Source organism: Oncorhynchus nerka, linkage group LG2 (assembly GCF_034236695.1).
Source record: "Oncorhynchus nerka isolate Pitt River linkage group LG2, Oner_Uvic_2.0, whole genome shotgun sequence".
NCBI classification, from domain to species: domain Eukaryota; kingdom Metazoa; phylum Chordata; class Actinopteri; order Salmoniformes; family Salmonidae; genus Oncorhynchus; species Oncorhynchus nerka.
Window position 1 is genome coordinate 7,548,237 of NC_088397.1, and position 72,089 is coordinate 7,620,325.

The 72,089-nt window shown below is 45.9% G+C and overlaps 1 protein-coding gene across 1 annotated transcript; it reads right to left on the bottom strand.

The window, feature by feature from the left end:
• Nucleotides 1–8,947: 8,947 nt before the first annotated feature.
• Nucleotides 8,948–36,793, bottom strand: LOC135572538 (transmembrane protein 41A-B-like). Its single transcript, XM_065020665.1, has 5 exons — nucleotides 36,525–36,793; nucleotides 26,525–26,675; nucleotides 24,390–24,551; nucleotides 21,587–21,725; nucleotides 8,948–9,673 (listed from the first exon to the last, which is right to left on the bottom strand). The coding sequence occupies exons 1-5, from the start codon at nucleotides 36,686–36,688 to the stop codon at nucleotides 9,429–9,431; spliced, it is 861 nt and encodes a 286-aa protein (XP_064876737.1). The 5' UTR covers nucleotides 36,689–36,793; the 3' UTR covers nucleotides 8,948–9,428.
• Nucleotides 36,794–72,089: the final 35,296 nt, after the last annotated feature.

Consider the following 72,089-nt stretch of genomic DNA (forward strand, 5'->3'; position numbering starts at 1 on the left):
GGCCTGTGGTTTACACTACAGTACTGTTACCCTGTATGGCCTGTGGTTTACACTACAGTACTGTTACCCTGTATGGCCTGGTTTACACTACAGTACTGTTACCCTGTATGGCCTGGTTTACACTACAGTACTGTTACCCTGTATGACCTGGTTTACACTACAGTACTGTTACCCTGTATGACCTGGTTTACACTACAGTACTGTTACCCCGTATGACCTGGTTTACACTACAGTACTGTTACCCTGTATGGCCCGGTTTACAGTACTGTTACCCTGTATGGCCTGTGGTTTACACTACAGTACTGTTACCCTGTATGGCCTGTGGTTTACACTACAGTACTGTTACCCTGTATGGCCTGGTTTACACTACAGTACTGTTACCCTGTATGGCCCGGTTTACACTACAGAACTCAGACACCAGATGTACTGCTACCCTGTATTGCCTGGTTTACACTACAGTACTGTGACCCTGTATGGCCTGGTTTACACTATAGTACTGTTACCCTGTATGGCCTGGTTTACACTACAGAACTGAGACACCAGATGTACTACTACCCTGTATGGCCTGGTTTACACTACAGTACTGTGACCCTGTATGGCCTGGTTTACACTACAGTACTGTTACCCTGTATGACCTGGTTTACACTACAGTACTGTTACCCGGTATGACCTGGTTTACACTACAGTACTGTTACCCTGTATGGCCTGGTTTACACTACAGTACTGTTACCCTGTATGGCCTGTGGTTTACACTACAGTACTGTTACCCTGTATGGCCTGTGGTTTACACTACAATACTGTTACCCTGTATGGCCTGGTTTACACTACAGTACTGTTACCCTGTATGGCCCGGTTTACACTACAGTACTGTTACCCTGTATGGCCTGTGGTTTACACTACAGTACTGTTACCCTGTATGGCCTGTGGTTTACACTACAGTACTGTTACCCTGTATGGCCTGGTTTACACTACAGTACTGTTACCCTGTATGGCCTGGTTTACACTACAGTACTGTTACCCTGTATGGCCTGGTTTACACTACAGTACTGTTACCCTGTATGACCTGGTTTACACTACAGTACTGTTACCCTGTATGACCTGGTTTACACTACAGTACTGTTACCCTGTATGACCTGGTTTACACTACAGTACTGTTACCCTGTATGGCCCGGTTTACAGTACTGTTACCCTGTATGGCCTGTGGTTTACACTACAGTAATGTTACCCTGTATGGCCTGGTTTACACTACAGTACTGTTACCCTGTATGGCCTGTGGTTTACACTACAGTACTGTTACCCTGTATGGCCTGTGGTTTACACTACAGTACTGTTACCCTGTATGGCCTGGTTTACACTACAGTACTGTTACCCTGTATGGCCTGTGGTTTACACTACAGTACTGTTACCCTGTATGGCCTGTGGTTTACACTACAGTACTGTTACCCTGTATGGCCTGGTTTACACTACAGTACTGTTACCCTGTATGGCCTGTGGTTTACACTACAGTACTGTTACCCTGTATGGCCTGTGGTTTACACTACAGTACTGTTACCCTGTATGGCCTGTGGTTTACACTACAGTACTGTTACCCTGTATGGCCTGGTTTACACTACAGTACTGTTACCCTGTATGGCCTGGTTTACACTACAGTACTGTTACCCTGTATGACCTGGTTTTACACTACAGTACTGTTACCCTGTATGACCTGGTTTACACTACAGTACTGTTACCCCGTATGACCTGGTTTACACTACAGTACTGTTACCCTGTATGGCCCGGTTTACAGTACTGTTACCCTGTATGGCCTGTGGTTTACACTACAGTACTGTTACCCTGTATGGCCTGTGGTTTACACTACAGTACTGTTACCCTGTATGGCCTGGTTTACACTACAGTACTGTTACCCTGTATGGCCCGGTTTACACTACAGAACTCAGACACCAGATGTACTGCTACCCTGTATTGCCTGGTTTACACTACAGTACTGTGACCCTGTATGGCCTGGTTTACACTATAGTACTGTTACCCTGTATGGCCTGGTTTACACTACAGAACTGAGACACCAGATGTACTACTACCCTGTATGGCCTGGTTTACACTACAGTACTGTGACCCTGTATGGCCTGGTTTACACTACAGTACTGTTACCCTGTATGACCTGGTTTACACTACAGTACTGTTACCCGGTATGACCTGGTTTACACTACAGTACTGTTACCCTGTATGGCCTGGTTTACACTACAGTACTGTTACCCTGTATGGCCTGTGGTTTACACTACAGTACTGTTACCCTGTATGGCCTGTGGTTTACACTACAATACTGTTACCCTGTATGGCCTGGTTTACACTACAGTACTGTTACCCTGTATGGCCCGGTTTACACTACAGTACTGTTACCCTGTATGGCCTGTGGTTTACACTACAGTACTGTTACCCTGTATGGCCTGGTTTACACTACAGTACTGTTACCCTGTATGGCCTGGTTTACACTACAGTACTGTTACCCTGTATGGCCTGGTTTACACTACAGTACTGTTACCCTGTATGACCTGGTTTACACTACAGTACTGTTACCCTGTATGACCTGGTTTACACTACAGTACTGTTACCCTGTATGACCTGGTTTACACTACAGTACTGTTACCCTGTATGGCCCGGTTTACAGTACTGTTACCCTGTATGGCCTGTGGTTTACACTACAGTAATGTTACCCTGTATGGCCTGGTTTACACTACAGTACTGTTACCCTGTATGGCCTGTGGTTTACACTACAGTACTGTTACCCTGTATGGCCTGTGGTTTACACTACAGTACTGTTACCCTGTATGGCCTGGTTTACACTACAGTACTGTTACCCTGTATGGCCTGTGGTTTTACACTACAATACTGTTACCCTGTATGGCCCGGTTTACACTACAGAACTCAGACACCAGATGTACTGCTACCCTGTATGGCCTGGTTTACACTACAGTATTGTGACCCTGTATGGCCTGGTTTACACTACAGTACTGTTACCCTGTATGACCTGGTTTACACTACAGTACTGTTACCCTGTATGACCTGGTTTACACTACAGTACTGTTACCCTGTATGACCTGGTTTACACTACAGTACTGTTACCCTGTATGTTCTGGTTTACACTACAGTACTGTTACCCTGTATGGCCTGGTTTACACTACAGTACTGTTACCCTGTATGACCTGTGGTTTGCACTACAGTACTGTTACCCTGTATGGCCCGTGGTTTACACTACAGTACTGTTACCCTGGTTTACACTACAGTACTGTTACCCTGTATTACCTGGTTTACACTACAGTACTGTTACCCTGTATGGCCTGGTTTACACTACAGTACTGTTACCCTGTATGGCCTGTGGTTTACACTACAGTACTTTTACCCTGTATGGCCCGGTTTACACTACAGTACTGTCACCCTGTATGGCCTGTGGTTTACACTACAGTACTGTTACCCTGTATGGCCTGGTTTACACTACAGTACTGTTACCCTGTATGGCCTGGTTTACACTACAGTACTGTTACCCTGTATGGCCCGGTTTACAGTATTGTTACCCTGTATGACCTGGTTTACACTACAGTAATGTTACCCTGTATGGCCTGGTTTACACTACAGTACTGTTACCCTGTATTACCTGGTTTACACTACAGTACTGTTACCCTGTATGGCCTGGTTTACACTACAGTACTGTTACCCTGTATGACCTGTGGTTTACACAACAGTACTGTTACCCTGTATGGCCTGTGGTTTACACTACAGTACTGTTACCCTGTATGACCTGTGGTTTACACTACAGTACTGTTACCCTGGTTTACACTACAGTACTGTTACCCTGTATTACCTGGTTTACACTACAGTACTGTCACCCTGTATGGCCTGGTTTACACTACAGTACTGTCACCCTGTATGACCTGGTTTACACTACAGTATTGTTACCCTGTATGGCCTGTGGTTTACACTACAGTACTTTTACCCTGTATGGCCCTGTTTACACTACAGTACTGTCACCCTGTATGGCCTGTGGTTTACACTACAGTACTGTTACCCTGTATGGCCTGGTTTACACTACAGTACTGTTACCCTGTATGGCCTGGTTTACACTACAGTACTGTCACCCTGTATGGCCTGTGGTTTACACTACAGTACTGTTACCCTGTATGGCCTGGTTTACACTACAGTACTGTTACCCTGTATGGCCTGGTTTACACTACAGTACTGTTACCCTGTATGGCCTGGTTTACACTACAGTACTGTTACCCTGTATGGCCTGGTTTACACTACAGTACTGTTACCCTGTATGACCTGGTTTACACTACAGTACTGTTACCCTGTATGACCTGGTTTACACTACAGTACTGTTACCCCGTATGACCTGGTTTACACTACAGTACTGTTACCCTGTATGGCCCGGTTTACAGTACTGTTACCCTGTATGGCCTGTGGTTTACACTACAGTACTGTTACCCTGTATGGCCTGTGGTTTACACTACAGTACTGTTACCCTGTATGGCCTGGTTTACACTACAGTACTGTTACCCTGTATGGCCCGGTTTACACTACAGAACTCAGACACCAGATGTACTGCTACCCTGTATTGCCTGGTTTACACTACAGTACTGTGACCCTGTATGGCCTGGTTTACACTATAGTACTGTTACCCTGTATGGCCTGGTTTACACTACAGAACTGAGACACCAGATGTACTACTACCCTGTATGGCCTGGTTTACACTACAGTACTGTGACCCTGTATGGCCTGGTTTACACTACAGTACTGTTACCCTGTATGACCTGGTTTACACTACAGTACTGTTACCCTGTATGACCTGGTTTACACTACAGTACTGTTACCCTGTATGGCCTGGTTTACACTACAGTACTGTTACCCTGTATGGCCTGTGGTTTACACTACAGTACTGTTACCCTGTATGGCCTGTGGTTTACACTACAGTACTGTTACCCTGTATGGCCTGGTTTACACTACAGTACTGTTACCCTGTATGGCCCGGTTTACACTACAGTACTGTTACCCTGTATGGCCTGTGGTTTACACTACAGTACTGTTACCCTGTATGGCCTGTGGTTTACACTACAGTACTGTTACCCTGTATGGCCTGGTTTACACTACAGTACTGTTACCCTGTATGGCCTGGTTTACACTACAGTACTGTTACCCTGTATGGCCTGGTTTACACTACAGTACTGTTACCCTGTATGACCTGGTTTACACTACAGTACTGTTACCCTGTATGACCTGGTTTACACTACAGTACTGTTACCCTGTATGGCCTGTGGTTTACACTACAGTAATGTTACCCTGTATGGCCTGGTTTACACTACAGTACTGTTACCCTGTATGGCCTGTGGTTTACACTACAGTACTGTTACCCTGTATGGCCTGTGGTTTACACTACAGTACTGTTACCCTGTATGGCCTGGTTTACACTACAGTACTGTTACCCTGTATGGCCTGTGGTTTACACTACAATACTGTTACCCTGTATGGCCCGGTTTACACTACAGAACTCAGACACCAGATGTACTGCTACCCTGTATGGCCTGGTTTACACTACAGTATTGTGACCCTGTATGGCCTGGTTTACACTACAGTACTGTTACCCTGTATGACCTGGTTTACACTACAGTACTGTTACCCTGTATGGCCTGGTTTACACTACAGTACTGTTACCCTGTATGGCCTGTGGTTTACACTACAGTACTTTTACCCTGTATGGCCCGGTTTACACTACAGTACTGTCACCCTGTATGGCCTGTGGTTTACACTACAGTACTGTTACCCTGTATGGCCTGGTTTACACTACAGTACTGTTACCCTGGTTTACACTACAGTACTGTTACCCTGTATTACCTGGTTTACACTACAGTACTGTTAGTACTGGTTTACACTACAGTACTGTTACCCTGGCCTGTGGTTTACACTACAGTACTGTTACCCTGTATGGCCTGTGGTTTACACTACAGTACTTTTACCCTGTATGGCCCGGTTTACACTACAGTACTGTCACCCTGTATGGCCTGTGGTTTACACTACAGTACTGTTACCCTGTATGGCCTGGTTTACACTACAGTACTGTTACCCTGTATGGACCTGGTTTACACTACAGTAATGTTACCCTGTATGGCCCGGTTTACAGTATTGTTACCCTGTATGACCTGGTTTACACTACAGTAATGTTACCCTGTATGGCCTGGTTTACACTACAGTACTGTTACCCTGTATTACCTGGTTTACACAACAGTACTGTTACCCTGTATGGCTGTTTTACACCAGTACTGTTACCCTGTATGACCTGGGTTTACACTACAGTACTGTTACCCTGGTTTACACTACAGTACTGTTACCCTGTATTACCTGGTTTACACTACAGTACTGTCACCCTGTATGGCCTGGTTTACACTACAGTACTGTCACCCTGTATGACCTGGTTTACACTACAGTACTTGTTACCCTGTATGGCCTGGTTTACACTACAGTACTTTTACCCTGTATGGCCCTGTTTACACTACAGTACTGTTACCCTGTATGGCCTGTGGTTTACACTACAGTACTGTTACCCTGTATGGCCTGGTTTACACTACAGTACTGTTACCCTGTATGGCCTGGTTTACACTACAGTACTGTCACCCTGTATGGCCTGGGTTTACACTACAGTACTGTTACCCTGTATGGCCTGTGGTTTACACTACAGTACTGTTACCCTGTATGGCCTGGTTTACACTACAGTACTGTTACCCTGTATGGCCTGGTTTACAGTACTGTTACCCTGTATGGCCTGGTTTACACTACAGTACTGTTACCCTGTACTGTTACCCTACCCTGTGGCCTGTGGTTTACACTACAGTACTTTTACCCTGTATGGCCTGGTTTACACTACAGTACTGTTACCCTGTATGGCCTGGTTTACACTACAGTACTGTTACCCTGTATGGCCTGGTTTACACTACAGTACTGTTACCCTGTATGGCCTGGTTTACACTACAGTACTGTTACCCTGTATGGCCTGGTTTACACTACAGTACTGTTACCCTGTATGGCCTGTGGTTTACACTACAGTACTTTTACCCTGTATGGCCTGGTTTACACTACAGTACTGTTACCCTGTATGGCCCGGTTTACACTACAGAACTGAGACACCAGATGTACTACTACCCTGTATGGCCTGGTTTACACTACAGTACTGTGACCCTGTATGGCCTGGTTTACACTACAGTACTGTTACCCTGTATGGCCTGGTTTACACTACAGTACTGTTACCCTGTATGGCCTGGTTTACACTACAGTACTGTTACCCTGTATGGCCCGGTTTACACTACAGAACTGAGACACCAGATGTACTACTACCTGTATGGCCTGGTTTACACTACAGTACTGTTACCCTGTATGGCCTGGTTTACACTACAGTACTGTTACCCTGTATGGCCTGGTTTACACTACAGTACTGTTACCCTGTATGGCCTGGTTTACACTACAGTACTGTTACCCTGTATGACCTGGTTTACAATACAGTACTGTCACCCTGTATGGCCTGTGGTTTACACTACAGTACTGTTACCCTGTATGGCCTGTGGTTTACACTACAGTACTGTTACCCTGTATGGCCTGCTTTACACTACAGTACTGTTACCCTGTATGGCCCGTTTTACACTACAGAACTGAGACACCAGATGTACTGTTACCCTGTATGACCTGGTTTACACTACAGTACTGTTACCCTGTATGGCCTGGTTTACACTACAGTACTGTTACCCTGTATGGCCTGGTTTACACTACAGTACTGTTACCCTGTATGGCCTGGTTTACACTACAGTACTGTTACCCTGTATGGCCCGGTTTACACTACAGAACTGAGACACCAGATGTACTACTACCCTGTATGGCCTGGTTTACACTACAGTACTGTTACCCTGTATGGCCTGGTTTACACTACAGTACTGTTACCCTGTATGGCCTGGTTTACACTACAGTACTGTTACCCTGTATGGCCTGGTTTACACTACAGTAGTTACCCTGTATGACCTGGTTTACAATACAGTACTGTCACCCTGTATGGCCTGTGGTTTACACTACAGTACTGTTACCCTGTATGGCCTGTGGTTTACACTACAGTACTGTTACCCTGTATGGCCTGCTTTACACTACAGTACTGTTACCCTGTATGGCCCGTTTTACACTACAGAACTGAGACACCAGATGTACTGTTACCCTGTATGACCTGGTTTACACTACAGTACTGTTACCCTGTATGACCTGGTTTACACTACAGTACTGTTACCCTGTATGGCCTGGTTTACACTACAGTACTGTTACCCTGTATGACCTGTGGTTTACACTACAGTACTGTTACCCTGTATGGCCTGGTTTACACTACAGTACTGTTACCCTGTATGACCTGTGGTTTACACTACAGTACTGTTACCCTGTATGGCCTGGTTTACACTACAGTACTGTTACCCTGTATGGCCTGTGGTTTACACTACAGTACTGTTACCCTGTATGGCCTGTGGTTTACACTGCAGTACTGTTACCCTGTATGGCCTGTGGTTTACACTACTATTTTGGGGATTAAAATGCTCAAGTCAATTTTTCTTCCCGGCTAACTATCAGGAAGTTTGAAAAGACAGGCAAAGTGGGCAGGGAGCTTTATATTCATGAGCTGGCCTTGACTGACAGCTCTTTGAACCCCCTGATGTCAACCTGGGCTCTGCAGTAAAATCAGCCCTAGCAAATCAGGTGGTACACAAATCAGCTCAAACATTGAAATGGCATCATTTGGCATGTCTCTGCTGGGAGGGGTTCACAGCAGCACTGATGGATGTGTTGAATGACAACTACCCCCCCTTTTGTTCCACACTTGAGGACCAGTAACACCAGACAGATGAAAGAGGAGACATAAGTATCTCTACCATAGATGAATAGTGTAAACGTTTAATTATATTTGATGACACCCTACAGGCACCAGTAGAGTAGCTGTATAAACCACACCCCTCCACAAACACACCTTCTCCGATGTTGGTTACAAAGCGGTACTTATTTAAATTAGGTGAGAGAATATCATGTTACCATTGGTGTATTAAAATGAGAGTTAGGGTGATGTCACCCCTTTTCCCTTAATAATGGGGGACCAGTATCTTTATGACCAACCTTGATCAATGTAGGAGAAACAGTCATTTTTTCATACTTGGATCATCATACTTTGATCTGGTTTCATCCAAATATCATCAAATTTAATGAAAAACACGACTGTTCATGACCTTTAAGTATCCTCGGCATAGTGTCAGTTAAGACGTTTCTCTCCCCCTGAAACAAAGTCTATAAACTCCTGTGTAAAGCTGTAGTGGTGGAGGCCAATCCAGTCCAGCGGGGTCAGTCAGGTTCAATCAGACCCAGCAGGGTCATCTCCTCTTTCTGTCGTCAGCTGCTTGTCCCTGGTTCTGTCTGTGTCGTCCATTCTGCTGCAGCCCGTCCAGTTGGAGGTGGTTCTGGCTGTAGAGCTTGATAAGGGCTCCGGGAAGCAGGGCCACACAGGCGATGGCCAACAGCTGTAGCAGCGTCCCCCAGGAGAAGATATCATCCAGGGAAGAGATCTCTGACAGGATGGAGCCGGTCCTCACGCAGATGAAGTTATACGGGATCAGACCTGATGACGGAGAGACTGAGTTAGACCTCCTAGATAAACACTAGACCTGATGAGGGAGAGGAGAGACTGGGTTAGACCTCCTAGATAAACACTAGACCTGGGGAAGGAGAGGAGAGACTGGGTTAGACCTCCTAGATAAACACTAGACCTGGGGAAGGAGAGGAGAGACTGGGTTAGACCTCCTAGATAAACACTAGACCTGATGAACGAGAGACTGGGTTAGACCTCCTAGATAAACACTAGACCTGATGAAGGAGAGGAGAGACTGAGTTAGACCTCCTAGATAAACACTAGACCTGGGGAAGGAGAGGAGAGACTGAGTTAGACCTCCTAGATAAACACTAGACCTGATGAAGGAGAGGAGAGACTGAGTTAGACCTCCTAGATAAACACTAGACCTGGGGAAGGAGAGACTGGGTTAGACCTCCTAGATAAACACTAGACCTGATGAAGGAGAGGAGAGACTGGGTTAGACCTCCTAGATAAACACTAGACCTGATGAAGAGAGACTGGGTTAGACCTCCTAGATAAACACTAGACCTGGGGAAGGAGAGACTGGGTTAGACCTCCTAGATAAACACTAGACCTGATGAAGGAGTGACTGGGTTAGACCTCCTAGATAAACACTAGACCTGATGAAGGAGAGGAGAGACTGGTTTAGACCTCCTAGATAAACACTAGACCTGATGAAGGAGAGACTGGGTTAGACCTCCTAGATAAACACTAGACCTGATGAAGGAGAGACTGGGTTAGACCTCCTAGATAAACACTAGACCTGATGAAGGAGAGACTGGGTTAGACCTAGATAAACACTAGACCTGATGAAGGAGAGACTGGGTTAGACCTCCTAGATAAACACTAGACCTGATGAAGGAGAGACTGGGTTAGACCTCCTAGATAAACACTAGACCTGGGGAAGGAGAGGAGAGACTGGGTTAGACCTAGATAAACACTAGACCTGGGGAAGGAGAGACTGGGTTAGACCTCCTAGATAAACACTAGACCTGGGGAAGGAGAGGAGAGACTGGGTTAGACCTCCTAGATAAACACTAGACCTGATGAAGGAGAGACTGGGTTAGACCTCCTAGATAAACACTAGACCTGGGGAAGGAGAGACTGGGTTAGACCTCCTAGATAAACACTAGACCTGGGGAAGGAGAGACTGGGTTAGACCTCCTAGATAAACACTAGACCTGATGAAGGAGAGACTGGGTTAGACCTCCTAGATAAACACTAGACCTGATGAAGGAGAGACTGGGTTAGACCTCCTAGATAAACACTAGACCTGGGGAAGGAGAGGAGACTGGGTTAGACCTAGATAAACACTAGACCTGGGGAAGGAAAGGAGAGTCTGGGTTAGACCTCCTAGATAAACACTAGACCTGGGGAAGGAGAGACTGGGTTAGACCTCCTAGATAAACACTAGACCTGGGAAGGAGAGACTGGGTTAGACCTCCTAGATAAACACTAGACCTGGGGAAGGAGAGACTGGGTTAGACCTCCTAGATAAACACTAGACCTGGGGAAGGAGAGAGACTGGGTTAGACCTCCTAGATAAACACTAGACCTGGGGAAGGAGAGACTGGGTTAGACCTCCTAGATAAACACTAGACCTGATGAAGGAGAGACTGGGTTAGACCTCCTAGATAAACACTAGACCTGGGGAAGGAGAGACTGGGTTAGACCTCCTAGATAAACACTAGACCTGATGAAGGAGAGACTGGGTTAGACCTCCTAGATAAACACTAGACCTGATGAAGGAGAGACTGGGTTAGACCTCCTAGATAAACACTAGACCTGATGAAGGAGAGACTGGGTTAGACCTCCTAGATAAACACTAGACCTGATGAAGGAGAGACTGGGTTAGACCTCCTAGATAAACACTAGACCTGGGGAAGGAGAGGAGAGACTGGGTTAGACCTCCTAGATAAACACTAGACCTGGGGAAGGAGAGGAGAGACTGGGTTAGACCTCCTAGATAAACACTAGACCTGATGAAGGAGAGACTGGGTTAGACCTCCTAGATAAACACTAGACCTGGGGAAGGAGAGACTGGGTTAGACCTCCTAGATAAACACTAGACCTGGGGAAGGAGAGACTGGGTTAGACCTCCTAGATAAACACTAGACCTGGGGAAGGAGAGACTGGGTTAGACCTCCTAGATAAACACTAGACCTGGGGGAGGAGAGACTGGGTTAGACCTCCTAGATAAACACTAGACCTGATGAAGGAGAGACTGGGTTAGACCTCCTAGATAAACACTAGACCTGATGAAGGAGAGACTGGGTTAGACCTCCTAGATAAACACTAGACCTGGGGAAGGAGAGAGACTGGGTTAGACCTCCTAGATAAACACTAGACCTGGGGAAGGAGAGGAGACTGGGTTAGACCTCCTAGATAAACACTAGACCTGGGAAGGAGAGACTGGGTTAGACCTCCTAGATAAACACTAGACCTGATGAAGGAGAGACTGGGTTAGACCTCCTAGATAAACACTAGACCTGGGGAAGGAGAGGAGAGACTGGGTTAGACCTAGATAAACACTAGACCTGGGGAAGGAGAGACTGGGTTAGACCTCCTAGATAAACACTAGACCTGGGGAAGGAGAGGAGAGACTGGGTTAGACCTCCTAGATAAACACTAGACCTGATGAAGGAGAGACTGGGTTAGACCTCCTAGATAAACACTAGACCTGGGGAAGGAGAGACTGGGTTAGACCTCCTAGATAAACACTAGACCTGGGGAAGGAGAGACTGAGTTAGACCTCCTAGATAAACACTAGGCCTGATGAAGAGAGACTGGGTTAGACCTCCTAGATAAACACTAGACCTGGGGAAGGAGAGACTGGGTTAGACCTCCTAGATAAACACTAGACCTGATGAAGGAGAGGAGAGACTGGGTTAGACCTCCTAGATAAACACTAGACCTGATGAAGAGAGACTGGGTTAGACCTCCTAGATAAACACTAGACCTGGGGAAGGAGAGACTGGGTTAGACCTCCTAGATAAACACTAGACCTGATGAAGGAGAGACTGGGTTAGACCTCCTAGATAAACACTAGACCTGATGAAGGAGAGGAGAGACTGGGTTAGACCTCCTAGATAAACACTAGACCTGATGAAGGAGAGACTGGGTTAGACCTCCTAGATAAACACTAGACCTGATGAAGGAGAGACTGGGTTAGACCTCCTAGATAAACACTAGACCTGATGAAGGAGAGACTGGGTTAGACCTCCTAGATAAACACTAGACCTGATGAAGGAGAGACTGGGTTAGACCTCCTAGATAAACACTAGACCTGGGGAAGGAGAGGAGAGACTGGGTTAGACCTCCTAGATAAACACTAGACCTGATGAAGGAGAGACTGGGTTAGACCTCCTAGATAAACACTAGACCTGGGGAAGGAGAGACTGGGTTAGACCTCCTAGATAAACACTAGACCTGATGAAGGAGAGACTGGGTTAGACCTCCTAGATAAACACTAGACCTGGGGAAGGAGAGACTGGGTTAGACCTCCTAGATAAACACTAGACCTGGGGAAGGAGAGGAGAGTCTGGGTTAGACCTCCTAGATAAACACTAGACCTGGGGAAGGAGAGACTGGGTTAGACCTCCTAGATAAACACTAGACCTGATGAAGGAGAGACTGGGTTAGACCTCCTAGATAAACACTAGACCTGGGGAAGGAGAGGAGAGACTGGGTTAGACCTAGATAAACACTAGACCTGGGGAAGGAGAGACTGGGTTAGACCTCCTAGATAAACACTAGACCTGGGGAAGGAGAGGAGAGACTGGGTTAGACCTCCTAGATAAACACTAGACCTGATGAAGGAGAGACTGGGTTAGACCTCCTAGATAAACACTAGACCTGGGGAAGGAGAGACTGGGTTAGACCTCCTAGATAAACACTAGACCTGGGGAAGGAGAGACTGGGTTAGACCTCCTAGATAAACACTAGACCTGATGAAGGAGAGACTGGGTTAGACCTCCTAGATAAACACTAGACCTGATGAAGGAGAGACTGGGTTAGACCTCCTAGATAAACACTAGACCTGATGAAGGAGAGACTGGGTTAGACCTCCTAGATAAACACTAGACCTGATGAAGGAGAGACTGGGTTAGACCTAGATAAACACTAGACCTGATGAAGGAGAGACTGGGTTAGACCTCCTAGATAAACACTAGACCTGATGAAGGAGAGACTGGGTTAGACCTCCTAGATAAACACTAGACCTGGGGAAGGAGAGGAGAGACTGGGTTAGACCTCCTAGATAAACACTAGACCTGGGGAAGGAGAGGAGAGACTGGGTTAGACCTCCTAGATAAACACTAGACCTGATGAAGGAGAGACTGGGTTAGACCTCCTAGATAAACACTAGACCTGGGGAAGGAGAGACTGGGTTAGACCTCCTAGATAAACACTAGACCTGGGGAAGGAGAGACTGGGTTAGACCTCCTAGATAAACACTAGACCTGGGGAAGGAGAGACTGGGTTAGACCTCCTAGATAAACACTAGACCTGGGGGAGGAGAGACTGGGTTAGACCTCCTAGATAAACACTAGACCTGATGAAGGAGAGACTGGGTTAGACCTCCTAGATAAACACTAGACCTGATGAAGGAGAGACTGGGTTAGACCTCCTAGATAAACACTAGACCTGATGAAGGAGAGACTGGGTTAGACCTCCTAGATAAACACTAGACCTGGGGAAGGAGAGGAGACTGGGTTAGACCTAGATAAACACTAGACCTGGGGAAGGAGAGGAGAGTCTGGGTTAGACCTCCTAGATAAACACTAGACCTGGGGAAGGAGAGACTGGGTTAGACCTCCTAGATAAACACTAGACCTGATGAAGGAGAGACTGGGTTAGACCTCCTAGATAAACACTAGACCTGGGGAAGGAGAGGAGAGACTGGGTTAGACCTAGATAAACACTAGACCTGGGGAAGGAGAGACTGGGTTAGACCTCCTAGATAAACACTAGACCTGGGGAAGGAGAGGAGAGACTGGGTTAGACCTCCTAGATAAACACTAGACCTGATGAAGGAGAGACTGGGTTAGACCTCCTAGATAAACACTAGAGACCTGGGGAAGGAGAGAAGGAGAGACTGGGTTAGACCTCCTAGATAAACACTAGACCTGGGGAAGGAGAGACTGAGTTAGAAGACACTAGACCTGATGAAGGAGAGACTGGGTTAGACCTCCTAGATAAACACTAGACCTGATGGAGAGACTGTTAGACCTCCTAGATAAACACTAGACCTGATGAAGGAGAGACTGGGTTAGACCTCCTAGATAAACACTAGACCTGATGAAGGAGAGACTGGGTTAGACCTCCTAGATAAACACTAGACCTGATGAAGGAGAGACTGGGTTAGACCTCCTAGATAAACACTAGACCTGATGAAGGAGAACTGGGTTAGACCTCCTAGATAAACACTAGACCTGATGAAGGAGAGACTGGGTTAGACCTCCTAGATAAACACTAGACCTGGGGACACTGAGACCTCCTAGACCTGGGGGAAGGAGAGACTGGGTTAGACCTCCTAGATAAACACTAGACCTGATGAAGGAAGGAGAGACTGGGTTAGACCTCCTAGATAAACACTAGACCTGGGGAAGGAGAGAGAGAGACTCCAGGACCGCTGGCTACGGAAGAGAGCGAGAGTTGCACCTTAGACCTCCTAGATAAACACTAGACCTGATGAAGGAGAGACTGGGTTAGACCTCCTAGATAAACACTAGACCTGATGAAGGAGAGGAGAGACTGGGTTAGACCTCTAGATAAACACTAGACCTGGGAAGGAAGGAGAGACTGGGTTAGACCTCCTAGATAAACACTAGACCTGATGAAGGAGAGGAGAGACTGGGTTAGACCTCCTAGATAAACACTAGACCTGATGAAGGAGAGGAGAGACTGATGAAGGAGGTTAGACCTCCTAGATAAACACTAGACCTGGGGAAGGAGAGACTGGGTTAACCTCCTAGATAAACACTAGACCTGGGGAAGGAGAGGAGAGACTGGGTTAGACCTCCTAGATAAACACTAGACCTGATGAAGGAGAGACTGGGTTAGACCTCCTAGATAAACACTAGACCTGATGAAGGAGAGACTGGGTTAGACCTCCTAGATAAACACTAGACCTGATGAAGGAGAGACTGGGTTAGACCTCTTAGATAAACACTAGACCTGGGGAAGGAGAGACTGGGTTAGACCTCCTAGATAAACACTAGACCTGGGGAAGGAGAGGAGAGACTGGGTTAGACCTCCTAGATAAACACTAGACCTGATGAAGGAGAGGAGAGACTGGGTTAGACCTCCTTAGACCTCCTAGATAAACACTAGACCTGATGAAGGAGAGGAGAGACTGGTTAGACCTCCTAGATAAACACTAGACCTGGAAGGAAGGAGAGACTGGGTTAGACCTCCTAGATAAACACTAGACCTGATGAAGGAGAGGAGAGACTGGGTTAGACCTCCTAGATAAACACTAGACCTGATGAAGGAGAAACTGAGACTAGACTGATGAAGGAGAGACTGGGTTAGACCTCCTAGATAAACACTAGACCTGATGAAGGAGAGACTGGGTTAGACCTTAGATAAACACTAGACCTGGGGAAGGAGAGACTGGGTTAGACCTCCTAGATAAACACTAGACCTGGGGAAGGAGAGACTGGGTTAGACCTCCTAGATAAACACTAGACCTGGGGAAGGAGAGACTGGGTTAGACCTCCTAGATAAACACTAGACCTGGGGAAGGAGAGACTGGGTTAGACCTCCTAGATAAACACTAGACCTGATGAAGGAGAGACTGGGTTAGACCTCCTAGATAAACACTAGACCTGGGGAAGGAGAGACTGGGTTAGACCTCCTAGATAAACACTAGACCTGGGGAAGGAGAGACTGAGTTAGACCTCCTAGATAAACACTAGACCTGGGGAAGGAGAGACTGGGTTAGACCTCCTAGATAAACACTAGACCTGATGAAGGAGAGACTGGGTTAGACCTCCTAGATAAACACTAGACCTGATGAAGGAGAGACTGGGTTAGACCTCCTAGATAAACACTAGACCTGATGAAGGAGAGACTGGGTCCTAGATAAACACTAGACCTGGGGAAGGAGAGACTGGGTAAACCTCCTAGATAAACACTAGACCTGATGAAGGAGAGACTGGGTTAGACCTCCTAGATAAACACTAGACCTGATGAAGGAGAGAGAGACTGGGTTAGACCTCCTAGATAAACACTAGACCTGGAAGGAAGGAGAGACTGGGTTAGACCTCCTAGATAAACACTAGACCTGATGAAGGAGAGGAGAGACTGGGTTAGACCTCCTAGATAAACACTAGACCTGATGAAGGAGAGACTGGGTTAGACCTCCTAGATAAACACTAGACCTGGGGAAGGAGAGGAGAGACTGGGTTAGACCTCCTAGATAAACACTAGACCTGATGAAGGAGAGGAGAGACTGAGTTAGACCTCCTAGATAAACACTAGACCTGGGGAAGGAGAGACTGGGTTAGACCTCCTAGATAAACACTAGACCTGATGAAGGAGAGGAGAGACTGGGTTAGACCTCCTAGATAAACACTAGACCTGATGAAGGAGAGACTGGGTTAGACCTCCTAGATAAACACTAGACCTGATGAAGGAGAGACTGGGTTAGACCTCCTAGATAAACACTAGACCTGGGGAAGGAGAGACTGGGTTAGACCTCCTAGATAAACACTAGACCTGATGAAGGAGAGACTGGGTTAGACCTCCTAGATAAACACTAGACCTGATGAAGGAGAGACTGGGTTAGACCTCCTAGATAAACACTAGACCTGATGAAGGAGAGGAGAGACTGGGTTAGACCTCCTAGATAAACACTAGACCTGGGGAAGGAGAGGAGAGACTGGGTTAGACCTCCTAGATAAACACTAGACCTGATGAAGGAGAGGAGAGACTGAGTTAGACCTCCTAGATAAACACTAGACCTGATGAAGGAGAGGACTAGACTGAGTTAGACCTCCTAGATAAACACTAGACCTGATGGGAAGGAGGAGAAACACTAGACTGGGAAGGAGAGACCTCCTAGATAAACACTAGACCTGATGAAGGAGAGAGACTGGGTTAGACCTCCTAGATAAACACTAGACCTGATGAAGGAGAGGAGAGACTGGGTTAGACCTCCTAGATAAACACTAGACCTGATGAAGGAGAGAGGGTTAGACCTCCTAGATAAACACTAGACCTGATGAAGGAGAGACTGGGTTAGACCTCCTAGATAAACACTAGACCTGGGGAAGGAGAGACTGGGTTAGACCTCCTAGATAAACACTAGACCTGATGAAGGAGAGGAGAGACTGGGTTAGACCTCCTAGATAAACACTAGACCTGATGAAGGAGAGACTGAGTTAGACCTCCTAGATAAACACTAGACCTGGGGAAGGAGAGACTGGGTTAGACCTCCTAGATAAACACTAGACCTGATGAAGGAGAGACTGAGACTGACCTGATGTTAGACCTCCTAGATAAACACTAGACCTGATGAAGGAGAGGAGACTGGGTTAGACCTCCTAGATAAACACTAGACCTGATGAAGGAGAGACTGGGTTAGACCTCCTAGATAAACACTAGACCTGATGAAGGAGAGACTGGGTTAGACCTCCTAGATAAACACTAGACCTGATGAAGGAGAGACTGGGTTAGACCTCCTAGATAAACACTAGACCTGATGAAGGAGAGGAGAGACTGGGTTAGACCTCCTAGATAAACACTAGACCTGGAAGGAGGAGAGACTGAGTTAGACCTCCTAGATAAACACTAGACCTGGGGAAGGAGAGACTGGGTTAGACCTCCTAGATAAACACTAGACCTGATGAAGGAGAGGAGAGACTGGGTTAGACCTCCTAGATAAACACTAGACCTGATGAAGGAGAGACTGGGTTAGACCTCCTAGATAAACACTAGACCTGATGAAGGAGAGACTGGGTTACCTCCTAGATAAACACTAGACCTGATGAAGGAGAGACTGGGTTAGACCTCCTAGATAAACACTAGACCTGGGGAAGGAGAGACTGGGTTAGACCTCCTAGATAAACACTAGACCTGATGAAGGAAGACTGGGTTAGACCTCCTAGATAAACACTAGACCTGATGAAGGAGAGGAGACTAGACTGATGTTAGACCTCCTAGATAAACACTAGACCTGATGAAGGAGAGGAGAGACTGAGTTAGACCTCCTAGATAAACACTAGACCTGGGGAAGGAGAGGAGAGACTGAGTTAGACCTCCTAGATAAACACTAGACCTGATGAAGGAGAGGAGAGACTGAGTTAGACCTCCTAGATAAACACTAGACCTGATGAAGGAGAGGAGAGACTGGGTTAGACCTCCTAGATAAACACTAGACCTGATGAAGGAGAGACTGGGTTAGACCTCCTAGATAAACACTAGACCTGATGAAGGAGAGGAGAGACTGGGTTAGACCTCCTAGATAAACACTAGACCTGGGGAAGGAGAGACTGGGTTAGACCTCCTAGATAAACACTAGACCTGATGAAGGAGAGGAGAGACTGGGTTAGACCTCCTAGATAAACACTAGACCTGGGGAAGGAGAGACTGGGTTAGACCTCCTAGATAAACACTAGACCTGGGGAAGGAGAGACTGGGTTAGACCTCCTAGATAAACACTAGACCTGATGAAGGAGAGGAGAGACTGGGTTAGACCTCCTAGATAAACACTAGACCTGATGAAGGAGAAACTGGGTTAGACCTCCTAGATAAACACTAGACCTGATGAAGGAGAGACTGGGTTAGACCTCCTAGATAAACACTAGACCTGGGGAAGGAGAGACTGGGTTAGACCTCCTAGATAAACACTAGACCTGATGAAGGAGAGACTGGGTTAGACCTCCTAGATAAACACTAGACCTGATGAAGGAGAGACTGGGTTAGACCTCCTAGATAAACACTAGACCTGATGAAGGAGAGGAGAGACTGAGTTAGACCTCCTAGATAAACACTAGACCTGATGAAGGAGAGGAGAGACTGAGTTAGACCTCCTAGATAAACACTAGACCTGGGGAAGGAGAGGAGAGACTGAGTTAGACCTCCTAGATAAACACTAGACCTGATGAAGGAGAGGAGAGACTGAGTTAGACCTCCTAGATAAACACTAGACCTGATGAAGGAGAGGAGAGACTGGGTTAGACCTCCTAGATAAACACTAGACCTGATGAAGGAGAGACTGGGTTAGACCTCCTAGATAAACACTAGACCTGATGAAGGAGAGGAGAGACTGGGTTAGACCTCCTAGATAAACACTAGACCTGGGGAAGGAGAGACTGGGTTAGACCTCCTAGATAAACACTAGACCTGATGAAGGAGAGGAGAGACTGGGTTAGACCTCCTAGATAAACACTAGACCTGGGGAAGGAGAGACTGGGTTAGACCTCCTAGATAAACACTAGACCTGGGGAAGGAGAGACTGGGTTAGACCTCCTAGATAAACACTAGACCTGATGAAGGAGAGGAGAGACTGGGTTAGACCTCCTAGATAAACACTAGACCTGATGAAGGAGAAACTGGGTTAGACCTCCTAGATAAACACTAGACCTGATGAAGGAGAGACTGGGTTAGACCTCCTAGATAAACACTAGACCTGGTGAAGGAGAGACTGGGTTAGACCTCTTAGATAAACACTAGACCTGATGAAGGAGAGGAGAGACTGGGTTAGACCTCCTAGATAAACACTAGACCTGGGGAAGGAGAGGAGAGACTGGGTTAGACCTCCTAGATAAACACTAGACCTGGGGAAGGAGAGGAGAGACTGAGTTAGACCTCCTAGATAAACACTAGACCTGATGAAGGAGAGACTGGGTTAGACCTCCTAGATAAACACTAGACCTGATGAAGGAGAGGAGAGACTGGGTTAGACCTCCTAGATAAACACTAGACCTGATGAAGGAGAGACTGGGTTAGACCTCCTAGATAAACACTAGACCTGGGGAAGGAGAGACTGAGTTAGACCTCCTAGATAAACACTAGATCTGATGAAGGAGAGGAGAGACTGAGTTAGACCTCCTAGATAAACACTAGACCTGATGAAGGAGAGACTGGGTTAGACCTCTTAGATAAACACTAGACATGATGAAGGAGAGGAGAGACTGGGTTAGACCTCCTAGATAAACACTAGACCTGGGGAAGGAGAGGAGAGACTGGGTTAGACCTCCTAGATAAACACTAGACCTGGGGAAGGAGAGGAGAGACTGAGTTAGACCTCCTAGATAAACACTAGACCTGATGAAGGAGAGGAGAGACTGGGTTAGACCTCCTAGATAAACACTAGACCTGATGAAGGAGAGACTGGGTTAGACCTCCTAGATAAACACTAGACCTGGGGAAGGAGAGACTGAGTTAGACCTCCTAGATAAACACTAGACCTGATGAAGGAGAGACTGGGTTAGACCTAGATAAACACTAGACCTGGGGAAGGAGAGGAGAGACTGGGTTAGACCTCCTAGATAAACACTAGACCTGATGAAGGAGAGGAGAGACTGGGTTAGACCTCCTAGATAAACACTAGACCTGATGAAGGAGAGAGACTGGGTTAGACCTCCTAGATAAACACTAGACCTGGGGAAGGAGAGGAGAGACTGTGTTAGACCGCTGAGCTAAAGGCGATATGGGAGGAGGGAGAGTGTGGAACATTAAAGGTGGACATGATCTGATTGATTAATGACATCTGTTGTAGCAGTACTTCAATATAACAAGGGAGAGACTGTGTTAGCCTTCTGAGCTAAAGCCTAGACATTAACTTAGTGAGCTAATGTAAGTCTTCACGTCTTAACCAAAATGACGTAACATGTAATTCTCAGTAGTATTATATAATAGTCCTGTGTGTTGTGTGGCAGTGCTGCTTCTCACCGATGAGTACGGAGAAGAAGAACATGGAGACAGGGATGTTGAGGATGGGGGACGTCACGTTCAGGAACCAGTTAGGAGTCATGGGGAAGAACCGCAGGAACAGGAGGAAGAAGAACAGACTGCTACGGTTCTCCTCCACCTGACAGAGAGAGGGAAGGAGAGGGCATGGGAGAGGAGGAGGGAGAGAGGAGGTAGAGAGGGAGGTAGAGAGGGGGGGAGAACGAAGGAGGTAGAGGGAGGGTGGGAGGAGGTAGAGCGGGAAGGAGAGAGGAGGAGGTAGAGAGGGAGGGTGGGAGGAGGTAGAGCGGGAAGGAGAGAGGGGTGGGGGAGAGGAGGTAGAGAGGGGGTGGGAGAACGAAGGAGGTAGAGAGGGAGGGTGGGAGGAGGTAGAGCGGGAAGGAGAGAGGGGGTGGGGGAGAGGAGAGGAGGTAGAGAGGGGGTGGGAGAACGGATGAGGTAGAGAGGGAAGGAGGGGGGGTGGGAGAACGGATGAGGTAGAGAGGGAAGGAGGAGGGGTGGGAGAACGGAGGAGATAGAGAGGGTGGGAGAGAGCAGGAGGTAAAGAGGAAGAGAGAACTGTCATTTTAAATGTACTTATTAATGAATGATTGGAGGGATATTACTAAAGTCCCAACACTGTAAAAGAACACATGTCATTCTGCATTCTTACCCCGTGTAACACGCTTAGTTATGTTTCCCTTGTCACTGTTTATGTGTTCCTATTGGTCGGTTGAATTTACATAACAATAAGGTGTTATGTCATAGGCCATGCTTGCAGATAGGGGGAGGTCACATTCTGAAATAGTGCATTTTATACATTATATACTTCTATGGCCTTTTATTGTCCCCCAGCACAAGGTGCACCTGTGTAATGATCATGCTGTTTATTCAGCTTTTTGATATGCCACACCTGTCAGGTGGATGGATTATCTTGGCAAAGGAGAAATGCTCACTAACAGGGTTATAAACAAATATGCGTACAACATTTGAGAAAAATCAGCTTTTCGTGCAAATGGAAAATGTCTGGGATCTTATTTCAGCTCATGACACTTTACATGTTGTGTTTATATTTTAGTTCAGTGTAGGTTTGTGTACATTACCTGTTAGATATTGGTGGCTTCCTGGGATGCACTTTTCTATAAGAGAGAGTTACCCAGCATGCTCTAATTCAGTTATTTCCATGCCAACAGACGATTCACAAATCTGCAGCAATCAACATACTGTTGTCCTGAACATGTGTTTCCTGGTGTCTATCGTCAGAATAATCACCAATCAACTGGGACCGCTGGCTGGACAGTCTTTTCTTTACAAACCAAAAAAGAGAGTTACGAAGTACGATCACATCTGGTACACTGGTGATCAGACAAGTCTTCTGCTCCTCACTGGTCATCTGTTATACCGGTGATCAGACACTGTTATACTGGTGATCAGACCAGTCTTCTGCTCCTCACTGGTCATCTGTTATACTGGTGATCAGACACTGTTATACTGGTGATCAGACACTGTTATACTGGTGATCAGACACTGTTATACTGGTGATCAGACCAGTCTTCTGTTCCTCACTGGTCATCTGTCATACTGGTGATCAGACACTGTTATACTGGTGATCAGACACTGTTATACTGGTGATCAGACAAGTCTTCTGCTCCTCACTGGTCATCTGTTATACTGGTGATCAGACACTGTTATACTGGTGATCAGACAAGTCTTCTGCTCCTCACTGGTCATCTGTTATACTGGTGATCAGACACTGTTATACTGGTGATCAGACACTGTTATACTGGTGATCAGACCAGTCTTCTGCTCCTCACTGGTCATATGTTATACTGGTGATCAGACACTGTTATACTGGTGATCAGACACTGTTATACTGGTGATCAGACACTGTTATACTGGTGATCAGACCAGTCTTCTGCTCCTCACTGGTCATCTGTTATACTGGTGATCAGACACTGTTATACTGGTGATCAGACACTGTTATACTGGTGATCAGACCAGTCTTCTGCTCCTCACTGGTCATCTGTTATACTGGTGATCAGACACTGTTATACTGGTGATCAGACACTGTTATGTTATACTGGTGATCAGACACTTCTGCTCCTACTGGTCATCTGTTATACTGGTGATCAGACCAGTCTTCTGCTCCTCACTGGTCATCTGTTATACTGGTGATCAGACACTGTTATACTGGTGATCAGACACTGCTATACTGGTGATCAGACACTGTTATACTGGTGATCAGACCAGTCTTCTGCTCCTCACTGGTCATCTGTCATACTGGTGATCAGACACTGTTATACTGGTGATCAGACACTGTTATACTGGTGATCAGACCAGTCTTCTGGTCATCTGTTATACTGGTGATCAGACACTGTTATACTGGTGATCAGACCAGTCTTCTGCTCCTCACTGGTCCTCTGTTACACCTGTCTAACCTAATGTGTAAGCCATGGACACTGTAAGAGGACACACACACACACACACACACACACACACCCCTCTAGTCTATCTTTAGAGAATTGTAATCAATTCTCCAACAACCCCATGGCACTGTGGAGTGGAACAACATACTCTGTATCTCTGTCACACCTTGTTCTGCAGCATGTCCACCTTGTCAGGGAACAGGCGTGCCCCCAGTCCTCCTCCAACAACCCCATGGTACTGTACCCCCCCCCCAGTCCTCCTCCAACAACCCCATGGTACTGTACCCCCCCCCAGTCCTCCTCCAACAACCCCATGGTCCTCCTCCAACAACCCCATGGTACTGTGGAGTGGAACAACATACTCTGTCTCTCTGTCACACCTTGTTCTGCAGCATGTCCACCTTGTCAGGGAACAGGCGTGTGACGTAGCTCTTCCCGAAGGCAGCAGAGAGCAGGTAACAGAAGGTAGAGCCGGTGGTGGTCAGAAGACAGGCCAGGACCAGACCCTGCCATGGACCAAACAGCGCCCCCGCCAGCATGTTCTGGGAAGCACAGGGGATGAGCAATGCTGAGCAGTGGTGGAAAAAGTACCCAATTGTCATACTTGGGTAAAAGTAAAGATACCTTCATAGAAAATGACTTAAGTGAAAGACACCCAGTAAAATACTACTTGAGTAAAAGTCAAAGTATATGATTTTTTAAATATACTTAAGTACCAAAAGTTAACTGAAAACATAAATAATTTCAAAATGCTTATATTAAGCAAACCAAACAACACAATGTTCTAGTTTGTTTATCTACAGATAGCCAGGGTCACTCTCCCACACTCCCACACTCTGACACTCTGACACTCCAACTCTCCAACTCTCCAACACTCTGACACTCCATCACTCCCACACACTCCATCACTCCCACACTCCATCACTCCCACACTTCATCACTCCAACACTCCATCACTCCAACTCTCCAAATACTCCAATACTCCAACTCTCCAATACTCCCACTCTCCAACACTCCAATACTCCAACACTCCATCACTCCCACACTCCAACACTCCAACTCTCCAATACTCCAACACTCCCACACTCCATCACTCAAACACTCCCACACTCCATCACTCAAACTCTCCATCACTCCCACACTCCATCACTCCAACACTCCAACACTCCCACACTCCATCACTCCAACTCTCCATCACTCCCACACTCCAACAGAGGCTCCCATGACACTCCATCACTCCAGTGACTCTGCCAGATCCAGATTATTTACAAATGAAGGGATGTTATGTTTAGTGAGTCTGCCAGATCAGAGGCAGTAGGGATGACCAGGGATATTATCTGTTTAGTGAGTCTGCCAGATCAGAGGCAGTAGGGATGACCAGGGATATTATCTGTTTAGTGAGTCTGCCAGATCAGAGGCAGTAGGGATGACCAGGGATATTCTCTGTTTAGTGAGTCTGCCAGATCAGAGGCAGTAGAGATGACCAGGGATGTTCTCTGTTTAGAGAGTCCACCAGATCAGAGGCAGTAGGGATGACCAGGGATGTTCTCTGTTTAGTGAGTCTGCCAGATCAGAGGCAGTAGAGATGACCAGGGTTGTTCTCTGTTTAGAGAGTCCACCAGATCAGAGGCAGTAGGGATGACCAGGGATGTTCTCTGTTTAGTGAGTCTGCCAGATCAGAGGCAGTAGAGATGACCAGGGATGTTCTCTGTTTAGTGAGTCTGCCAGATCAGAGGCAGTAGGGATGACCAGGGATGTTCTCTGTTTAGTGAGTCTGCCAGATCAGAGGCAGTAGGGATGACCAGGGATGTTCTCTGTTTAGTGAGTCCTCCAGATCAGAGGCAGTAGGGATAAGTGTGAATTGGACCATTTTCCTGTCCTGCTAAGCATTCAAAATGTAACAAGTACTTTTGGGTGTCAGGGAAAATGTATGGAGTAAAAAGTACATTGTTGTCTTTAGGAATGTAGTGAAGTAAAAGTTGTCAAAAAATATAAATAGTAAAGTACAGATAGCCCCAAAAATGACTTAAGTAGTACTTCAAAGTATTTTTATTTAAGTACTTTACACCCCTACTGGTGAGGGTCAGGAGGCTGTTCTGACCATGGATGGAGGTTCTGGTCTTAGGTTCATGGAAACAAAGTGTGTGTTCCATGGATGGAGGTTCTGGTCTTTAGGGTCATGGGTTCATGGAAACAAAGTGTGTGTTCCATGGATGGAGGTTCTGGTCTTTAGGGTCTTAGGTTCATGGAAACAAAGTGTGTGTTCCATGGATGGAGGTTCTGGTCTTTAGGGTCATAGGTTCATGGAAACAAAGTGTGTGTTCCATGGATGGAGGTTCTGGTCTTTAGGGTCATAGGTTCATGGAAACAAAGTGTGTGTTCCATGGATGGAGGTTCTGGTCTTAGGTTCATGGAAACAAAATGTGTGTTCCATGGATGGAGTTTCTGGTCTTAGGGTCATAGGTTCATGGAAAGTGTGTGTTCCATGGATGGGTGTAATGTTAGTCTCTCTTACCAGGAAGGAGGAGCCAGGGATGGCGAAGGACTGTTTGTAGATGTAGGCACTACAGAAAAGCAGCACCACGTAGCCTGTGTGTTCTGTCTTATAGAACTGCAGCATCTCAGCCAGCTCCCTCAGCTCATCCAGGTCCGACGGGAACTTCAGTCTGGAAGGAAACAAACACCAGCAACATCAGATAACATGGTTCCTAGTACTAGTGTCACATTTAGACCGAAATATTGGCACCTAGTTACTGTTTGCACCAGGGGAAAAGTTGTGGGTTTTTTTTCCAAATGGGAATTGAGGACACTGAGGACAGAGCATTTAAGGTAACACAGGCGAAGGCCATAGGAAGGGGTTATAGGTCATAGGACGGGGTTATAGGAAGGGGTTATAAGTTATAGGAAGGGCTTATAGGTTCTAAATGATAAAAAGGGGTTATAGTTCATAGGAAGGGGTTATAGGTCATAGGAAGGGGTTATAGGTTACAGGAAGGGGTTACAGGAAGGGGTTATAGGTTACAGGAAGGGGTTATAGGTTACAGGAAGGGGTTATAGGTTATAGGAAGGGGTTATAGGTTATAGGAAGGGGTTATAGGTTACAGGAAGTGGTTATAGGTTACAGGAAGGGGTTATAGGTTATAGGAAGGGGTTACAGGAAGGGGTTATAGGTTACAGGAAGTGGTTATAGGTTACAGGAAGGGGTTATAGGTTATAGGAAGGGGTTACAGGAAGGGGTTATAGGTTACAGGAAGGGGTTATAGGTTATAGGAAGGGGTTATAGGTTATAGCCAGCCATAGTACACACAGTACAGACATACTACGGCTGTATATACATATACTATGGCTGTCTATACTACGGTTGTGTGTACTACGGTTGTATATACAGTGGGGCAAAAAAGTATTTAGTCAGCCACCAATTGTGCAAGTTCTCCCACTTAAAAAGATGAGAGAGGCCTGTAATTTTCATCATAGGTACACAAAAAAAATAGGATTTTTAATGAATTTATTTGCAAATTATGGTGGAAAATAAGTATTTGGTCAATAACAAAAGTTTATCTCAATACTTTGTTATATACCCTTTGTTGGCAATGACAGAGGTCAAACGTTTTCTGTAAGTCTTCACAAGGTTTTCACACATTGTTGCTGATATTTTGGCCCATTCCTCCATGCAGATCTCCTCTAGAGCAGTGATGTTTTGGGGCTGTTGCTGGGCAACACGGACTTTCAACTCCCTCCAAAGATTTTCTATGGGGTTGAGATCTGGAGACTGGCTAGGCCACTCCAGGACCTTGAAATGCTTCTTACGAAGCCACTCCTTCGTTGCCCGGGCGGTGTGTTTGGGATCATTGTCATGCTGAAAGACATTCAATGCCCTTGCTAATAGAACAAAGTCTTCACTCAAAATCTCACAATACATGGCCCCATTCATTCTTTCCTTTACACGGATCAGTCGTCCTGGTCCCTTTGCAGTAAAACAGCCCCAAAGCATGATGTTTCCACCCCCATGCTTCACAGTAGGTATGGTGTTCTTTGGATGCAACTCAGCATTCTTTGTCCTCCAAACACGACGAGTTGGATCTCATTTTGTCTGTCATAGTTGAAGTGTACCTATGATGAAAATTACAGGCCTCTCTCATCTTTTTAAGTGGGAGAACTTGCACAATTGGTGGCTGACTAAATACTTTTTTGCCCCACTGTACTATGGCTGTCTATACAGCCGTAGTACAGATAGCCGTAGTACAGACAGCCGTAGTACAGACAGCTGTAGTACAGACAGCCGTAGTACAGACAGCCGTAGTACAGACAGCCCTAGTACACACAGCCATAGTACAGACAACCCTAGTACACACAGCCATAGTACAGACAACCCTAGTACACACAGCCATAGTACAGACAGCCCTAGTACACACAGTCGTAGTACAGACAGTCGTAGTACAGACAGTCGTAGTACAGACAGCCGTAGTACAGACAGTCGTAGAACAGACAGCCGTAGTACAGACAGCCATAGGATACACAGCTATAGTACAGACAGCCATAGTACACACAGCCGTAGTAGAGACAGCCGTAGTACAGACAGCCATAGTACAGACAGCCGTAGTACAGACAACCCTAGTAGACACAGCCATAGTACAGACAGCCCTAGTACACACAGCCATAGTACAGACAGCCCTAGTAGACACAGCCGTAGTACAGACAACCCTAGTACACACAGCCATAGTACAGACAACCCTAGTACACACAGCCATAGTACAGACAGCCCTAGTACAGACAGCCGTAGTACAGACAGCCGTAGTACAGACAGCCGTAGTACAGACAGTCGTAGTACAGACAGCTGTAGTACAGACAGCCCTAGTACAGACAGCCATAGTACACACAGCCGTACACACAGCCGTAGTACAGACAGTTGTAGTACAGACAGCCGTAGTACAGACAGCCCTAGTACACACAGCCATAGTACAGACAACCCTAGTACACACAGCCATAGTACAGACAACCCTAGTACACACAGCCATAGTACAGACAGCCCTAGTACACACAGTCGTAGTACAGACAGTCGTAGTACAGACAGTCGTAGTACAGACAGCCGTAGTACAGACAGTCGTAGTACAGACAGCCGTAGTACAGACAGCCGTAGTACAGACAGCCGTAGTAGATACAGCCGTAGTACAGACAGCCGTAGTACAGACAGCCATAGGATACACAGCTATAGTACAGACAGCCATAGTAGACACAGCCGTAGTACAGACAAGCGTAGTACAGACAGCCGTAGTACAGACAGCCGTAGTACAGACAGTCGTAGTACAGACAGCCATAGTACAGACAGCCCTAGTACAGACAGCCATAGTACACACAGCCATAGTACAGACAGCCGTAGTACAGACAGCCGTAGTACAGACAGCCGTAGTACAGACAACCCTAGTAGACACAGCCATAGTACAGACAGCCCTAGTACACACAGCCATAGTACAGACAGCCCTAGTAGACACAGCCGTAGTACAGACAACCCTAGTACACACAGCCATAGTACAGACAACCCTAGTACACACAGCCATAGTACAGACAGCCCTAGTACACACAAGCGTAGTACAGACAGCCGTAGTACAGACAGTCGTAGTACAGACAGCCATAGTACAGACAGCCCTAGTACAGACAGCCATAGTACACACAGCCATAGTACACACAGCCATAGTACAGACAGTTAGTACAGACAGCCTAGTACAGACAGTACAGACAGTAGTACAGACAGCCGTACAGACAGTCGTAGTACAGACAGCCGTAGTACAGACAGCCATAGTACAGACAGCCGTAGTACAGACAGCCGTAGTACAGACAGCCGTAGTACAGTACAGACAGCCATAGTACAGACAGCCATAGTACAGACAGCCGTAGTACAGACAGCCGTAGTACAGCCATAGACAGACATAGTACACACAGCCGTAGTACAGACAGCCGTAGTACAGACAGCCGTAGTACACAGACAGCCGTACAGACACAGACAGCCGTAGTACAGACAGTCATAGTACAGACAGCCGTAGTACAGACAGCCGTAGTACAGACAGCCGTAGTACAGACAGCCGTAGTACAGACAGTCGTAGTACAGACAGCCGTAGTACAGACAGTCGTAGTACACACAGCCGTAGTACAGACAGTCATAGTACACACAGCCGTAGTACAGACAGCCGTAGTACAGACAGCCGTAGTACAGACAGCCGTAGTACAGACAGTCGTAGTACACACAGCCGTAGTACAGACAGTCGTAGTACACACAGCCGTAGTACAGACAGCCGTAGTACAGACAGTCGTAGTACAGACAGCCGTAGTTGTAGTCATATAGGGAAGACATAATGCTCAGCCCCCAGTCTGCTGGTATACTATGGCTGTATATACTATGGTACAGACAGCTGTAGTTGTAGTCATATAGGGAAGACATAATGCTCAGCCCCCAGTCTGCTGGTGTATGACTCGTCTAAACTTGACTCTCTAGAGTATTGGGAATCTGGGGACACCCTAATCTGACATCATAGACAGGTCAAACACAGACTAAAGTGGGCATGGCTGGTGCCCGTGTGCAGCATGAGAGGGAGAGGTTTCCAGATGGCGGAGAGAGAGAGAGTATGAAACAGGATATGGGACAGAAATAGCGGCTTTTGCTCTGGGATTTCTGCCTCTGCTAGTTTCGATGCTGGAAGTATCAGGCTCCTCAGCCGTGACACAGACACACGCAAACAGAATGAACCATAAACCATGAAACCTGAGCTGCTGGTATCACATCTAATTGTTGAGCTGTATGGGATGAATGGAAGGCAAAGCCACTGTGGTTAGGATCTCAGATGTGTATCTCTCAGCACACCGTGTCCAGTGTTATGTCCTGGGTAGCACCTCATCAGAACCTTCCGGTGTGTATCCCTCAGCACACGGTGTCCAGTGTTATGTCCTGGGTAGCACCTCATCAGAACCTTCCGATGTGTATCCCTCAGCACACCGTGTCCAGTGTTATGTCCTGGGTAGCACCTCATCAGAACCGTCCGCACACCGTGTCCAGTGTTATGTCCTGGGAGGCACCTCATCAGAACCTTCCGGTGTGTATCCCTCCGCACACCGTGTCCAGTGTTATGTCCTGGGAGGCACCTCATCAGAACCGTCCGGTGTGTATCCCTCAGCACACCGTGTCCAGTGTTATGTCCTGGGTAGCACCTCATCAGAACCGTCCGCACACCGTGTCCAGTGTTATGTCCTGGGTAGCACCTCATCAGAACCTTCCGGTGTGTATCTCTCAGCACACCGTGTCCAGTGTTATGTCCTGGGTAGCACCTCATCAGAACCTTCCGGTGTGTATCCCTCAGCACACCGTGTCCAGTGTTATGTCCTGGGAGGCACCTCATCAGAACCTTCCGGTGTGTATCCCTCAGCACACCGTGTCCAGTGTTATGTCCTGGGTAGCACCTCATCAGAACCGTCCGCACACCGTGTCCAGTGTTATGTCCTGGGTAGCACCTCATCAGAACCGTCCGCACACCGTGTCCAGTGTTATGTCCTGGGTAGCACCTCATCAGAACCTTCCGGTGTGTATCTCTCAGCACACCGTGTCCAGTGTTATGTCCTGGGTAGCACCTCATCAGAACCTTCCGGTGTGTATCTCTCAGCACACCGTGTCCAGTGTTATGTCCTGGGTAGCACCTCATCAGAACCTTCCGGTGTGTATCCCTCAGCACACCGTGTCCAGTGTTATGTCCTGGGTAGCACCTCATCAGAACCGTCCGCACACCGTGTCCAGTGTTATGTCCTGGGTAGCACCTCATCAGAACCTTCCGGTGTGTATCTCTCCAGTATCTCTCAGCACACGTGTCCAGTGTTATGTCCTGGGTAGCACCTCATCAGAACCTTCCGGTGTGTATCTCTCAGCACACCGTGTCCAGTGTTATGTCCTGGGTAGCACCTCATCAGAACCTTCCGGTGTGTATCCCTCAGCACACCGTGTCCAGTGTTATGTCCTGGGTAGCACCTCATCAGAACCGTCCGCACACCGTGTCCAGTGTTATGTCCTGGGTAGCACCTCATCGGAACCATCCTGTGTGTATCCCTCAGCACACCGTGTCCAGTGTTATGTCCTGGGAGGCACCTCATCAGAACGTTCCGGTGTGTATCTCTCAGCACACCGTGTCCAGTGTTATGTCCTGGGAGGCACCTCATCAGAACGTTCCGGTGTGTATCTCTCAGCACACCGTGTCCAGTGTTATGTCCTGGGTAGCACCTCATCAGAACCGTCCGCACACCGTGTCCAGTGTTATGTCCTGTGAGGCACCTCATCAGAACCTTCCGGTGTGTATCCCTCAGCACACCGTGTCCAGTGTTATGTCCTGGGTAGCACCTCATCAGAACCGTCCGCACATCGTGTCCAGTGTTATGTCCTGGGTAGCACCTCATCAGAACCGTCCGCACACCGTGTCCAGTGTTATGTCCTGGGTAGCACCTTATAGTCATATAGGGAAGACATAATGCTCAGCCCCCAGTCTGCTGGTATACTATGGCTGTATATACTATGGTACAGACAGCTGTAGTTGTAGTCATATAGGGAAGACATAATGCTCAGCCCCCAGTCTGCTGTATATACTATGGTACAGACAGCTGTAGTTGTAGTCATATAGGGAAGACATAATGCTCAGCCCCCAGTCTGCTGTATATACTATGGTACAGACAGCTGTAGTTGTAGTCATATAGGGAAGACATAATGCTCAGCCCCCAGTCTGCTGGTATACTATGGCTGTATATACTATGGTACAGACAGCTGTAGTTGTAGTCATATAGGGAAGACATAATGCTCAGCCCCCAGTCTGCTAGTGTACTATGGCTGTATATACTATGGTACAGACAGCTGTAGTTGTAGTCATATAGGGAAGACATAATGCTCAGCCCCCAGTCTGCTGGTATACTATGGCTGTATATACTATGGTACAGACAGCTGTAGTTGTAGTCATATAGGGAAGACATAATGCTCAGCCCCCAGTCTGCTAGTGTACTATGGCTGTATATACTATGGTACAGACAGCTGTAGTTGTAGTCATATAGGGAAGACATAATGCTCAGCCCCCAGTCTGCTGGTATACTATGGCTGTATATACTATGGCACAGACAGCTGTAGTTGAAGACATAATGCTCAGCCCCCAGTCTGCTGGTATACTATGGCTGTATATACTATAGTACAGACAGCTGTAGTTGTAGTCATATAGGGAAGACATAATGCTCAGCCCCCAGTCTGCTGTATATACTATGGTACAGACAGCTGTAGTTGTAGTCATATAGGGAAGACATAATGCTCAGCCCCCAGTCTGCTGTATATACTATGGTACAGACAGCTGTAGTTGTAGTCATATAGGGAAGACATAATGCTCAGCCCCCAGTCTGCTGGTATACTATGGCTGTATATACTATGGTACAGACAGCTGTAGTTGTAGTCATATAGGGAAGACATAATGCTCAGCCCCCAGTCTGCTGGTATACTATGGCTGTATATACTATGGTACAGACAGCTGTAGTTGTAGTCATATAGGGAAGACATAATGCTCAGCCCCCAGTCTGCTGTATATACTATGGTACAGACAGCTGTAGTTGTAGTCATATAGGGAAGACATAATGCTCAGCCCCCAGTCTGCTGGTATACTATGGCTGTATATACTATGGCACAGACAGCTGTAGTTGTAGTCATATAGGGAAGACATAATGCTCAGCCCCCAGTCTGCTGGTGTATGACTCGTCTAAACTTGACTCTCTAGAGTATTGGGAATCTGGGGACACCCTAATCTGACATCATAGACAGGTCAAACACAGACTAAAGTGGGCATGGCTGGTGCCCGTGTGCAGCATGAGAGGGAGAGGTTTCCAGATGGCGGAGAGAGAGAGAGTATGAAACAGGATATGGGACAGAGACACACGCAAACAGAATGAACCATAAACCATGAAACCTGAGCTACTGGTATCACATCTAATTGTTGAGCTGTATGGGATGAATGGAAGGCAAAGCCACTGTGGTTAGGATCTCAGATGTGTATCTCTCAGCACACCGTGTCCAGTGTTATGTCCTGGGTAGCACCTCATCAGAACCGTCCTGTGTGTATCCGTCCGCACACCGTGTCCAGTGTTATGTCCTGGGAGGCACCTCATCAGAACCTTCCGGTGTGTATCCCTCAGCACACCGTGTCCAGTGTTATGTCCTGGGTAGCACCTCATCAGAACCTTCCGGTGTGTATCCCTCAGCACACAGTGTCCAGTGTTATGTCCTGGGTAGCACCTCATCAGAACCTTCCGGTGTGTATCCCTCAGCACACCGTGTCCAGTGTTATGTCCTGGGTAGCACCTCATCAGAACCTTCCCTCAGCACACCGTGTCCAGTGTTATCCTGGGTAGCACCTCAGAACACAGCACACCGTGTCCAGTGTTATGTCCTGGGTAGCACCTCATCAGAACCGTCCGCACACCATGTTCAGTGTTATGCCCTGGGTAGCACCTCATCAGAACCTTCCGGTGTGTATCTCTCAGCCCACCGTGTCCAGTGTTATGTCCTGGGTAGCACCTCATCAGAACCGCCCGCACACCGTGTCCAGTGTTATGTCCTGGGTAGCACCTCATCAGAACCTTCTGGTGTGTATCCCTCAGCCCACCGTGTCCAGTGTATTGTCCTGGGTAGCACCTCATCAGAACCGTCCTGTGTGTATCCGTCCGCACACCGTGTCCAGTGTTATGTCCTGGGAGGCACCTCATCAGAACCTTCCGGTGTGTATCCCTCAGCACACCGTGTCCAGTGTTATGTCCTGGGTAGCACCTCATCAGAACCTTCCGGTGTGTATCCCTCAGCACACCGTGTCCAGTGTTATGTCCTGGGTAGCACCTCATCAGAACCGTCCGCACACCATGTTCAGTGTTATGCCCTGGGTAGCACCTCATCAGAACCTTCCGGTGTGTATCTCTCAGCCCACCGTGTCCAGTGTTATGTCCTGGGTAGCACCTCATCAGAACCGCCCGCACACCGTGTCCAGTGTTATGTCCTGGGTAGCACCTCATCAGAACCTTCTGGTGTGTATCCCTCAGCCCACCGTGTCCAGTGTATTGTCCTGGGTAGCACCTCATCAGAACCGTCCTGTGTGTATCCGTCCGCACACCGTGTCCAGTGTTATGTCCTGGGAGGCACCTCATCAGAACCTTCCGGTGTGTATCCCTCAGCACACCGTGTCCAGTGTTATGTCCTGGGTAGCACCTCATCAGAACCGTCCGGTGGTGGACCTGGCAGGAGACCCTAGAGACCCAGTGGTGTCCTCCTGTCCAGGCCGTCCATCCACCTCTGGATGTCTGTTCTCTAATAGAAGTGTCCAGTGTTATGTCCTGGGTAGCACCTCATCAGAACCGTCCGGTGGTGGACCTGGCAGGAGACCCTAGAGACCCAGTGGTGTCCTCCTGTCCATCCACCTCTGGATGTCTGTTCTCTAATAGAAGTGTACAGGCCTGATAGACATGCCGGCAGGGTCGTGAAACTCCTTTATAATTAGGGAGGATGAAATATGATGGGACGATAGCATCACGCCAACCTGTCCAGGGTTAGATCAGAGCTGTATGTTCTCATACTCATCAGACTGAGGAGGACAGTATTTCAGGCCAAGTGAACCTGAGCCAACCAAGACAAGTGTGTCCTGTCCAGGGTTAGATCAGAGCTGTGTGTTCTCATACTCATCAGACTGAGGAGGACAGTATTTCAGGCCAAGTGAACCTAAGCCAACCAAGACAAGTGTGTCCTGTCCAGGGTTAGATCAGAGCTGTATGTTCTCATACTCATCATACTGAGAAGGACAGTATTTCAGGCCAAGTGAACCTAAGCCAACCAAGAGAGGCCACGGCCAGATCTCCACTGGGGCAGAAACCATAAACATAGGAGAGAAGGTGGGGCTGGATGAGACACACAGGGGTTTAGAGTAGGCCTATAGGAACATCCTCTGAAAACAGGAACTACTGTGATATAAACAACACCATCAGACAAGGACAAATACTTTGAGAGAACAGCAACCAGCTGTGACATTTCCTCTGAATTAGCCTACACTGACAAGTCAGGTGTTTGATGATGCCATTTTCATAACTTAAAGTCGTGCGATCCTCTGAGGGAAATGAGATGCTGCCAAACGCAGTGATTATGACAGCACCTCCATGGACTCTGTGCCGTCTGTCAATACACTTATCAACATCATAATCCTACAACAGATAACCACTCTGGGACTTTAATGTTACATTAGATCTATTACATAAATGGTGATGTCACTATGCTATTATTACCCCTAATAAAACACTGTGGAAGTCGCTATATATTGACTTATTTGCAAAGTTGTATACGTAAACATGTCCTAGAAAGTGTAATTGTACAAGCAGGCAGCTGTTGTAGCCTATAATTATTATGCTAATAGCAACAACAAAAAAAGAAGAAAGTATTGCGACATCTGGCAAATTGTAGCTGTAGATCTGTTGAGGCTGGCTACCTGTACTCTACAACTTCCACGTCCCCCTCTGCGCTCTCGTTGTTTAACTCCACCTCATGTCGCCGGTGAAGATGTTGCGGTCCGGGCGGCAGGAAAGTGGACAGGAGATAGAGGTATAACGTTGCCGCTCCTACCACAGATAATAAACCCGAAATGGAGCCCATTGCTACGCGCTACACCGACCTCCTATCAGAAAGGCTTGTTCGGTGACCGACTCCCGGTGTCGGTGTTGAGAAGTGAACGTCACAGAATAACTTCTGACAGTTGCCCTGTGGTCCTGGAATGCTTCCAACTATGTCTTCACTAGAGGGCAGCCTTGTGTTCTCTGGTGGTCAAGTACCAGACTAGAGTATTGAGGATCGTTGTCTGGACCTTGATGTTATGAACTTCAGTTGGCTCTCCTTACACCAACATATGTTTTTGGGCAACAAGCTTGTTTCTCTGCACTTACAACAGACATTGATGAAGGTATTATCTGGTTTCTCTGCACTACAACAGACATTGATGAAGGTATTATCTGGTTTCTCTGCACTACAACAGACATTGATGAAGGTATTATCTGGTTTCTCTGCACTACAACAGACATTGATGAAGGTATTAGCTTGTTTCTCTGCACTACAACAGACATTGATGAAGGTATTATCTGGTTTCTCTGCACTACAACAGACATTGATGAAGGTATTATCTGGTTTCTCTGCACTACAACAGACATTGATGAAGGTATTATCTGGTTTCTCTGCACTACAACAGACATTGATGAAGGTAGTATCTGGTTTCTCTGCACCACAACAGCTGGGTTGTGATGAAGGTATTATCTGGTTTCTCTGCACTACAACAGACATTGATGAAGGTATTATCTGGTTTCTCTGCACTACAACAGCTGGGTTATGATGAAGGTATTATCTGGTTTCTCTGCACTACAACAGCTGGTGTATGATGAAGGTAGTATCTGGTTTCTCTGCACTACAACAGACATTGATGAAGGTATTATCTGGTTTCTCTGCACTACAACAGACATTGATGAAGGTATTATCTGGTTTCTCTGCACTACAACAGACATTGATGAAGGTATTATCTGGTTTCTCTGCACCACAACAGCTGGGTTGTGATGAAGGTATTATCTGGTTTCTCTGCACTACAACAGACATTGATGAAGGTATTATCTGGTTTCTCTGCACTACAACAGACATTGATGAAGGTATTAGCTTGTTTCTCTGCACTACAACAGACATTGATGAAGGTATTATCTGGTTTCTCTGCACTACAACAGACATTGATGAAGGTATTATCTGGTTTCTCTGCACTACAACAGACATTGATGAAGGTATTATCTGGTTTCTCTGCACTACAACAGACATTGATGAAGGTAGTATCTGGTTTCTCTGCACCACAACAGCTGGGTTGTGATGAAGGTATTATCTGGTTTCTCTGCACTACAACAGACATTGATGAAGGTATTATCTGGTTTCTCTGCACTACAACAGCTGGTGTATGATGAAGGTAGTATCTGGTTTCTCTGCACTACAACAGACATTGATGAAGGTATTATCTGGTTTCTCTGCACTACAACAGACATTGATGAAGGTATTATCTGGTTTCTCTGCACTACAACAGACATTGATGAAGGTATTATCTGGTTTCTCTGCACTACAACAGACATTGATGAAGGTAGTATCTGGTTTCTCTGCACTACAACAGACATTGATGAAGGTAGTATCTGGTTTCTCTGCACTACAACAGACATTGATGAAGGTAGTATCTGGTTTCTCTGCACTACAACAGACATTGATGAAGGTATTATCTGGTTTCTCTGCACTACAACAGCTGGGTTATGATGAAGGTATTATCTTGTTTCTCTGCACTACAACAGACATTGATGAAGGTATTATCTTGTTTCTCTGCACTACAACAGACATTGATGAAGGTATTATCTGGTTTCTCTGCACTACAACAGACATTGATGAAGGTATTATCTGGTTTCTCTGCACTACAACAGCTGGTGTATGATGAAGGTATCATTGTTAATAATGTATTACAACACTACAACACCAAGTAGTGAAACTGTGTGAAGTTACACTCAGCCACCAGTAGAGGGCAGGCTCACTTGGGGCTCATGTACAACACACTGAAACTCACCCTACTGTACATGTGCTTATAGCTTGCAGAAACGTACCACCTCTATTGCGAATGCAGATACACTGATTCACCACATTACTAACCTGATCCCACCAAGGATCCAAAATTACCACGTGTCTGCCTTGATGTTCACACATCCCCACAGAACCCAGAACGATATGTGACCACTTGGTTAAAGACTCATCAACACGATTCTAAGGGTGCTCAAATCGCTTAAAATAACCCTCATCAAGATCTGTTGCTTGTGCCTAATAGTCTGACATCACGTCATTATTACTACAAACAGATGACTCACTTCTCACAGTGGTGCTCATCTAGTACAGTCAGATCAAACATGATTCACTTCTCACAGTGGTGTTCATCTAGTACAGTCAGATCAAACATGATTCACTTCTCACAGTGGTGTTCATCTAGTACAGTCAGATCAAACATGATTCACTTCTCACAGTGGTGCTCATCTAGTACAGTCAGATCAAACATGATTCACCTCTCACAGTGGTGCTCATCTAGTACAGTCAGATCAAACATGATTCACTTCTCACAGTGGTGCTCATCTAGTACAGTCAGATCTAACATGATTCACCTCTCACAGTGGTGCTCATCTAGTACAGTCAGATCAAACATGATTCACTTCTCACAGTGGTGCTCATCTAGTACAGTCAGATCAAACATGATTCACTTCTCACAGTGGTGCTCATCTAGTACAGTCAGATCAAACATGATTCACTTCTCACAGTGGTGCTCATCTAGTACAGTCAGATCAAACATGATTCACCTCTCACAGTGGTGCTCATCTAGTACAGTCAGATCAAACATGATTCACTTCTCACAGTGGTGCTCATCTAGTACAGTCAGATCAAACATGATTCACTTCTCACAGTGGTGCTCATCTAGTACAGTCAGATCAAACATGATTCACTTCTCACAGTGGTGCTCATCTAGTACAGTCAGATCAAACATGATTCACTTCTCACAGTGGTGCTCATCTAGTACAGTCAGATCAAACATGATTCACTTCTCACAGTGGTGCTCATCTAGTACAGTCAGATCAAACATGATTCACTTCTCACAGTGGTGCTCATCTAGTACAGTCAGATCAAACATGATTCACTTCTCACAGTGGTGCTCATCTAGTACAGTCAGATCAAACATGATTCACCTCTCACAGTGGTGCTCATCTAGTACAGTCAGATCAAACATGATTCACTTCTCACAGTGGTGCTCATCTAGTACAGTCAGATCAAACATGATTCACTTCTCACAGTGGTGCTCATCTAGTACAGTCAGATCAAACATGATTCACTTCTCACAGTGGTGCTCATCTAGTACAGTCAGATCAAACATGATTCACTTCTCACAGTGGTGCTCATCTAGTACAGTCAGATCAAACATGATTCACTTCTCACAGTGGTGCTCATCTAGTACAGTCAGATCAAACATGATTCACTTCTCACAGTGGTGCTCATCTAGTACAGTCAGATCAAACATGATTCACTTCTCACAGTGGTGCTCATCTAGTACAGTCAGATCAAACATGATTCACTTCTCACAGTGGTGCTCATCTAGTACAGTCAGATCAAACATGATTCACTTCTCACAGTGGTGCTCATCTAGTACAGTCAGATCAAACATGATTCACTTCTCACAGTGGTGCTCATCTAGTACAGTCAGATCAAACATGATTCACTTCTCACAGTGGTGCTCATCTAGTACAGTCAGATCAAACATGATTCACCTCTCACAGTGGTGCTCATCTAGTACAGTCAGATCAAACATGATTCACCTCTCACAGTGGTGCTCATCTAGTACAGTCAGATCAAACATGATTCACCTCTCACAGTGGTGCTCATCTAGTACAGTCAGATCAAACATGATTCACTTCTCACAGTGGTGCTCATCTAGTACAGTCAGATCAAACATGATTCACCTCTCACAGTGGTGCTCATCTAGTACAGTCAGATCAAACATGATTCACTTCTCACAGTGGTGCTCATCTAGTACAGTCAGATCAAACATGATTCACCTCTCACAGTGGTGCTCATCTAGTACAGTCAGATCAAACATGATTCACTTCTCACAGTGGTGCTCATCTAGTACAGTCAGATCAAACATGATTCACTTCTCACAGTGGTGCTCATCTAGTACAGTCAGATCAAACATGATTCACCTCTCACAGTGGTGCTCATCTAGTACAGTCAGATCAAACATGATTCACTTCTCACAGTGGTGCTCATCTAGTACAGTCAGATCAAACATGATTCACTTCTCACAGTGGTGCTCATCTAGTACAGTCAGATCAAACATGATTCACTTCTCACAGTGGTGCTCATCTAGTACAGTCAGATCAAACATGATTCACTTCTCACAGTGGTGCTCATCTAGTACAGTCAGATCAAACATGATTCACTTCTCACAGTGGTGCTCATCTAGTACAGTCAGATCAAACATGATTCACCTCTCACAGTGGTGCTCATCTAGTACAGTCAGATCAAACATGATTCACTTCTCACAGTGGTGCTCATCTAGTACAGTCAGATCACTTCTCAAGTGGTGCTCATCTAGTGAGATCTCATGATTCACCTCTCACAGTGGTGCTCATCTAGTACAGTCAGATCAAACATGATTCACCTCTCACAGTGGTGCTCATCTAGTACAGTCAGATCAAACATGATTCACTTCTCACAGTGGTGCTCATCTAGTACAGTCAGATCAAACATGATTCACTTCTCACAGTGGTGCTCATCTAGTACAGTCAGATCAAACATGATTCACTTCTCACAGTGGTGCTCATCTAGTACAGTCAGATCAAACATGATTCACTTCTCACAGTGGTGCTCATCTAGTACAGTCAGATCAAACATGATTCACCTCTCACAGTGGTGCTCATCTAGTACAGTCAGATCAAACATGATTCACCTCTCACAGTGGTGCTCATCTAGTACAGTCAGATCAAACATGATTCACTTCTCTCACAGTGGTGCTCATCTAGTACAGTCAGATCAAACATGATTCACTTCTCACAGTGGTGCTCATCTAGTACAGTCAGATCAAACATGATTCACTTCTCACAGTGGTGCTCATCTAGTACAGTCAGATCAAACATGATTCACTTCTCACAGTGGTGCTCATCTAGTACAGTCAGATCAAACATGATTCACTGCAGAGAGATGGGATCACAGTGGTGCTCATCTAGTACAGTCAGATCAAACATGATTCACTTCTCACAGTGGTGCTCATCTAGTACAGTCAGATCAAACATGATTCACTTCTCACAGTGGTGCTCATCTAGTACAGTCAGATCAAACATGATTCACTTCTCACAGTGGTGCTCATCTAGTACAGTCAGATCAAACATGATTCACTTCTCACAGTGGTGCTCATCTAGTACAGTCAGATCAAACATGATTCACTTCTCACAGTGGTGCTCATCTAGTACAGTCAGATCAAACATGATTCACTTCTCACAGTGGTGCTCATCTAGTACAGTCAGATCAAACATGATTCACCTCTCACAGTGGTGCTCATCTAGTACAGTCAGATCAAACATGATTCACTTCTCACAGTGGTGCTCATCTAGTACAGTCAGATCAAACATGATTCACTTCTCACAGTGGTGCTCATCTAGTACAGTCAGATCAAACATGATTCACTTCTCACAGTGGTGCTCATCTAGTACAGTCAGATCAAACATGATTCACCTCTCACAGTGGTGCTCATCTAGTACAGTCAGATCAAACATGATTCACTTCTCACAGTGGTGCTCATCTAGTACAGTCAGATCAAACATGATTCACTTCTCACAGTGGTGCTCATCTAGTACAGTCAGATCAAACATGATTCACTTCTCACAGTGGTGCTCATCTAGTACAGTCAGATCAAACATGATTCACTTCTCACAGTGGTGCTCATCTAGTACAGTCAGATCAAACATGATTCACCTCTCACAGTGGTGCTCATCTAGTACAGTCAGATCAAACATGATTCACTTCTCACAGTGGTGCTCATCTAGTACAGTCAGATCAAACATGATTCACTTCTCACAGTGGTGCTCATCTAGTACAGTCAGATCAAACATGATTCACTTCTCACAGTGGTGCTCATCTAGTACAGTCAGATCAAACATGATTCACTTCTCACAGTGGTGCTCATCTAGTACAGTCAGATCAAACATGATTCACTTCTCACAGTGGTGCTCATCTAGTACAGTCAGATCAAACATGATTCACTTCTCACAGTGGTGCTCATCTAGTACAGTCAGATCAAACATGATTCACTTCTCACAGTGGTGCTCATCTAGTACAGTCAGATCAAACATGATTCACTTCTCACAGTGGTGCTCATCTAGTACAGTCAGATCAAACATGATTCACTTCTCACAGTGGTGCTCATCTAGTACAGTCAGATCAAACATGATTCACTTCTCACAGTGGTGCTCATCTAGTACAGTCAGATCAAACATGATTCACACTTCTCACAGTGGTGCTCATCTAGTACAGTCAGATCAAACATGATTCACTTCTCACAGTGGTGCTCATCTAGTACAGTCAGATCAAACATGATTCACTTCTCACAGTGGTGCTCATCTAGTACAGTCAGATCAAACATGATTCACTTCTCACAGTGGTGCTCATCTAGTACAGTCAGATCAAACATGATTCACCTCTCACAGTGGTGCTCATCTAGTACAGTCAGATCAAACATGATTCACCTCTCACAGTGGTGCTCATCTAGTACAGTCAGATCAAACATGATTCACTTCTCACAGTGGTGCTCATCTAGTACAGTCAGATCAAACATGATTCACTTCTCACAGTGGTGCTCATCTAGTACAGTCAGATCAAACATGATTCACCTCTCACAGTGGTGCTCATCTAGTACAGTCAGATCAAACATGATTCACTTCTCACAGTGGTGCTCATCTAGTACAGTCAGATCAAACATGATTCACTTCTCACAGTGGTGCTCATCTAGTACAGTCAGATCAAACATGATTCACTTCTCACAGTGGTGCTCATCTAGTACAGTCAGATCAAACATGATTCACTTCTCACAGTGGTGCTCATCTAGTACAGTCAGATCAAACATGATTCACCTCTCACAGTGGTGCTCATCTAGTACAGTCAGATCAAACATGATTCACTTCTCACAGTGGTGCTCATCTAGTACAGTCAGATCAAACATGATTCACCTCTCACAGTGGTGCTCATCTAGTACAGTCAGATCAAACATGATTCACCTCTCACAGTGGTGCTCATCTAGTACAGTCAGATCAAACATGATTCACTTCTCACAGTGGTGCTCATCTAGTACAGTCAGATCAAACATGATTCACTTCTCACAGTGGTGCTCATCTAGTACAGTCAGATCAAACATGATTCACCTCTCACAGTGGTGCTCATCTAGTACAGTCAGATCAAACATGATTCACCTCTCACAGTGGTGCTCATCTAGTACAGTCAGATCAAACATGATTCACTTCTCACAGTGGTGCTCATCTAGTACAGTCAGATCAAACATGATTCACCTCTCACAGTGGTGCTCATCTAGTACAGTCAGATCAAACATGATTCACTTCTCACAGTGGTGCTCATCTAGTACAGTCAGATCAAACATGATTCACCTCTCACAGTGGTGCTCATCTAGTACAGTCAGATCAAACATGATTCACTTCTCACAGTGGTGCTCATCTAGTACAGTCAGATCAAACATGATTCACTTCTCACAGTGGTGCTCATCTAGTACAGTCAGATCAAACATGATTCACTTCTCACAGTGGTGCTCATCTAGTACAGTCAGATCAAACATGATTCACTCTCACAGTGGTGCTCATCTAGTACAGTCAGATCAAACATGATTCACCTCTCACAGTGGTGCTCATCTAGTACAGTCAGATCAAACATGATTCACTTCTCACAGTGGTGCTCATCTAGTACAGTCAGATCAAACATGATTCACTTCTCACAGTGGTGCTCATCTAGTACAGTCAGATCAAACATGATTCACTTCTCACAGTGGTGCTCATCTAGTACAGTCAGATCAAACATGATTCACTTCTCACAGTGGTGCTCATCTAGTACAGTCAGATCAAACATGATTCACCTCTCACAGTGGTGCTCATCTAGTACAGTCAGATCAAACATGATTCACTTCTCACAGTGGTGCTCATCTAGTACAGTCAGATCAAACATGATTCACTTCTCACAGTGGTGCTCATCTAGTACAGTCAGATCAAACATGATTCACTTCTCACAGTGGTGCTCATCTAGTACAGTCAGATCAAACATGATTCACCTCTCACAGTGGTGCTCATCTAGTACAGTCAGATCAAACATGATTCACTTCTCACAGTGGTGCTCATCTAGTACAGTCAGATCAAACATGATTCACCTCTCACAGTGGTGCTCATCTAGTACAGTCAGATCAAACATGATTCACCTCTCACAGTGGTGCTCATCTAGTCCAGATCAGCATCTAGTACAGTCAGATCAAACATGATTCACTTCTCACATGGTGACTCATCTAGTACAGTCAGATCAAACATGATTCACCTCTCACAGTGGTGCTCATCTAGTACAGTCAGATCAAACATGATTCACTTCTCACAGTGGTGCTCATCTAGTACAGTCAGATCTAACATGATTCAATAATTCAGTAATTAATGTACTACTTTAAAAACAACATAAGGTAGAACAAGAAGAAAGAACTGTAAAGTAAGTAAGATTCATACAGGGTCAGTTCCAATAGCATGTTGACCATGTGCAGGCAGACTGGTGATAGAGGTAGATATGTACAGGGTCAGTTCCAATAGCATGTTGACCATGTCAGTTGATAGAGGTAGGTATGTACCAGTTCCAATAGCATGTTGACCATGTGCAGGCAGACTGGTGATAGAGGTAGATATGTACAGGGTCAGTTCCAATAGCATGTTGACCATGTGCAGGCAGACTGGTGATAGAGGTAGGTATGTACAGGGTCAGTTCCAATAGCATGTTGACCATGTGCAGGCAGACTGGTGATAGAGGTAGGTATGTACAGGGTCAGTTCCAATAGCATGTTGACCATGTGCAGGCAGACTGGTGTATAGAGGTAGGTATGTACAGGGTCAGTTCCAATAGCATGTTGACCATGTGCAGGCAGACTGGTGATAGAGGTAGGTATGTACAGGGTCAGTTCCAATAGCATGTTGACCATGTGCAGGCAGACTGGTGATAGAGGTAGGTATGTACAGGGTCAGTTCCAATAGCATGTTGACCATGTGCAGGCAGACTGGTGATAGAGGTAGGTATGTACAGGGTCAGTTCCAATAGCATGTTGACCATGTGCAGGCAGACTGGTGATAGAGGTAGGTATGTACAGGGTCAGTTCCAATAGCATGTTGACCATGTGCAGGCAGACTGGTGATAGAGGTAGTAATGTACAGGGTCAGTTCCAATAGCATGTTGACCATGTGCATGTTGACCATGTGCAGGCAGACTGGTGATAGAGGTAGTAATGTACAGGGTCAGTTCCAATAGCATGTTGACCATGTGCAGGCAGACTGGTGATAGAGGTAGGTATGTACATGTGCAGGCAGACTGGTGATAGAGGTAGATATGTACAGGGTCAGTTCCAATAGCATGTTGACCATGTGCAGGCAGACTGGTGATAGAGGTAGGTATGTACAGGGTCAGTTCCAATAGCATGTTGACCATGTGCAGGCAGACTGGTGATAGAGGTAGGTTTGTACAGGGGTAAGGTGACTAGGCATCAGAATATATGATTAACAGAGTAGCAGCAGCGTAAATGATGATGCCATGTGTGTGTTGGAGTGTCAGTGTGTGTATAGAGTCCTGCGAGTGCATACAGACAGTGTGTGTGTATAGAGTCCTGTGAGTCTGCATAGAGACAGTGTGTGTGTATAGAGTCCTGCGAGTGCATAGAGACAGTGTGTGTGTGTATAGAGTCCTGCGAGTGCATAGAGACAGTGTGTGTGTATAGAGTCCTGTGAGTCTGCATAGAGACAGTGTGTGTATAGAGTCCTGTGAGTCTGCATAGAGACAGTGTGTGTGTATAGAGTCCTGTGAGTCTGCATAGAGACAGTGTGTGTGTATAGAGTCCTGTGAGTCTGCATATAGACAGTGTGTGTGTATAGAGTCCTGTGAGTCTGCATAGAGACAGTGTGTGTGTATAGAGTCCTGTGAGTCTGCATAGAGACAGTGTGTGTATAGAGTCCTGTGAGTCTGCATAGAGTCCGTGTGTGTATAGAGTCCTGTGAGTCTGCATACAGACAGTGTGTGTGTATAGAGTCCTGTGAGTCTGCATACAGACAGTGTGTGTATAGAGTCCTGTGAGTCTGCATACAGACAGTGTGTGTGTATAGAGTCCTGTGAGTCTGCATACAGACAGTGTGTGTATATAGAGTCCTGTGAGTCTGCATAGAGACAGTGTGTATATAGAGTCCTGTGAGTCTGCATAGAGACAGTGTGTGTATAGAGTCATGTGAGTCTGCATACAGACAGTGTGTGTGTATAGAGTCCTGTGAGTCTGCATAGAGACAGTGTGTGTATAGAGTCCTGTGAGTCTGCATAGAGACAGTGTGTGTGTATAGAGTCCTGTGAGTCTGCATAGAGACAGTGTGTGTGTATAGAGTCCTGTGAGTCTACATAGAGACAGTGTGTGTGTATAGAGTCATGTGAGTCTGCATAGAGACAGTGTGTGTATATAGAGTCCTGTGAGTCTGCATAGAGACAGTGCAAAAATACAAAGGGTGAACTCAGTCCGTGTCGCCATCTTGTTACCTATTTAGCTTGGAGATAGAAGCTATTCAGGATCCTGTTGGTGTCAGACTTTATGCACCGGTACCACTTTCTGTGCGGAAACAGAGAGAACAGTCTATGGCTTGTGTGGCTGGAGTCCAATGATTTTCCGGGCGTTCCTCTGACACCGCCTGATATAGAGGTCCTGGATGGCAGGGAGCTCAGCTCCAATGCTCTCAACGGTGCAGCTGTAGAACTTTGAGATTTTGAGGGCCCATTCCAAACCTTTTGAGGGCCCATTCCAAACCTTTTGAGGGCCCATTCCAAACTTTTTGAGGGTCCATTCCAAACCTTTTCAACCTCCTGAGGGAAGATCTGAATGCCTATTTAAACTGATTTAATCTGATTGATATCAAATGATTGGCATGCAGTTAGGAAACGTGAAGAATCATTCACGATTGACCATGATGGCCCGTTTTCAAATGAGGTATGCCTAACATGGTGTTTAGAAATGTTTATTGAGACCACGTGTGGGCTAACACAGTGTTTATAAATGTGTGTGTGTATAGAGACAGTGTGTGTGTGTATAGAGTCCTGTGAGTCTGCATAGAGGCAGTGTGTGTGTATAGAGTCCTGTGAGTCTGCATAGAAACAGTGTGTGTATATAGAGTCCTGTGAGTCTGCATAGAGACAGTGTGTGTGTATAGAGTCCTGTGAGTCTGCATAGAGACAGTGTGTGTGTATAGAGTCCTGTGAGTCTGCATAGAGACAGTGTGTGTGTATAGAGTCCTGTGAGTCTGCATACAGACAGTGTGTGTGTATAGAGTCCTGTGAGTCTGCATAGAGACAGTGTGTGTGTATAGAGTCCTGTGAGTCTGCATACAGACAGTGTGTGTGTATAGAGTCCTGTGAGTCTGCATAGAGACAGTGTGTGTGTATAGAGTCCTGTGAGTCTGCATAGAGACAGTGTGTGTATATAGAGTCCTGTGAGTCTGCATAGAGACAGTGTGTGTGTATAGAGTCCTGTGAGTCTGCATAGAGACAGTGTGTGTGTATAGAGTCCTGTGAGTCTGCATAGAGACAGTGTGTGTATAGAGTCCTGTGAGTCTGCATAGAGACAGTGTGTGTGTATAGAGTCCTGTGAGTCTGCATAGAGACAGTATGTGTATATAGAGTCCTGTGAGTCTGCATAGAGACAGTGTGTGTGTATAGAGTCCTGTGAGTCTGCATAGAGACAGTGTGTGTGTATAGAGTCCTGTGAGTCTGCATACAGACAGTGTGTGTGTATAGAGTCCTGTGAGTCTGCATAGAGACAGTGTGTGTGTATAGAGTCCTGTGAGTCTGCATAGAGACAGTGTGTGTGTATAGAGTCCTGTGAGTCTGCATAGAGACAGTGTGTGTGTATAGAGTCCTGTGAGTCTGCATAGAGACAGTGTGTGTGTATATAGAGTCCTGTGAGTCTGCATAGAGACAGTGTGTGTATATAGAGTCCTGTGAGTCTGCATAGAGACAGTGTGTGTGTATAGAGTCCTGTGAGTCTGCATAGAGACAGTGCAAAAATACAAAGGGTGAACTCAGTCCGTGTCGCCATCTTGTTAGCTATTTAGCTTGGAGATAGAAGCTGTTCAGGATCCTGTTGGTGTCAGACTTTATGCACCGGTACCGCTTTCTGTGCGGAAACAGAGAGAACAGTCTATGGCTTGTGTGGCTGGAGTCCAATGATTTTCCGGGCGTTCCTCTGACACCGCCTGATATAGAGGTCCTGGATGGAAGGGAGCTCAGCTCCAATGATGTACCGGGTGGTCTGCACCAGCCTCTGTAGCGCCATGCGATCGAGGGCGGTGCTGTTGCCATACCAAGCAGCGATGTACCGGGTGGTCTGCACCAGCCTCTGTAGCGCCATGCGATCGAGGGCGGTGCTGTTGCCATACCAAGCAGCGATGCAGCCAGTCCAGATGCTCTCAACGGTGCAGCTGTAGAACTTTGAGGATTTGAGGGCCTATTCCAAACCTTTTGAGGGCCCATTCCAAACCTTTTGAGGGCCCACTCCAAACCTTTTGAGGGCCCACTCCAAACCTTTTTGAGGGCCCACTCCAAACCTTTTGAGGGCCCATTCCAAACCTTTTGAGGGCCCACTCCAAACCTTTTGAGGGCCCATTCCAAACCTTTTGAGGACCCATTCCAAACCTTTTGAGGGCCAATTCCAAACCTTTTGATGGCCCATTCCAAACCTTTTGATGGCCCATTCCAAACCTTTTCAACCTCCTGAGGGAAGATCTGAATGCCTATTTAAACTGATTTAATCTGATTGATATCAAATGATTGGCATGCAGTTAGGAAACGTGAAGAATCATTCACGATTGACCATGATGGCCCGTTTTGAAATGAGGTATGCCTAACATGGTGTTTAGAAATGTTTATTGAGACCACGTGTGGGCTAACACAGTGTTTATTAATGTTTATTGAGACCACGTGTGGGCTAACACAGTGTTTATTAATGTTTATTGAGACCATATGTGTGGGCTAACACAGTGTTTATTAATGTTTATTGAGACCATGTGTGGGCTAACACAGTGTTTATTGAGACCATGTGTGGGCTAACACAGTGTTTATTGAGACCATATCTGTGTGCTAACACAGTGTTTATTAATGTTTATTGAGACCATATGTGTGGGCTAACACAGTGTTTATTAATGTTTATTGAGACCATGTGTAGGCTAACACAGTGTTTATTGAGACCATATCTGTGGGCTAACACAGTGTTTATTAATGTTTATTGAGACCATGTGTAGGCTAACACAGTGTTTATTGAGACCATATCTGTGGGCTAACACAGTGTTTATTGAGACCATATCTGTGGGCTAACACAGTGTTTATTGAGACCATATCTGTGGGCTAACACAGTGTTTATTGAGACCATATCTGTGGGCTAACACAGTGTTTATTGAGACCATATCTGTGGTCTAACACAGTGTTTATTGAGACCATATCTGTGGGCTAACACAGTGTTTATTGAGACCATATCTGTGGGCTAACACAGTGTTTATTGAGACCATATCTGTGGTCTAACACAGTGTTTATTGAGACCATATCTGTGGTCTAACACAGTGTTTATTGAGACCATATCTGTGGGCTAACACAGTGTTTATTGAGACCATATCTGTGGTCTAACACAGTGTTTATTGAGACCATATCTGTGGTCTAACACAGTGTTTATTGAGACCATATCTGTGGGCTAACACAGTGTTTATAAATGTTTATTCAGCTTTCAGATAAATAAAAGGCGTTAAATCGAAGACGGTAAAGTTGTCAGGGTTTTTGTCATAAAGGGGATATTAATGACAAGATCATGACTGAGAAGACTTCCTGAAGTGTTGCTGTCCTGGAACAAGCCACTGCTCCTGCCAGAGGATCTTCTCCTCCACTAGATCCAGGATTAGAGCATTTCTCTGACTGTCTGCTCAGAACATCAACATTTCAGAGGCAAGGAAGTTTTTAGAGCAACGGCAAAAAAAATGAAAGCGACTACGCATTTTCTAAGATAGAGACAATTCTGTGCATGTTGTTACTCTTCCTAGCCGGTCCATTTTCTAAGATGGAGACAATTCTGTGCATGTTGTTACTCTTCCTAGCCGGTCCATTTTCTAAGATGGAGACAATTCTGTGCATGTTGTTACTCTTCCTAGCCGGTCCATTTTCTAAGATGGAGACAGTTCTGTGCATGTTGTTACTCTTCCTAGCCGGTCCATTTTCTAAGATGGAGACAATTCTGTGCATGTTGTTACTCTTCCTTGTCGCTCCATGCTGCTAGAGGTCTACAGCGAACATGAAATCTGTTGCCTCTTCTCTACGGCGAGTAATAGAATGTGAATCTATTGACTTCAGGGAGACCTAAAATGAGTCTTACATTAGGAACCATTCACATTCCAAGTATGGTATCTGAATCAATGTAGTGTTCAGTATTTAGAGGGCTTTGAAACACTGTGAAACTACTGTGATATCGCCCAATGTACTAGAGTAGTAGGACTGTTCTTTACCTGTATTGTGTGTGTATTAGCAGGTAGACCTACTTCTGAACAGAATCATCCCTAAAGCTGATATGAAGATGCTAACCAGCAAAATAGAAAATAGGCAAATTGATGTAAGTTTGTTGCAAATGAACCCCAACAGCACACGCCTAACTACTGATTCAGGACCAGGGACAGTTACACTACCATGAGCTCAGCACCAAGGAGAGCCTGACACAGCATCAAATAATGTCAAGGCAAAGCCTCAGTCACCTATTCACTCTGTCAAATAATGTCAAGGAGAAGTCTCAGCCACCCATTCACTCTGTCAAATAATGTCAAGGAGAAGTCTCAGCCACCCATTCACTCTGTCAAATAATGTCAAGGAGAAGTCTCAGCCACCCATTCACTCTGTCAAATAATGTCAAGGAGAAGTCAAATAATGTCAGCCACCCATTCACTCTGTCAAATAATGTCAAGGAGAAGTCTCAGCCACCCATTCACTCTGTCAAATAATGTCAAGGAGAAGTCTCAGCCACCCATTCACTCTGTCAAATAATGTCACAGGAATGTCTCAGCCACCCATTCACTCTGTCAAATAATGTCAAGGAGAAGTCTTCAGTCAAAAAATGGAGAAGTCCCATTCACTCTGTCAAATAATGTCAAGGAGAAGTCTCAGCCACCCATTCACTCTGTCAAATAATGTCAAGGAGAAGTCTCAGCCACCCATTCACTCTGTCAAATAATGTCAAGGAGAAGTCTCAGCCACCCATTCACTCTGTCAAATAATGTCAAGGAGAAGTCTCAGCCACCCATTCACTCTGTCAAATAATGTCAAGGAGAAGTCTCCTTCTGAATGTCCTTTCATCAGAGCCCGTGGACATGGGAATGGTCAAGACCAGACAGGTTAGCAGATACACTTGGTACATACTCTCATTCGGCCTTTTCTGTCAGAGAAAATGGAGGAGTTCGGCCGGGCTCCTACCCTGGAAGTCAGGCATGGAGTACATCACTGTGAGTTCAGTTTTGAGCCACGGCAAAGTGGGGCCCATATCTTTCCTTGAGACTTGAGAACTCAGTGTTGGGGAAGGTTTCCCTGTATCTGGGGAAGGTTTCCCTGTATCTGGGGAAGGTTTCACTGTATCTGGGGAAGGTTTCCCTGTATCTGGGGAAGGTTTCCCTGTATCTGGGGAAGGTTTCCCTGTATCTGGGGAACTGCTGTGGGTCAAGAAGGGCAGGAAACATCTAGTCTGGCTGCAGCTATACACTAGTGTGGTCTTCAATCAGAGACCAGTGGATCTAACTAGTCTGGCTACAGATATACACTACTGTGGTCTTCAATCAGAGACCAGTGGATCTAACTAGTCTGGCTACAGGAAGACACTACTGTGGTCTTCAATCAGAGACCAGTGGATCTAACTAGTCTGGCTACAGGAAGACACTACTGTGGTCTTCAATCAGAGACCAGTGGATCTAACTAGTCTGGCTACAGGAATACACTACTGTGGTCTTCAATCAGAGACCAGTGGATCTAACTAGTCTGGCTACAGGAAGACACTACTGTGGTCTTCAATCAGAGACCAGTGGATCTAACTAGTCTGGCTACAGGAAGACACTACTGTGGTCTTCAATCAGAGACCAGTGGATCTAACTAGTCTGGCTACAGGAAGACACTACTGTGGTCTTCAATCAGAGACCAGTGGATCTAACTAGTCTGGCTACAGGAAGACACTACTGTGGTCTTCAATCAGAGACCAGTGGATCTAACTAGTCTGGCTACAGGAAGACACTACTGTGGTCTTCAATCAGAGACCAGTGGATCTAACTAGTCTGGCTACAGGAAGACACTACTGTGGTCTTCAATCAGAGACCAGTGGATCTAACTAGTCTGGCTACAGGAAGACACTACTGTGGTCTTCAATCAGAGACCAGTGGATCTAACTAGTCTGGCTACAGGAAGACACTACTGTGGTCTTCAATCAGAGACCAGTGGATCTAACTAGTCTGGCTACAGGAAGACACTACTGTGGTCTTCAATCAGAGACCAGTGGATCTAACTAGTCTGGCTACAGGAAGACACTACTGTGGTCTTCAATCAGAGACCAGTGGATCTAACTAGTCTGGCTACAGGAATACACTACTGTGGTCTTCAATCAGAGACCAGTGGATCTAACTAGTCTGGCTACAGGAAGACACTACTGTGGTCTTCAATCAGAGACCAGTGGATCTAACTAGTCTGGCTACAGGAAGACACTACTGTGGTCTTCAATCAGAGACCAGTGGATCTAACTAGTCTGGCTACAGGAAGACACTACTGTGGTCTTCAATCAGAGACCAGTGGATCTAACTAGTCTGGCTACAGGAAGACACTACTGTGGTCTTCAATCAGAGACCAGTGGATCTAACTAGTCTGGCTACAGGAATACACTACTGTGGTCTTCAATCAGAGACCAGTGGATCTAACTAGTCTGGCTACAGGAAGACACTACTGTGGTCTTCAATCAGAGACCAGTGGATCTAACTAGTCTGGCTACAGGAAGACACTACTGTGGTCTTCAATCAGAGACCAGTGGATCTAACTAGTCTGGCTACAGGAATACACTACTGTGGTCTTCAATCAGAGACCAGTGGATCTAACTAGTCTGGCTACAGGAAGACACTACTGTGGTCTTCAATCAGAGACCAGTGGATCTAACTAGTCTGGCTACAGGAAGACACTACTGTGGTCTTCAATCAGAGACCAGTGGATCTAACTAGTCTGGCTACAGGAAGACACTACTGTGGTCTTCAATCAGAGACCAGTGGATCTAACTAGTCTGGCTACAGGAAGACACTACTGTGGTCTTCAATCAGAGACCAGTGGATCTAACTAGTCTGGCTACAGGAAGACACTACTGTGGTCTTCAATCAGAGACCAGTGGATCTAACTAGTCTGGCTACAGGAAGACACTACTGTGGTCTTCAATCAGAGACCAGTGGATCTAACTAGTCTGGCTACAGAATACACTACTGTGGTCTTCAATCAGAGACCAGTGGATCTAACTAGTCTGGCTACAGGAATACACTACTGTGGTCTTCAATCAGAGACCAGTGGATCTAACTAGTCTGGCTACAGGAATACACTACTGTGGTCTTCAATCAGAGACCAGTGGATCTAACTAGTCTGGCTACAGGAAGACACTACTGTGGTCTTCAATCAGAGACCAGTGGATCTAACTAGTCTGGCTACAGGAATACACTACTGTGGTCTTCAATCAGAGACCAGTGGATCTAACTAGTCTGGCTACAGGAATACACTACTGTGGTCTTCAATCAGAGACCAGTGGATCTAACTAGTCTGGCTACAGGAAGACACTACTGTGGTCTTCAATCAGAGACCAGTGGATCTAACTAGTCTGGCTACAGGAAGACACTACTGTGGTCTTCAATCAGAGACCAGTGGATCTAACTAGTCTGGCTACAGGAATACACTACTGTGGTCTTCAATCAGAGACCAGTGGATCTAACTAGTCTGGCTACAGGAATACACTACTGTGGTCTTCAATCAGAGACCAGTGGATCTAACTAGTCTGGCTACAGGAAGACACTACTGTGGTCTTCAATCAGAGACCAGTGGATCTAACTAGTCTGGCTACAGGAAGACACTACTGTGGTCTTCAATCAGAGACCAGTGGATCTAACTAGTCTGGCTACAGGAAGACACTACTGTGGTCTTCAATCAGAGACCAGTGGATCTAACTAGTCTGGCTACAGAATACACTACTGTGGTCTTCAATCAGAGACCAGTGGATCTAACTAGTCTGGCTACAGGAATACACTACTGTGGTCTTCAATCAGAGACCAGTGGATCTAACTAGTCTGGCTACAGGAAGACACTACTGTGGTCTTCAATCAGAGACCAGTGGATCTAACTAGTCTGGCTACAGGAAGACACTACTGTGGTCTTCAATCAGAGACCAGTGGATCTAACTAGTCTGGCTACAGGAAGACACTACTGTGGTCTTCAATCAGAGACCAGTGGATCTAACTAGTCTGGCTACAGGAAGACACTACTGTGGTCTTCAATCAGAGACCAGTGGATCTAACTAGTCTGGCTACAGGAAGACACTACTGTGGTCTTCAATCAGAGACCAGTGGATCTAACTAGTCTGGCTACAGGAAGACACTACTGTGGTCTTCAATCAGAGACCAGTGGATCTAACTAGTCTGGCTACAGGAAGACACTACTGTGGTCTTCAATCAGAGACCAGTGGATCTAACTAGTCTGGCTACAGGAAGACACTACTGTGGTCTTCAATCAGAGACCAGTGGATCTAACTAGTCTGGCTACAGGAAGACACTACTGTGGTCTTCAATCAGAGACCAGTGGATCTAACTAGTCTGGCTACAGGAAGACACTACTGTGGTCTTCAATCAGAGACCAGTGGATCTAACTAGTCTGGCTACAGGAAGACACTACTGTGGTCTTCAATCAGAGACCAGTGGATCTAACTAGTCTGGCTACAGGAAGACACTACTGTGGTCTTCAATCAGAGACCAGTGGATCTAACTAGTCTGGCTACAGGAAGACACTACTGTGGTCTTCAATCAGAGACCAGTGGATCTAACTAGTCTGGCTACAGGAATACACTACTGTGGTCTTCAATCAGAGACCAGTGGATCTAACTAGTCTGGCTACAGGAAGACACTACTGTGGTCTTCAATCAGAGACCAGTGGATCTAACTAGTCTGGCTACAGAATACACTACTGTGGTCTTCAATCAGAGACCAGTGGATCTAACTAGTCTGGCTACAGGAATACACTACTGTGGTCTTCAATCAGAGACCAGTGGATCTAACTAGTCTGGCTACAGGAAGACACTACTGTGGTCTTCAATCAGAGACCAGTGGATCTAACTAGTCTGGCTACAGGAAGACACTACTGTGGTCTTCAATCAGAGACCAGTGGATCTAACTAGTCTGGCTACAGGAATACACTACTGTGGTCTTCAATCAGAGACCAGTGGATCTAACTAGTCTGGCTACAGGAATACACTACTGTGGTCTTCAATCAGAGACCAGTGGATCTAACTAGTCTGGCTACAGGAATACACTACTGTGGTCTTCAATCAGAGACCAGTGGATCTAACTAGTCTGGCTACAGGAATACACTACTGTGGTCTTCAATCAGAGACCAGTGGATCTAACTAGTCTGGCTACAGGAAGACACTACTGTGGTCTTCAATCAGAGACCAGTGGATCTAACTAGTCTGGCTACAGGAATACACTACTGTGGTCTTCAATCAGAGACCAGTGGATCTAACTAGTCTGGCTACAGGAAGACACTACTGTGGTCTTCAATCAGAGACCAGTGGATCTAACTAGTCTGGCTACAGGAATACACTACTGTGGTCTTCAATCAGAGACCAGTGGATCTAACTAGTCTGGCTACAGGAAGACACTACTGTGGTCTTCAATCAGAGACCAGTGGATCTAACTAGTCTGGCTACAGGAATACACTACTGTGGTCTTCAATCAGAGACCAGTGGATCTAACTAGTCTGGCTACAGGAATACACTACTGTGGTCTTCAATCAGAGACCAGTGGATCTAACTAGTCTGGCTACAGGAATACACTACTGTGGTCTTCAATCAGAGACCAGTGGATCTAACTAGTCTGGCTACAGGAAGACACTACTGTGGTCTTCAATCAGAGACCAGTGGATCTAACTAGTCTGGCTACAGAATACACTACTGTGGTCTTCAATCAGAGACCAGTGGATCTAACTAGTCTGGCTGCAGCTATCACACTACTGTGGTCTTCAATCAGAGACCAGTGGATCTAACTAGTCTGGCTACAGGAATACACTACTGTGGTCTTCAATCAGAGACCAGTGGATCTAACTAGTCTGGCTACAGGAAGACACTACTGTGGTCTTCAATCAGAGACCAGTGGATCTAACTAGTCTGGCTACAGGAATACACTACTGTGGTCTTCAATCAGAGACCAGTGGATCTAACTAGTCTGGCTACAGGAATACACTACTGTGGTCTTCAATCAGAGACCAGTGGATCTAACTAGTCTGGCTACAGGAAGACACTACTGTGGTCTTCAATCAGAGACCACACTACTGTGGTCTTCAATCAGAGACCAGTGGATCTAACTAGTCTGGCTACAGGAAGACACTACTGTGGTCTTCAATCAGAGACCAGTGGATCTAACTAGTCTGGCTACAGGAATACACTACTGTGGTCTTCAATCAGAGACCAGTGGATCTAACTAGTCTGGCTACAGGAAGACACTACTGTGGTCTTCAATCAGAGACCAGTGGATCTAACTAGTCTGGCTACAGGAAGACACTACTGTGGTCTTCAATCAGAGACCAGTGGATCTAACTAGTCTGGCTACAGGAATACACTACTGTGGTCTTCAATCAGAGACCAGTGGATCTAACTAGTCTGGCTACAGGAAGACACTACTGTGGTCTTCAATCAGAGACCAGTGGATCTAACTAGTCTGGCTACAGGAAGACACTACTGTGGTCTTCAATCAGAGACCAGTGGATCTAACTAGTCTGGCTACAGGAATACACTACTGTGGTCTTCAATCAGAGACCAGTGGATCTAACTAGTCTGGCTACAGGAATACACTACTGTGGTCTTCAATCAGAGACCAGTGGATCTAACTAGTCTGGCTACAGGAAGACACTACTGTGGTCTTCAATCAGAGACCAGTGGATCTAACTAGTCTGGCTACAGGAAGACACTACTGTGGTCTTCAATCAGAGACCAGTGGATCTAACTAGTCTGGCTACAGGAAGACACTACTGTGGTCTTCAATCAGAGACCAGTGGATCTAACTAGTCTGGCTACAGGAAGACACTACTGTGGTCTTCAATCAGAGACCAGTGGATCTAACTAGTCTGGCTACAGGAATACACTACTGTGGTCTTCAATCAGAGACCAGTGGATCTAACTAGTCTGGCTACAGGAAGACACTACTGTGGTCTTCAATCAGAGACCAGTGGATCTAACTAGTCTGGCTACAGGAATACACTACTGTGGTCTTCAATCAGAGACCAGTGGATCTAACTAGTCTGGCTACAGGAATACACTACTGTGGTCTTCAATCAGAGACCAGTGGATCTAACTAGTCTGGCTAGCAGGAATACACTACTGTGGTCTTCAATCAGAGACCAGTGGATCTAACTAGTCTGGCTACAGGAATACACTACTGTGGTCTTCAATCAGAGACCAGTGGATCTAACTAGTCTGGCTACAGGAAGACACTACTGTGGTCTTCAATCAGAGACCAGTGGATCTAACTAGTCTGGCTACAGGAAGACACTACTGTGGTCTTCAATCAGAGACCAGTGGATCTAACTAGTCTGGCTACAGGAAGACACTACTGTGGTCTTCAATCAGAGACCAGTGGATCTAACTAGTCTGGCTACAGGAAGACACTACTGTGGTCTTCAATCAGAGACCAGTGGATCTAACTAGTCTGGCTACAGGAAGACACTACTGTGGTCTTCAATCAGAGACCAGTGGATCTAACTAGTCTGGCTACAGGAAGACACTACTGTGGTCTTCAATCAGAGACCAGTGGATCTAACTAGTCTGGCTACAGGAATACACTACTGTGGTCTTCAATCAGAGACCAGTGGATCTAACTAGTCTGGCTACAGGAAGACACTACTGTGGTCTTCAATCAGAGACCAGTGGATCTAACTAGTCTGGCTACAGGAAGACACTACTGTGGTCTTCAATCAGAGACCAGTGGATCTAACTAGTCTGGCTACAGGAATACACTACTGTGGTCTTCAATCAGAGACCAGTGGATCTAACTAGTCTGGCTACAGGAAGACACTACTGTGGTCTTCAATCAGAGACCAGTGGATCTAACTAGTCTGGCTACAGGAATACACTACTGTGGTCTTCAATCAGAGACCAGTGGATCTAACTAGTCTGGCTACAGGAATACACTACTGTGGTCTTCAATCAGAGACCAGTGGATCTAACTAGTCTGGCTACAGGAAGACACTACTGTGGTCTTCAATCAGAGACCAGTGGATCTAACTAGTCTGGCTACAGATATACACTACTGTGGTCTTCAATCAGAGACCAGTGGATCTAACTAGTCTGGCTACAGGAATACACTACTGTGGTCTTCAATCAGAGACCAGTGGATCTAACTAGTCTGGCTACAGGAAGACACTACTGTGGTCTTCAATCAGAGACCAGTGGATCTAACTAGTCTGGCTACAGGAATACACTACTGTGGTCTTCAATCAGAGACCAGTGGATCTAACTAGTCTGGCTACAGGAATACACTACTGTGGTCTTCAATCAGAGACCAGTGGATCTAACTAGTCTGGCTACAGGAAGACACTACTGTGGTCTTCAATCAGAGACCAGTGGATCTAACTAGTCTGGCTACAGGAATACACTACTGTGGTCTTCAATCAGAGACCAGTGGATCTAACTAGTCTGGCTACAGGAATACACTACTGTGGTCTTCAATCAGAGACCAGTGGATCAACTAGTCTGGCTACAGTGTGGTCTTCAATCAGAGACCAGTGGATCTAACTAGGGCTCAGGAAACTACTGTGGTCTTCAATCAGAGACCAGTGGATCTAACTAGTCTGGCTAGAGGAATACACTACTGTGGTCTTCAATCAGAGACCAGTGGATCTAACTAGTCTGGCTACAGGAAGACACTACTGTGGTCTTCAATCAGAGACCAGTGGATCTAACTAGTCTGGCTACAGGAAGACACTACTGTGGTCTTCAATCAGAGACCAGTGGATCTAACTAGTCTGGCTACAGGAAGACACTACTGTGGTCTTCAATCAGAGACCAGTGGATCTAACTAGTCTGGCTACAGGAAGACACTACTGTGGTCTTCAATCAGAGACCAGTGGATCTAACTAGTCTGGCTACAGGAATACACTACTGTGGTCTTCAATCAGAGACCAGTGGATCTAACTAGTCTGGCTACAGGAATACACTACTGTGGTCTTCAATCAGAGACCAGTGGATCTAACTAGTCTGGCTACAGGAATACACTACTGTGGTCTTCAATCAGAGACCAGTGGATCTAACTAGTCTGGCTACAGGAATACACTACTGTGGTCTTCAATCAGAGACCAGTGGATCTAACTAGTCTGGCTACAGGAAGACACTACTGTGGTCTTCAATCAGAGACCAGTGGATCTAACTAGTCTGGCTACAGGAATACACTACTGTGGTCTTCAATCAGAGACCAGTGGATCTAACTAGTCTGGCTACAGGAAGACACTACTGTGGTCTTCAATCAGAGACCAGTGGATCTAACTAGTCTGGCTACAGGATATACACTACTGTGGTCTTCAATCAGAGACCAGTGGATCTAACTAGTCTGGCTACAGGAATACACTACTGTGGTCTTCAATCAGAGACCAGTGGATCTAACTAGTCTGGCTACAGGAATACACTACTGTGGTCTTCAATCAGAGACCAGTGGATCTAACTAGTCTGGCTACAGGAAGACACTACTGTGGTCTTCAATCAGAGACCAGTGGATCTAACTAGTCTGGCTACAGGAATGGACACTACTGTGGTCTTCAATCAGAGACCAGTGGATCTAACTAGTCTGGCTACAGGAAGACACTACTGTGGTCTTCAATCAGAGACCAGTGGATCTAACTAGTCTGGCTACAGGAAGACACTACTGTGGTCTTCAATCAGAGACCAGTGGATCTAACTAGTCTGGCTACAGGAAGACACTACTGTGGTCTTCAATCAGAGACCAGTGGATCTAACTAGTCTGGCTACAGGAAGACACTACTGTGGTCTTCAATCAGAGACCAGTGGATCTAACTAGTCTGGCTACAGGAATACACTACTGTGGTCTTCAATCAGAGACCAGTGGATCTAACTAGTCTGGCTACAGGAAGACACTACTGTGGTCTTCAATCAGAGACCAGTGGATCTAACTAGTCTGGCTACAGGAAGACACTACTGTGGTCTTCAATCAGAGACCAGTGGATCTAACTAGTCTGGCTACAGGAAGACACTACTGTGGTCTTCAATCAGAGACCAGTGGATCTAACTAGTCTGGCTACAGGAAGACACTACTGTGGTCTTCAATCAGAGACCAGTGGATCTAACTAGTCTGGCTACAGGAATACACTACTGTGGTCTTCAATCAGAGACCAGTGGATCTAACTAGTCTGGCTACAGGAATACACTACTGTGGTCTTCAATCAGAGACCAGTGGATCTAACTAGTCTGGCTACAGGAAGACACTACTGTGGTCTTCAATCAGAGACCAGTGGATCTAACTAGTCTGGCTACAGGAATACACTACTGTGGTCTTCAATCAGAGACCAGTGGATCTAACTAGTCTGGCTACAGGAATACACTACTGTGGTCTTCAATCAGAGACCAGTGGATCTAACTAGTCTGGCTACAGGAAGACACTACTGTGGTCTTCAATCAGAGACCAGTGGATCTAACTAGTCTGGCTCCAGGAATACACTACTGTGGTCTTCAATCAGAGACCAGTGGATCTAACTAGTCTGGCTACAGGAAGACACTACTGTGGTCTTCAATCAGAGACCAGTGGATCTAACTAGTCTGGCTACAGGAAGACACTACTGTGGTCTTCAATCAGAGACCAGTGGATCTAACTAGGCTGGCTTCACAGGAAGACACTACTGTGGTCTTCAATCAGAGACCAGTGGATCTAACTAGTCTGGCTACAGGAAGACACTACTGTGGTCTTCAATCAGAGACCAGTGGATCTAACTAGTCTGGCTACAGATATACACTACTGTGGTCTTCAATCAGAGACCAGTGGATCTAACTAGTCTGGCTACAGCTATACACTACTGTGGTCTTCAATCAGAGACCAGTGGATCTAACTAGTCTGGCTGCAGCAATACACTACTGTGGTCTTCAATCAGAGACCAGTGGATCTAACTAGTCTGGCTACAGCTATACACTACTGTGGTCTTCAATCAGAGACCAGTGGATCTAACTAGTCTGGGTACAGGAAGACACTACTGTGGTCTTCAATCAGAGACCAGTGGATCTAACTAGGCTGGCTACAGGAAGACACTACTGTGGTCTTCAATCAGAGACCAGTGGATCTAACTAGGCTGGCTACAGGAAGACACTACTGTGGTCTTCAATCAGAGACCAGTGGATCTAACTAGTCTGGCTACAGGAATACACTACTGTGGTCTTCAATCAGAGACCAGTGGATCTAACTAGTCTGGCTACAGGAATACACTACTGTGGTCTTCAATCAGAGACCAGTGGATCTAACTAGTCTGGCTACAGGAAGACACTACTGTGGTCTTCAATCAGAGACCAGTGGATCTAACTAGGCTGGCTACAGGAAGACACTACTGTGGTCTTCAATCAGAGACCAGTGGATCTAACTAGTCTGGCTACAGGAATACACTACTGTGGTCTTCAATCAGAGACCAGTGGATCTAACTAGTCTGGCTACAGGAAGACACTACTGTGGTCTTCAATCAGAGACCAGTGGATCTAACTAGTCTGGCTACAGGAAGACACTACTGTGGTCTTCAATCAGAGACCAGTGGATCTAACTAGTCTGGCTACAGGAAGACACTACTGTGGTCTTCAATCAGAGACCAGTGGATCTAACTAGTCTGGGTACAGGAAGACACTACTGTGGTCTTCAATCAGAGACCAGTGGATCTAACTAGTCTGGCTACAGGAAGACACTACTGTGGTCTTCAATCAGAGACCAGTGGATCTAACTAGGCTGGCTACAGGAAGACACTACTGTGGTCTTCAATCAGAGACCAGTGGATCTAACTAGTCTGGCTACAGGAAGACACTACTGTGGTCTTCAATCAGAGACCAGTGGATCTAACTAGTCTGGGTACAGGAAGACACTACTGTGGTCTTCAATCAGAGACCAGTGGTTCTAACTAGTCTGGCTACAGATATACACTACTGTGGTCTTCAATCAGAGACCAGTGGATCTAACTAGTCTGGCTACAGGAATAGACTACTGTGGTCTTCAATCAGAGACCAGTGGATCTAACTAGTCTGGCTACAGATATACACTACTGTGGTCTTCAATCAGAGACCAGTGGATCTAACTAGTCTGGCTACAGGAAGACACTACTGTGGTCTTCAATCAGAGACCAGTGGATCTAACTAGTCTGGCTACAGATAAGACACTACTGTGGTCTTCAATCAGAGACCAGTGGATCTAACTAGTCTGGCTACAGGAATACACTACTGTGGTCTTCAATCAGAGACCAGTGGATCTAACTAGGCTGGCTACAGGAAGACACTACTGTGGTCTTCAATCAGAGACCAGTGGATCTAACTAGTCTGGCTACAGGAATACACTACTGTGGTCTTCAATCAGAGACCAGTGGATCTAACTAGTCTGGCTACAGGAATACACTACTGTGGTCTTCAATCAGAGACCAGTGGATCTAACTAGTCTGGCTACACTACTGTGGTCTTCAATCAGAGACCAGTGGATCTAACTAGTCTGGCTACAGGAATACACTACTGTGGTCTTCAATCAGAGACCAGTGGATCTAACTAGTCTGGCTACAGGAAGACACTACTGTGGTCTTCAATCAGAGACCAGTGGATCTAACTAGTCTGGCTACAGGAATACACTACTGTGGTCTTCAATCAGAGACCAGTGGATCTAACTAGTCTGGCTACAGGAAGACACTACTGTGGTCTTCAATCAGAGACCAGTGGATCTAACTAGTCTGGCTACAGGAATACACTACTGTGGTCTTCAATCAGAGACCAGTGGATCTAACTAGTCTGGCTACAGGAATACACTACTGTGGTCTTCAATCAGAGACCAGTGGATCTAACTAGTCTGGCTACAGGAATACACTACTGTGGTCTTCAATCAGAGACCAGTGGATCTAACTAGTCTGGCTACAGGAAGACACTACTGTGGTCTTCAATCAGAGACCAGTGGATCTAACTAGGCTGGCTACAGGAAGACACTACTGTGGTCTTCAATCAGAGACCAGTGGATCTAACTAGTCTGGCTACAGGAAGACACTACTGTGGTCTTCAATCAGAGACCAGTGGATCTAACTAGTCTGGCTACAGGAAGACACTACTGTGGTCTTCAATCAGAGACCAGTGGATCTAACTAGTCTGGCTACAGGAATACACTACTGTGGTCTTCAATCAGAGACCAGTGGATCTAACTAGTCTGGCTACAGGAAGACACTACTGTGGTCTTCAATCAGAGACCAGTGGATCTAACTAGTCTGGCTACAGGAAGACACTACTGTGGTCTTCAATCAGAGACCAGTGGATCTAACTAGTCTGGCTACAGAATACACTACTGTGGTCTTCAATCAGAGACCAGTGGATCTAACTAGTCTGGCTACAGGAAGACACTACTGTGGTCTTCAATCAGAGACCAGTGGATCTAACTAGTCTGGCTACAGGAAGACACTACTGTGGTCTTCAATCAGAGACCAGTGGATCTAACTAGTCTGGCTACAGGAAGACACTACTGTGGTCTTCAATCAGAGACCAGTGGATCTAACTAGTCTGGCTACAGGAAGACACTACTGTGGTCTTCAATCAGAGACCAGTGGATCTAACTAGTCTGGCTACAGGAAGACACTACTGTGGTCTTCAATCAGAGACCAGTGGATCTAACTAGTCTGGCTACAGTCTGTGGTCTTCAATCAGAGACCAGTGGATCTAACTAGTCTGGCTACAGGAAGACACTACTGTGGTCTTCAATCAGAGACCAGTGGATCTAACTAGTCTGGCTACAGGAAGACACTACTGTGGTCTTCAATCAGAGACCAGTGGATCTAACTAGTCTGGCTCAGATATTACTGTGGTCTTCAATCAGAGACCAGTGGATCTAACTAGTCTGGCTACAGGAATACACTACTGTGGTCTTCAATCAGAGACCAGTGGATCTAACTAGTCTGGCTACAGATATACACTACTGTGGTCTTCAATCAGAGACCAGTGGATCTAACTAGTCTGGCTACAGGAAGACACTACTGTGGTCTTCAATCAGAGACCAGTGGATCTAACTAGTCTGGCTACAGGAATACACTACTGTGGTCTTCAATCAGAGACCAGTGGATCTAACTAGTCTGGCTACAGGAATACACTACTGTGGTCTTCAATCAGAGACCAGTGGATCTAACTAGTCTGGCTACAGGAATACACTACTGTGGTCTTCAATCAGAGACCAGTGGATCTAACTAGTCTGGCTACAGGAATACACTACTGTGGTCTTCAATCAGAGACCAGTGGATCTAACTAGTCTGGCTACAGAATACACTACTGTGGTCTTCAATCAGAGACCAGTGGATCTAACTAGTCTGGCTACAGGAAGACACTACTGTGGTCTTCAATCAGAGACCAGTGGATCTAACTAGTCTGGCTACAGGAAGACACTACTGTGGTCTTCAATCAGAGACCAGTGGATCTAACTAGTCTGGCTACAGGAAGACACTACTGTGGTCTTCAATCAGAGACCAGTGGATCTAACTAGTCTGGCTACAGGAAGACACTACTGTGGTCTTCAATCAGAGACCAGTGGATCTAACTAGGCTGGCTACAGGAAGACACTACTGTGGTCTTCAATCAGAGACCAGTGGATCTAACTAGTCTGGCTACAGGAATACACTACTGTGGTCTTCAATCAGAGACCAGTGGATCTAACTAGTCTGGCTACAGAATAGACACTACTGTGGTCTTCAATCAGAGACCAGTGGATCTAACTAGTCTGGCTACAGGAAGACACTACTGTGGTCTTCAATCAGAGACCAGTGGATCTAACTAGTCTGGCTACAGAATACACTACTGTGGTCTTCAATCAGAGACCAGTGGATCTAACTAGTCTGGCTACAGGAAGACACTACTGTGGTCTTCAATCAGAGACCAGTGGATCTAACTAGTCTGGCTACAGGAATACACTACTGTGGTCTTCAATCAGAGACCAGTGGATCTAACTAGTCTGGCTACAGGAAGACACTACTGTGGTCTTCAATCAGAGACCAGTGGATCTAACTAGTCTGGCTACAGGAAGACACTACTGTGGTCTTCAATCAGAGACCAGTGGATCTAACTAGTCTGGCTACAGGAATACACTACTGTGGTCTTCAATCAGAGACCAGTGGATCTAACTAGTCTGGCTACAGGAATACACTACTGTGGTCTTCAATCAGAGACCAGTGGATCTAACTAGTCTGGCTACAGGAAGACACTACTGTGGTCTTCAATCAGAGACCAGTGGATCTAACTAGTCTGGCTACAGGAAGACACTACTGTGGTCTTCAATCAGAGACCAGTGGATCTAACTAGTCTGGCTACAGGAATAGACTACTGTGGTCTTCAATCAGAGACCAGTGGATCTAACTAGTCTGGCTGCAGCTATACACTAGTGTGGTCTTCAATCAGAGACCAGTGGATGTAACTAGTCTGGCTACAGGAATACACTACGGTGGTCTTCAATCAGAGACCAGTGGATCTAACTAGTCTGGCTACAGGAATACACTACTGTGGTCTTCAATCAGAGACCAGTGGATCTAACTAGTCTGGCTACAGGAAGACACTACTGTGGTCTTCAATCAGAGACCAGTGGATCTAACTAGGCTGGCTACAGGAAGACACTACTGTGGTCTTCAATCAGAGACCAGTGGATCTAACTAGTCTGGCTACAGGAAGACACTACTGTGGTCTTCAATCAGAGACCAGTGGATCTAACTAGTCTGGCTACAGGAATACACTACTGTGGTCTTCAATCAGAGACCAGTGGATCTAACTAGTCTGGCTACAGGAATACACTACTGTGGTCTTCAATCAGAGACCAGTGGATCTAACTAGTCTGGCTACAGGAAGACACTACTGTGGTCTTCAATCAGAGACCAGTGGATCTAACTAGTCTGGCTACAGGAAGACACTACTGTGGTCTTCAATCAGAGACCAGTGGATCTAACTAGTCTGGCTACAGATATACACTACTGTGGTCTTCAATCAGAGACCAGTGGATCTAACTAGTCTGGCTACAGGAAGACACTACTGTGGTCTTCAATCAGAGACCAGTGGATCTAACTAGGCTGGCTACAGGAAGACACTACTGTGGTCTTCAATCAGAGACCAGTGGATCTAACTAGTCTGGCTACAGGAAGACACTACTGTGGTCTTCAATCAGAGACCAGTGGATCTAACTAGTCTGGCTACAGGAAGACACTACTGTGGTCTTCAATCAGAGACCAGTGGATCTAACTAGTCTGGCTACAGGAAGACACTACTGTGGTCTTCAATCAGAGACCAGTGGATCTAACTAGTCTGGCTACAGGAAGACACTACTGTGGTCTTCAATCAGAGACCAGTGGATCTAACTAGTCTGGCTACAGGAAGACACTACTGTGGTCTTCAATCAGAGACCAGTGGATCTAACTAGTCTGGCTACAGAATACACTACTGTGGTCTTCAATCAGAGACCAGTGGATCTAACTAGTCTGGCTACAGGAATACACTACTGTGGTCTTCAATCAGAGACCAGTGGATCTAACTAGTCTGGCTACAGGAATACACTACTGTGGTCTTCAATCAGAGACCAGTGGATCTAACTAGTCTGGCTACAGGAAGACACTACTGTGGTCTTCAATCAGAGACCAGTGGATCTAACTAGTGGCTGGCTACACTGATATACACTACTGTGGTCTTCAATCAGAGACCAGTGGATCTAACTAGTCTGGCTACAGGAATACACTACTGTGGTCTTCAATCAGAGACCAGTGGATCTAACTAGTCTGGCTGGAAGACACTACTGTGGTCTTCAATCAGAGACCAGTGGATCTAACTAGTCTGGCTACAGGAAGACACTACTGTGGTCTTCAATCAGAGACCAGTGGATCTAACTACTGGCTGAATACACTACTGTGGTCTTCAATCAGAGACCAGTGGATCTAACTAGTCTGGCTACAGGAATACACTACTGTGGTCTTCAATCAGAGACCAGTGGATCTAACTAGTCTGGCTACAGGAAGACACTACTGTGGTCTTCAATCAGAGACCAGTGGATCTAACTAGTCTGGCTACAGGAAGACACTACTGTGGTCTTCAATCAGAGACCAGTGGATCTAACTAGTCTGGCTACAGGAAGACACTACTGTGGTCTTCAATCAGAGACCAGTGGATCTAACTAGTCTGGCTACAGGAAGACACTACTGTGGTCTTCAATCAGAGACCAGTGGATCTAACTAGTCTGGCTACAGGAAGACACTACTGTGGTCTTCAATCAGAGACCAGTGGATCTAACTAGTCTGGCTACAGACACTATACACTACTGTGGTCTTCAATCAGAGACCAGTGGATCTAACTAGTCTGGCTACAGGAATACACTACTGTGGTCTTCAATCAGAGACCAGTGGATCTAACTAGTCTGGCTTCAATCAGGAAGTGGATCACTACTGTGTGGTCTTCAATCAGAGACCAGTGGATCTAACTAGTCTGGCTACAGAAGACACTACTGTGGTCTTCAATCAGAGACCAGTGGATCTAACTAGTCTGGCTACAGGAAGACACTACTGTGGTCTTCAATCAGAGACCAGTGGATCTAACTAGTCTGGCTACAGGAAGACACTACTGTGGTCTTCAATCAGAGACCAGTGGATCTAACTAGTCTGGCTACAGGAAGACACTACTGTGGTCTTCAATCAGAGACCAGTGGATCTAACTAGTCTGGCTACAGGAAGACACTACTGTGGTCTTCAATCAGAGACCAGTGGATCTAACTAGTCTGGCTACAGGAATACACTACTGTGGTCTTCAATCAGAGACCAGTGGATCTAACTAGTCTGGCTACAGGAAGACACTACTGTGGCCTTCAATCAGAGACCAGTGGATCTAACTAGTCTGGCTACAGATATACACTACTGTGGTCTTCAATCAGAGACCAGTGGATCTAACTAGTCTGGCTACAGGAATACACTACTGTGGTCTTCAATCAGAGACCAGTGGATCTAACTAGTCTGGCTACAGGAAGACACTACTGTGGTCTTCAATCAGAGACCAGTGGATCTAACTAGTCTGGCTACAGGAAGACACTACTGTGGTCTTCAATCAGAGACCAGTGGATCTAACTAGTCTGGCTACAGGAATACACTACTGTGGTCTTCAATCAGAGACCAGTGGATCTAACTAGTCTGGCTACAGGAATACACTACTGTGGTCTTCAATCAGAGACCAGTGGATCTAACTAGTCTGGCTACAGGAATAGACTACTGTGGTCTTCAATCAGAGACCAGTGGATCTAACTAGTCTGGCTACAGGAATACACTACTGTGGTCTTCAATCAGAGACCAGTGGATCTAACTAGTCTGGCTACAGGAAGACACTACTGTGGTCTTCAATCAGAGACCAGTGGATCTAACTAGTCTGGCTACAGGAAGACACTACTGTGGTCTTCAATCAGAGACCAGTGGATCTAACTAGTCTGGCTACAGATATACACTACTGTGGTCTTCAATCAGAGACCAGTGGATCTAACTAGTCTGGCTGCAGGAATACACTACTGTGGTCTTCAATCAGAGACCAGTGGATCTAACTAGTCTGGCTACAGGAATACACTACTGTGGTCTTCAATCAGAGACCAGTGGATCTAACTAGTCTGGCTACAGGAATACACTACTGTGGTCTTCAATCAGAGACCAGTGGATCTAACTAGTCTGGCTACAGGAAGACACTACTGTGGTCTTCAATCAGAGACCAGTGGATCTAACTAGTCTGGCTACAGGAAGACACTACTGTGGTCTTCAATCAGAGACCAGTGGATCTAACTAGGCTGGCTACAGGAAGACACTACTGTGGTCTTCAATCAGAGACCAGTGGATCTAACTAGTCTGGCTACAGGAAGACACTACTGTGGTCTTCAATCAGAGACCAGTGGATCTAACTAGTCTGGCTACAGGAATACACTACTGTGGTCTTCAATCAGAGACCAGTGGATCTAACTAGTCTGGCTACAGGAATACACTACTGTGGTCTTCAATCAGAGACCAGTGGATCTAACTAGTGGCTACAGGAAGACACTACTGTGGTCTTCAATCAGAGACCAGTGGATCTAACTAGTCTGGCTACAGGAATACACTACTGTGGTCTTCAATCAGAGACCAGTGGATCTAACTAGTCTGGCTACAGGAAGACACTACTGTGGTCTTCAATCAGAGACCAGTGGATCTAACTAGTCTGGCTACAGGAAGACACTACTGTGGTCTTCAATCAGAGACCAGTGGATCTAACTAGTCTGGCTACAGGAAGACACTACTGTGGTCTTCAATCAGAGACCAGTGGATCTAACTAGTCTGGCTACAGGAAGACACTACTGTGGTCTTCAATCAGAGACCAGTGGATCTAACTAGTCTGGCTACAGGAAGACACTACTGTGGTCTTCAATCAGAGACCAGTGGATCTAACTAGTCTGGCTACAGGAAGACACTACTGTGGTCTTCAATCAGAGACCAGTGGATCTAACTAGTCTGGCTACAGGAAGACACTACTGTGGTCTTCAATCAGAGACCAGTGGATCTAACTAGTCTGGCTACAGGAGATATACACTACTGTGGTCTTCAATCAGAGACCAGTGGATCTAACTAGTCTGGCTACAGGAAGACACTACTGTGGTCTTCAATCAGAGACCAGTGGATCTAACTAGTCTGGCTACAGGAATACACTACTGTGGTCTTCAATCAGAGACCAGTGGATCTAACTAGTCTGGCTACAGGAAGACACTACTGTGGTCTTCAATCAGAGACCAGTGGATCTAACTAGTCTGGCTACAGGAAGACACTACTGTGGTCTTCAATCAGAGACCAGTGGATCTAACTAGTCTGGCTACAGGAAGTGGACACTACTGTGGTCTTCAATCAGAGACCAGTGGATCTAACTAGTCTGGCTACAGGAAGACACTACTGTGGTCTTCAATCAGAGACCAGTGGATCTAACTAGTCTGGCTACAGGAAGACACTACTGTGGTCTTCAATCAGAGACCAGTGGATCTAACTAGTCTGGCTACAGGAATACACTACTGTGGTCTTCAATCAGAGACCAGTGGATCTAACTAGTCTGGCTACAGAATACACTACTGTGGTCTTCAATCAGAGACCAGTGGATCTAACTAGTCTGGCTACAGGAATACACTACTGTGGTCTTCAATCAGAGACCAGTGGATCTAACTAGTCTGGCTACAGATATACACTACTGTGGTCTTCAATCAGAGACCAGTGGATCTAACTAGTCTGGCTACAGGAAGACACTACTGTGGTCTTCAATCAGAGACCAGTGGATCTAACTAGTCTGGCTACAGGAAGACACTACTGTGGTCTTCAATCAGAGACCAGTGGATCTAACTAGTCTGGCTACAGGAAGACACTACTGTGGTCTTCAATCAGAGACCAGTGGATCTAACTAGGCTGGCTACAGGAAGACACTACTGTGGTCTTCAATCAGAGACCAGTGGATCTAACTAGTCTGGCTACAGGAAGACACTACTGTGGTCTTCAATCAGAGACCAGTGGATCTAACTAGTCTGGCTACAGAATACACTACTGTGGTCTTCAATCAGAGACCAGTGGATCTAACTAGTCTGGCTGGCACTAATCAGAGACCAGTGGATCTAACTAGTGTGGTCTTCAATCAGAGACCAGTGGATCT

What these genes read in the sequence shown, in the direction of transcription:
- LOC135572538 (XM_065020665.1), bottom strand. Translation starts at nt 36,688, where the DNA reads ATGGGCTCCATTTCGGGTTTATTATCTGTGGTAGGAGCGGCAACGTTA. An exon ending in TGGACATGCTGCAGAACAAG is followed by an intron (nt 21,726 to 24,389) that starts GTGTGACAGAGA and finishes TCTCTCTGTCAG; the next exon opens with GTGGAGGAGAACCGTAGCAG. An exon ending in CTTCTTCTCCGTACTCATCG is followed by an intron (nt 9,674 to 21,586) that starts GTGAGAAGCAGC and finishes CTCCGTCATCAG; the next exon opens with GTCTGATCCCGTATAACTTC.